Genomic DNA, 72,089 nt, shown 5'->3' with positions numbered 1-72,089 from the left:
TTTCGGTAAGGTACCTGTAGTTTTTACGGGACTTTAGAGAGTGCAACACGTATGCATGGGGACCTGCCGTACTGGCTTATTTATATAGAGAGATGTGCGGCGCCACCGATTATAAAATTAAATCAATTGGAGGTATGTGCATCTTAATGCAAATGTGGACATGAGAACGATGTACAAGTTTGGCTCCAAAAAAGACTTCTTCCCTAATAGAAAATAAACCACTTGGACATAGGTTGATCGTTTAAAAAAATTAGATTTCATTTCAAAATAATTAATAATGTAACGTATATTAATTTATAATTTTTTTTAGGTGGCTACGACGTGGAAATCAACATATCGGCAATGATGATTTGATAGTTTTTCGTCGCAAATTTGATATTATGAAACGACATGAGGTATGAACATGTTAATGTATTGGTTAAATAATAAATAATATGTCATATTTAACTGAAAATAAACAACATTGGAATTATATGCAGTTTGTGTGGGAACCTTACACGACAAATGTTATGTCAATGTTGCCTCCAATTTGTTTAATTGGAAGTGTAGTGTGGTGTGCGGTGGTGCCACTAATTTGTTTCCAAGTTATTGAGTGGCACCAACCAGATAGAGTTTTGAGACAATTTGGAATGCAACAATCACTTCCAGGGTGTCTTTTGCAACCCTTGAATATTCATGACATAACATTGAAAGGCAAACATGATGAAAATTGGGGCCAACTATTAGGCCCAATGATCAATCAATGGAATAATCGAACAAATTTTAGGGTCGACGGTTATCCTCGACAAGAAGGCCTATTGAGCTTTAACTTCGACTATATGGTCTGGTATAGGCGAAAAAAGATGTTTGTTAACCCTAAAGATGCAAACACAACTACATTGATTTTTTTTTTGTTTTTTGAATATTTAAGTTTAAATTATTTATGAAATTTTAGTCCATTAATTTGAACACCTAATAATTGTAGGCTGAAGTTGCAGTACATGGTGTCGTCATAAGGGAGGAATATATGGACAGTGGATGATCTAGTGCAGTATGTGGAGAAAATAACCATTTTATCTGAAGAGCAAGAGAGAATCACTAAACTTGTGTCACATGGTCCACCAATAGAACATCAATTTGCAGCACTAAGAGTTTCATATTCTCCCGTAAAGTGTTGAAACTTAAGGCATGACCAGACGAAGGGAGACTGTTGAAGCGGAATCATATTTGTACCCTCAGATGGTAGAGTGTGGCCATGGAATGTATTACACACCACCAACATTTTCTCAGTTTTCGACACAGATGTATCAGTATCCATTCGAAGGTCATCAAAGTGATACTTCTACAAGCGAACATTCAGTAGGTGGTGTTGCGAAAACATATCCCAATTTTTCATGGTCTACTATGACCCCTTCACAGCAACATGATGCTCCAATTCCCACACTTAATGCCCCATTAGGTACTCAATGGAATGTACCCGAAGTAATACCTAATATGGATGACTTATTAGGTGTTGATTTACGTCACCAATTTTCTGCTGAGGCCTGACCAAGTTGAAGCGGGGGCACATTGGGGCAGAAGAAATCCTGATAGACAAGCACGGAGATGGGAATGACCATGCGGCACATCCTCACGGACATCATAACGATTGATTTTCATGTCTCTGTTTAAATATGTTGTTGTATGTTTCTAATTTGAATTTGAGACTTCTATTATCGTTTATTTTATGAAAGTTTACTAATGGATGTAGTTTATGTCGCACACAAAAATATAATAATAAATAATTTTAAAAAGAAACTGATCATGGATAGCTACGATTTCATTGAAGAACATAAACTAAATACATAAATCAATTAATTTAACAACTTCCACGTTCATATTGCATTGGACATTGACGCCTGTTGTGTCCATCTGTTCCACACACTACTACAAAGCGCGCTTTTTACATCGGTCAAAAACAACATTCTACATCGGTGCTCAACCGATGTAGAATACGACGTCGTTGTTAGTGTTATGTTTCAACATCGTTCCAAAATTCATCGTTGTAGAAACATAACATTTTCTACATCGGTCCTCAGCCCACCACCGATGTAGAAATTACATCTTCTAAGTCAGTCGTCCCTTGGTAAACGATGTAGAATATGTTCGTTTCCACATCTGTGTTGATGTCAGGAACGATGTGGCAGCACCGTCTTAGAAACTACATATTTCTACATCGTTGCTTACGTCAACACCGATGTTAAATGTTGAATTACTTGCAAATAAATTTTAAATAAATTAAATCAATATTACGATATTATCAATATTGCTAATAATCAATAAATATTATTATATAATATTAAAATCAATATTTATAATTAGAAAACTATTTTATATCTTACTAATAATCAATAAATATTAATAACATATAAAATAGTTTTCTAATTATAAATATTATTTTTAATATGAAAAGCTGCATATTTATAATTACAACATTATCTAAGTAATAATAAACAAATATAATTAAACATTCATGAAACTAAGTATATAGTTGCTGATTGGATAATTACCATTGGTATGACTTTGAAGATAATTATATAAAAATCATCATTATCCTTTAGAAATCACACAATATATTTCCATAAAGAAGAAACCACGCAAAGCACATTATAATATTATGGTCTTCTAAGAAAACAAAAATTATGAGAGAGAGAGAAACCTGTATGTTCTATTTAGAAACCTTATCACTAAGTTTTTAAGTAACTTATCATGAGAGCCATCTTAAAATAGATTCATATCATATAAACAAGCTAGTCAAACTAACTTAATTAGTACTATAATACATAGTTTTAATTATCGTAATCGGTTAGACATAACTAAAATCTTTTTCCTTAAAAAAAACTAAAAACTTTAATCAAATAAGTCTTTTTAATTATAATAAAGATAAATCTCATAATAAATAACATGCAATAAAATGTGAAGTTGTTCTCAATCCTTCCTACCACGTCATTTTCCCAAGTCTGGTATATATCTACCACTTCCATGGGAAATTTACAAAGAAGCAAATTAATTTTTTTTGTTAACGTCTCTCCCATGATTTTAATGGTAATATGCTATAAAAATATTAAGAAAACGAATGTTCACTTACCATTGAAAAGGCGAGACATCTGGGCAGTTCACAAAAATATATTGTCCACTAGAGTACTTAAATCCTTGTGGTTTAGACATGTGCAAGGCCGAGACATTTCATGGGTACACTGCAACCTGAATTTTAAGAAGAAGAAAACGTTAAAATTTTAGTATAAGGTCATTTAATAGCAAAAATGAAATTAATTCAAAGAGAGAATGCAAAATTTATCAAAGGAAATAACAAGGCACCAGAAAACCTATCTTCACTATTTCCATCTGTTCAAATCTTCTTCTTTGTTTAGCATAGTGTATCACTTTGTTGTCTTCAAATTCAACTTTAGCCCAGTCAATGCCATCTTGAATATATTCCTGAAATCAACTGCGTGCATAGGTAGATATTTAGCTTTCAGAGGAACATAAGTTGAACAGAATTAAATTAGTAAAAAAAATAATTAAATCCAATTATGTTAGAAAACCAAACAACATATTAGAATAAATAATGAAACTCTGATGACAAACCATGAACTAAAGATGTAAACAAAACAATAAAACATAATACAAATATAATAAAGCATTGCGTATACATTTATAACACTGACCTGCTTCATGATCAAAAACCTCTTACTTTTCATGATAAACATCTGGAGAAAAAAAATGTAAAAGAACCAAAATTAAGCATCATGTACAAATGTGCAATGTTAAAAAAAATGAAGCAAAACAAGTTGTAAAACATAAAGGGTGTCATTAGGCTATCTAAATGATTATGTAAGATCAATTTTGATTAACAGTATCATCCTAAATTTTGATTAATGTAAGATCAATTTCATGACCTATCTCATATCCTGTAAGACAAAATTCATGACCTATCTCATATTTCCTAATATGTAGTTCAAAATAAGGATGAGGAGCTAGTTCATACCTACTAAATGTCATTCTTCCTCTTTGGAAAAATCTCAAACTATTAACCCCAAATGACGCACAAAGCATTTCATGAATTCACTGGACAGGAGAAACAAACAGTATATAAACACGGATGAATCAAACATATAAAAGAAACTCAATGAAAGTTAACTTTTTATTAAAAAAAAATAATATCTAAAGTACATAACAGTCAAGGCAAGCCAACAACTAGGCCTGCCTTTTTTTTAAGTATACAACAAAACGGTGAATAAAATAGTTGTTGCAGGTTTCAGTAAATGAAAAAAAAAGACTAGAAGGAAAAATGAAAAAAAAAATTGGAATTTGAATTTAAAAAGACCAATCCTTTGACTTTATTTGGGAACATAGAAGATTTTGAATAGTAATAACAATCAGATAGCAGTTCATTTGAGGTTTAACATTTGGAAAAATAAATGCATAACAAAGGGGAATTTAAAAATGTACATCCTATTCAAATATCAGGTAATTACTGTAACACTGGAAAATATTACTAGGAAAAGTAATTACTCTGAACTCTCCCTTCCATCAACAATCTTGTCCACCTCCTGCAAACAACAAAATGTTTTTACATTCTTAACATAAGTGATTACACTAAGCAAAAAATAAGAAAATATTAGGCACGTGAGATTGTGGGCCACATTCCAGATGCAAAGGATCATCAAAACTTTTATATTGCCAAGATTTAAATAATCAATGTTCTTTTCTTATTTCTTACATAAAACGTATATCTTATCATCTCCAGCACATCACAAACATAAAAAAAAAATCCTCCAAACCAGCAATTGCCAAGGGAGAGCTAGAAAAGCACTACAAGAAACGTCTTTTAAGGAGTCATGGATGTAACACTTATGTTATGTTTCTTGCCCGTGGCTCTATATAAATATAATACACACAATATTTGAATCTAAGATCACAATTACCAAGTTATTTAGTTGGCAACCAAATATATATTTCCTTTGAAATGTAAGCCTTGAAATCAAGCATGTCAAATATATATTCTGATATATTAGTTTTCCATGTAAACCTTGAGAGTATAACAACTCTCAACAATATTGCTAGTTAATAATAATTGTACTCACACTTCTTTTATTTATTAAAAAAATAGTTATCTCATCAATCATGATCATATACAAACCCGTAATAGATTCCTTTCTCAAGATAAATCCAAGTAAATGTACAGTCTCTTGTTGCACAAGCCTTCTCATAACCAAATTGTTGTTTTGTTCTCTTATTTTTCTTTTCTTGTCAATTTCTATATATAATTAACACTTAACTATTAGGCCATTATGGTACCGAGAGGCGGGTCCTTGTCTACCTTGTATTTGTCCCCCATCCCTATATGCATGCATAAATTTAATTTAATGTCTCAAGTCTAAAGAAGAACATGGTTAAAAAAATTACATTAATTAACTAATCTAGCTAAAGGTGCACATTATCCCAACATAATAATCTTTGATAGGATCTCAATCTCTAGCATATTTTCATTCTCAGGATGGCTGCATTAGGTGGGCCCCATAATTTAAAAAACCAAGCTTAAATATAATTGGTCACTTCAAATTAGTAACTTGAGTTTCAACAGATGACTGCACATTAAGTGTCGTACGTCATGATCCATAGATTCATAAGAATGTCACATTCACACACATAGCTTGTGATAAGGTATGGCTAGAAAATGTTGTGTGATATATGGGTCCAAGAGGAAGTAGAGTCAAGGAAAATTAAAGCATGAAATATTCATTTTCATTCACATAATTCAACAAAAATAAATGTGGTAAAATGTAACAAAAAAATTAATTTTGGTTACTTCAATGACAACAGTAATATGTTATGTTATTTTGATCTATACCTCTTTTTTGATAAGATCACTGAGCTAATTCAGAGGAAGTAGAGTTAAGGAAGGAACCAACCTCTTCGAGCCTTTATTATCTACTACTGCTTGATCCCTAATAGCATTGAATCCATAAGCAATTGCCACATCCTATAGATTAAAGAAAAACAAGAATAAAAAAGACATGCCTTGTCAGTGAAAAGTAGCTAGAAATACAATTCATGAGATTAAAGCAACAACACATTATAGGGTAATATGGAACACAAATGACAAACTTGGTGTGGAGATTACCATCCTGCTCTAAAACATAGGCACCACAAATCCAACAAAAAGACCACAAACAGACAACGATAAACTTTTTTAATTACACTCACAATAGTTAACTGACTAAAAGTAATAAGTGCAACATTGAAAATAATACATGAACATCAAGTGTTAAGGACACAAGTGAAGTACAATCTCGGATTGTCATCATACCGTTTCAATATCATATCCACACTGACCTGCATACTCTGTCATATCTTTGTTCTCTCTTAAGATTGGCTAAACCACCATAGAGGAGTGAACTACCAAGAACCAAGAGAAGGTTTGAGAGAATGGAACCCAGCAGGGACAACTTCACAACATGAACTTTGTTCTGGTGAAGTGCTAATCATGCTATGATCATCTCGGTTGCATTTCCACATGTTGCATTCAAAAGCCCTCCAATTGAATTAACATCCACACAAACCAAGAATTAAAAAAGAAGTTATAAGAATTAAAAAAGAAGTTATAAACATATATAAAATTGTAGTGAGTCTATAGAGTTAGGAGATGACATGCAAACTTACTCAGTCAGGAAGCTAACACGTTCAGCTAGCGGAGCAAGTCCAAGTAGGCTAAAAGCAAAAAAAAAGTAGGAAATGTAGCAAAAAAAAAAAGGCGCGACTCATTAAAATTACGAATGGAATCTAGGATTAACTTCCAATTTTTCTTGCCATACCTGTACATTTAAAACAAACTTTAACAAGAATAGGAAATGTAGCAGGCTCGGATTCGCAGAGTGAAGCAGGCATTGAGCGCACTCCTGGTTTAGGGAATAGATCTGCTACATGAAGGGGGTTTAGGGTACAGATCTGGCATTATTTCAGTGGCGACGCGCGGTTGCGATAGTGTTTGGGTGGTTGTGGTGTCAACGGTGGTAGCATGCAGAAGCGGTGGTGTTTGGATGGTGGTGGTCGTGCGAATTTGGTGGTGTTGCGATGGTTGGAAGGTTGAAAATGAATGTAGGCGCCAACTGTTGATTATGGTGGATGTGGTTCAACGAAAAAGAAGATGAATACAAGCAAGAGGAAAATACCTTCTTCGGCGCCGTGATTTGAGAGTTATGAACATTTTTGCCGTGGAGTTCTCTCCATCTGGTTTTTCCCTAAATGAGTTTGGGACTTTTGGTTTATCTCTCGATCTGGGAAAATCCTTCTCATCATTTTTAGTTTTGGGAAGAAGTCAAGGGCATGGGAAGCACAATGGACGGAGAAGTGGAATTCCAGTAGGCACGAGAAGCACAATGGAAGGAGAAGTGGAATTCGAGTAGCCATGAGCAATAAAAATTTAATTTATTATTTAACTTAAAATTAAAGACGGTCAATAGTAAAAACTGTCTTAGTAATTATAAAAGAAAATATAGTTTTGCAAACACCGACGTAAACACTTTTATCAAATACGGGTTTTATATGACCGTCTTAAAAAAGTTATATTTAATTTCCAAAATACCATTGCTTATTTTCTACATCGTTGTTTAAGAAACCGACTTAAATTTAACAATGTTAAAACATCTTTTTTTAGTAGTGACATCTACTACATTTTTGTCGGTGCTTAGATGGTTCGAGTCAATCCATCTCATTCCTTATCCTTGTTGATTTTGGCCGACCTTTCACACGAATTGTAGTTGGATCAGGGATAAGTGTCCATGAGTCATCAGAAGGAGGAATTGTCGTTTCATTCCCAAGAGGCCACCATTGTGTGGAGTAAGCTTTTAAGATGTGCTCATTTGTGTAAACAACATCTATATATTGGAAGTAGTTTATGCTCACGTAACCACAAGCAGCAATAATGTGTGAACATGGATAGTGAAGTGCAGAATACTTGCCGCATTGACAATAATGATCATTCAAGTTAACTGCCCACTTCAAACCTTGTTGAGTGGATATCATAGACGCGAACGATGTGCGAACAAACTTGTTCTTGATTTTTTCGAAGTTCTTTAACAACCTTAGAACAATATACTTGTCCTTCATTTAATTGTCTTGGGACTTGCCGACCACGATCAACAAAGTACTTTCGACACCTATTATATGTTGATTTCACCAACGCTGTTATTGGTATGTTATGATAATCCTTCAATACCTTATTTACACATTCTGAGAGGTTGGTTGTCATGTGGTCATATCTACGTCCTTCTTTATCATAAGTCATGGTCCATTTTTCCTTTGAAATGCGATCAATCCATGTTGCTATGGCTAGCCTCAGTTGACGAAAATTTTCTAAATTTTGATCAAATGTATGCTTGCAAGGAGTGTAGCCTGCATAAAATTAGTTAGCAACAACAATTTTAAGTATATATGAAACTTAAATTAACGTGGCCATGATATATTAAATCTTACCCAATTTCTTCAACATTTCTTTTTGTTTGGCATTGTTGAATTTGCGATTGAAATTGCTTGCTATGTGTCGGATGCAGTAAACATGATAACCGTGGGGAGGTTGTCAACCAAGTGCTTCGTTAGCAACAATAGACTTTATACTCGCGTGACGATCAGATATGAGACAAATATCATTTTTATCTGTCACGTGTTCATGCAAGTGTGCCAAAAACCATGACCACGCTGTTAATGTTTCAACTTCGACCACGACGAATGCTAGAGGAAGAATACCACCATTTCCATCTTGTGATGTGGTCATTAACAGGGTCCCACGGTATTTCCCGTATAAATGTGTGTCGTCAACTTGTATGATTGGCTTACAATACTTAAAAGCCTCTTTACATTGACCAAAAGTCCAAAATACTCTATGAAACTGACGGTGTTCGCGACTTACTCTATTCCCAACAATAAAATCGTCATGTAGTAGTTGAAAATAAGATCCAGGAGAATGATTTTGCATGTGTTTTAGCCACGACGAAAGTTTCGCATATGACTCTTCTCAATCGCCATATTCAATTGCAATCGCTTTTTGTTTTGTCATCCATACTTTTTTGTACGAAACCTTATACGCAAATTCACCGTTTATCTTTTCTTGAATCAAAGAAACTTTTGTTGATGGATTTTCTCTAATCATGTCTGTTAATAAAATACAAAAATTTAAATAACAAATAACGCAAAAGTAGGATAATATGAACATAAAAAACATACATACTACACAACTAGCAATTAAATCTGAATCAAGCTTCTCATGATCTTGTGTCATACTCATATTCAGACATGTGTGTGGTCCACCCCATTGTGTCACTTTCATGAATCAGTTTTTTTAGATAAAATTGCCCTCAGATAAAAAGGGCAAGGACACTCTGCGCTTTTATTCGGGCAACAAACGATATATTTGTGCGATTTGGTTTCAATAACTTTAAAACTTTGATGCACCTTCATAACATATTGTTTCAGTGCATTTTTTTACCGCATCTTTACTATCAAAATCCATGCCAACATATAATTTTTGCCCAACATTAAAACTCGATGGCATCTCCAAACCACAAATGTTCTCCTCATTAGGATGACTCTAATTGATATTGTTATAATGCAAAACATCATTTCAAAATGGATTTTGAATTCCTTCTACACCTAATAGTTAAAAAAATAAAATTCAGGTCAATATCACAATCGTACTTATTTACCATTAAATACAATTGTCATAAAATGATAAATGTATTCACCTATTTTTTTATTTAATAAAATATATCTTCTGTTGGGTGAACAATTGTTATTGATTGAATCATGTAGGTGACTTCATCGTCTGTATCAGATATACCATCAATACTATCATCTTTGTCTAAAGACTCTTCAACATATGAGTTAGATACAAGATAATCATCATCATTATCATCTTCATCATCATGTAAATTGCTTACATTTCTTGGCGGTTCCGACTCATTATTAGATAAATTATTTTCACATGTAACAGAATTTGCAGAATGAAACATAGAACCACCAGTAACATTCTTTTCTATATACAATTCTAGAACTGACATTTGTTCTTGTTGTTGAAAACTTTCGATCATAGTTTCAACATCTTTGTCATCACAAATTTGCAACGCAACATATTTTACTGAAACTAAAAATCTACAACTTATAGAAGAAATAATTTCATTATTTTCTAACTTTACCTTATCTCCAATTTTTTTTTCAAAGCATTGAAATTAATTTCACATTTAATCTGAACCGCTTTTTTACTGCCTTCAAATATTATACCATCGTTCTCTTCATATACCCTTCCATTGAAATACAAGACTGTTATAACCAAGTTCATCATATACCTACAAAAAAAATATTATAAATAATTAATCATAACAATAATAATTTCAAAATTAAAAAAAATCTAATTACAAAAAATACTGAAACTTCAGATTAAAACTTATTCTAACAAAAAAATAATTACTTCAAATAAATAATTTGCAAATGATGCTAGACAAATTAGTCATAAACTTAAAAAACTTGAAGGCTTTCAACGTAGAAAAAGTTCCAAAAATGAAGGTAGAACTTTTAAAGGCAAAACAAAGCATCAACGAAGTTGTTATTTAAAGTTGCTATTATAAATAATTAATCATAACAATAATAACTTCAAAATAAAAAAAATCTAATTACAAAAAATACTACACTGAAACTTCAGATTAAAACTTCATTCTAACAAAAAAATAATTACTTCAAATAAAAATAATGCCAGAGATATTATTCAAAAACTTTAAAAACTTAAAGGCTTTGAAGATAGAAATTTTAAAGGCAGAAAAACAAAGCATCAACGAAGTTGCTATTTAAAGGTCTGCACCACATGTTTCGCTACTCAAAATGGCTACACTCCACACCTATTTTGCCAATGGTAATGGCAAAATATGCATGGCACATGTTTCGCCAACCATGTTAGCGAAATATGCATTGCTGCTCTGCGAAATATGCATTGTTGCTCTGCGCCTGTGGACCTAACTGTACTACCTCGTGTGTTTCGCCATTGGCATTGGCGAAACCTACTCCACGTCAGCCCCTATTTTGCCAGCATGCATGACGATTCATGTGTGTCGCTAGCATGCTTGACCGGAACCCTTGTAAAAACAGACCCCCCCTGGAATTAGTTTCAAAATAGACTCGTTTTGAGAAATAGTTTGTAAAAGGAACCCCATTAATTCAATTTACCCGATGACCCTTTGAAAAACATTACTTTTTGCTCAATAGTAACTTTCAAGCATGCACTGCCAACAAAATCTTGTTCAATTCCGTTGGGCAAGAGTGTCAAATCATGAACGTCATATTTTCATTAGTTCCTTTCCTAGCCAGCAAATCAATAGCAAAGTTCCCTACACAATAATTTTTTTTTCTTGCTTTTAGTTTTTCATTAATTTTTTTATTTATTTTAATTTCTAATATTAATTTTATGTGTTAAGTGATGATGTGATAAATAATAATGATTAAGAAGCATCCACATCGGAGCACCAAGGAAGCAATTTGTCAAAGTTAGCACCGTGCTTGCATGGCAACTCCCACTACATTAGTGCCGAAAATGTTGTTTGCCAGGCAATTGTTTTTTATAGCAACTTTGCTAATAAATAAAAAAATTAAAGAAAAAAAAGTTGAAATTATTATTATAATGTGTAGATGTATTAAAGGCATTCATTTCTAGCTGTTGGAGTAATTTGTAGCCATTAGAGTTTTTGCAATACAAATAGAGTGTAATGTATTATTTTTTTACCCAATTAAAACTTTTAAAATGTCTCATTTCATTCTCAACAAATTTCCAACTTCTACTTTGATTTGTTTTCATTCAATAGATCCAAGCCAAAATTCCCACAAAATATGAATCCTTAGTTTGATTTTATGCCAAAATCTCAAGTTCCCACAATTCCAAGTTTGCAAAATTTCTCAAATTTACCCACCCCACAAAATAATCCAAATCCAAATATGATAAATCTTTTAATATTTTTGCTCTCATTTCATCTATATCAATTTTTTATAAATAATATTATTATAAATTTATAAAGAAGTTGTTAATAAAAAAATAATAATAACAGTTTTTTAATGGGATCCATTGGAAGCAACAAAAGAAGCTTACTCCATTGTAGAGATTTATTACATAGAGTTACTTTTATTAGGAAAAATAAAAATGAATGGTGTGTATACGCGGATTCATTGAAAGCAACTGTTGTGAGTTACTGCAGCTTAAATACTCTAAGAGCAACAGTGACAAGGCTTGAATTCTTGCACCTCCTTGAAGTTCAAATATGCCTTTTCTAACACTTCGGTTTTTTCTATAAAAAAAAACACTTTGGTTTCATGCACCCCTTCCTGCTGCTTTGCACTAATCACCTTTGCAAAGTCCAGAAATAAAATAAATACAAAAGTGCAATAAAATCAAAAATTAATATATGCTTTTATAAGTAGTTTTAATGTTATCGTCTAATCAGAATGTTTATTTTAATACACCACATAATAAAAGTTTGTATTAAAAATTGGCACGAGCACGAGTTAGTAGGATTACAGTTCAAACACTACTTAAAATATATATAAAAAAAAACTGAATTAAATATCTATTATTATATTCATGTGACTATAAGGAGTATTTGACTAATAATATCTTTTGAGAGATATAAAATTATTCAAAGGTGAGATACTCCCTTCCAACACAATTTTTTCATTTACAAAAGTTAAGATTTAAATCTGTAATTACTTAGCTAATGGACCCGAGCTCATGACCACACAGTAACTGCTACTGAATTGAGTTTCCTACTTATTTGTAAGACCCCCTAATCATAAACAGAACAGGATTCAGGAAGTCAATTAATTATCAGAGCTACGAAGAAACTAACCCCTCTTTGAACTCTCAAATCACTTGATCATGGAACGAGTAAGTTGCAAAGCTGACTCAAAAAGAAAACCTCTTCTACATATATAATGATCATTATTTTTTGCCAAAGTGATGAATGAAACAATTTCCTTAAATAACCAACTTATTAACAGGTTGTAAAAGCCTTCTCAACAAGGTTCCTATGACTAAAGTACAAATAGTTGGAATATTAAATTCAGACTGATGAACTGAAATGAGGGAGGTTGTGGAGCATATGACACTAACCTTTCATTAAGCAAAGCTAGTTTAACTATTGTTTTTGTGTGTCATGCAACATTCACTTATGAAGCTGTGCCTTCACCTACTAAGAAATTTTCAAGGAAGAAAAATTCCAAAGTTTAACTTGGTTCCAGGAACAAAAAAAAAAGTGATGGTTCAAGAGCTAGGATCATCAGGTTTATATGGGCTGGAAGTGAAGCAACCTGTAATCCCTCCACTGTCAAGAGCCAGGGGTGATCGCTGCTCTGTGAAACCAGCCTCACGCAATACCCCCTCGTCTAGAAACCAGGAAACCTGTGCCTTCGCTCAGACCCCATGGTTCAACTCTCAACTTGGAGCGGGCAGGCCAGCATGGTGCAGCCACCAACCCAACCTAATTAATCCAAAGTTTTGTTCCATCACCTTGGTGCCCCCACTTGGGTTATAAGCTGATGTTACCCAACTCGGCAATCTTACAGGTTTGTCAGACGATATATAAATGTTTCTTTGTCTAATATTTGGACCGATGTGGGACTTGTAAAGGCCAATAAATGGAATATGGGACTTGATATGATCTTCTCGGCAATTCTCTTCATTGTTATATTATAAAACTAACCCGAAAATATTGCAGTTGATGCAACAGTTTCCGCTTACAAGTAAATGATCTTACTCTATTGTGTTACTTGTTTCCATTTAAGAAAGTGCAGAGCAAAACATAAAGGTAGGGCCTATAAATTTGAATTTGAAGTAGCAGATAATAATTAAGTTGGATCGATCCCTGAGTTCAAGTGTTTGTAATGGGGCTTTCGTTACATTCCTAAAAATGTTATTTCCAGTATCTTATAAAAAAATATATTTGATTATATTTTAATATTTCTGAGAATAATTTAAATAAAAAGTCACATGCCTATTTGACAATAAATTTTCACATCATGAAAATATCACTTTCTCAACCTGTTCTAATGGGAATATAAATGTAAGAAAACACATTAAGAATGAAAATTATAACATTTTCAATTATGAATAATACACGGGAATACTTTTTTAAAAATTTGTAAGAAAAATAAAAAAATATATTTTCATCTTCATATTTTTAGGAATTTATCAAAATTTGGTGAAACAAAAGTCTCTTAAGATTTCAATTAACTTAAGAAATTTAAAATGAAATTTTTTAATTAAAAATTGACATTGATGCACGTATTTTGTGATTTCCGATACACTTTCAATGTAAATTTCAATAATAATAAAAACTTCTATTTTGAATTCCTTAACTAATCAGTATTTGTCTTAACTTAAAAAGTAATAAACTAGTTAATGTATAGTCATTCATTATGTTAAATGGAACAGGGAAAAAAAATTATCCATTTTTAGTCCATAAATAAATATCATGAATTGCCTATTTTTATTTCCCGTAAGAATTGAAGAATTCAGTTTTATTTTAAGAAGTTCTTCGTTGCAGATATGTTGGCCATAGGAACTCCTTAAATAGAAAAGCTAGACCTAGTGACATATTAAACTTTATGATTTTTTAAAATAAATTTCAGAAAATAATTGTGTTTGATATTGATTCACTCAACTAGTTCAGCAAGCCACATCAACTTATTAAAGTTAGAATGTCTCGCTTTCCTGGATCCGGATCTGACCTCTTAAAAAAATAGATATGAGTCGGAAGGCAAACATGAAAATGGGAACAGTTTTGCCCAAAATGTTTGAACTTTGAACTCTGTTTGACCAGAAGATTGTTGCAGTTTCAAACGGTCATAGAAAAGGGAGCATTTTTTTTTTTTATCATTCTAATGAAATATTCTTATTGCATGGGAATATGACAAATCCACCTCCCATTAGAATAAAAGTGAGACAAATGGGCAGAAATCGTTCATGGGAACCACTTTTACATGGATTTTTTTTTCGAATCTTCACCCGGCAATTCATATAAAGATCCTCAGAAATTAAAAACATTTTGCAAACCAGATGGCATGTAAATCTTATTTCTATGTTTTTGTTTTATTGTTTTCAGCTTACACTCTTGCAGTGCAAATAGATGCGTTTATCAAGTCTGCAAAGGGTTAACAGAACCCAAAAAGTGGCCAGAGAAATGGAATAGATACGGCAAAACATATATATATATTATATAATATCCCTTGCAACCATATCAAACGAAAAAACACAGTAATGCATAAACCAGAGTAAAATAAAGCCTGTCAGATACAATCTATGCAAACCACCAAGCATCTTTATCCTTCCCAAATAAAACCATTATATTTTACTAGCAAAGGAAAGGCCTTCCTTAGCAAGTTGATTTACATCCGCAACCGGAGGCTGGACCTTAGCAACTTTAGCAATAGCCTGGTTTTCTTCAGGAGTTCCACCTTCCAGAAAGACCCCGACAACTTTCCCGTCTTTAATCCAGTATGTCCCAAACTTTGGCTTTGAAGACGCAGGATTGTTGTCTCCGAATAGCACTGTGTCGCCGACATTGTCGCCATAGAATTGCCAAGACAGATCGAATGAACGGGAATAGAAGTATGGAAGGTAATCATACTCCTCAACTGTTTTTCCTTCCTCAGCTGCCTTGATGGCCTACATAAAACAAGTAATCACAGAATGAGAAACAGCACTGCAAGCATTGGCTCTTTACTTGAAACTTCGATTTGGAGGACCAGAAAAAAAAAACGTTTAAGCAGATATCTACTGAATAGCTAGAGAGAGCATGCCGGGGCAATGATAAATATGTATATTGTGCATGAGCTGACAAATTTAGGTAAGCTACTTACCTTCACAGCCTGTTCAGCCGATTTGCGAGAATGATCAACATGTTCAACTCTTCTCAATTCACCGTATAATTTCAAAGGGAAAGTAGCAACATCACCAACAGCATATACATCGGAGAGATTAGTTTTGAAGAAAGCATCGGTCTGCAACCAAAACAAATGGCATCATTGATATTTGATAACAAGAATCACTATTCACTACTCCGGATGACAACATTTTATAGCCTGTCAACAAGCCTCCAGATATGGTATCACTGACCTTGATTCCACCCTTCTCCTCTTCAACCTGCCCTTTGACTAAGACTGTTTGAGGCCTTCCTCCAACACCAACAACAACAATATCAGCTTCCAGGACCCTGCCATCCTTTAGTTTGACTTCTTTTACCTGAATGATGGATGAAAGTCATGATGAGTTTGATTAAGGAACTTTAAAATGCCCTACCATGACAGGGTTCCAAGATCACATGCAACCATACCTCTCCATCAGAATTAGAAGTGAATCCAACAGCAACAGTTCCTTTAATGATATTTACACCCTTATTTGCGTAATATCCCTCATAGAATTCAGCTATACCAGCCGTAAAAAGTCGTGGCACTGCAACATCAGTTTACAATGTTATTTTATAACTTTTTTATAAAAAAATTGAAATACAAATGTGTGGGCAACACATGAGAGTGGGAGGTGTAAATGGAAACATCCACTTACTACACCAAGGCTCCGGGTAGACCATGGTAACATCAATATTGTTGAGTTTCAACACTGCACTAAGCTCCAGACCAATGTATCCTCCCCCAACAACCACAGCTTTCCCATTCTTCTTTGCCTTGATTGCTGCGTACAATTTGTCAGCATCGTCAACCTCCCTCAAATAAAAGATGTTTTTCGCATCAGCTCCTTCTACACCGAAATCTGTCAGCCTTATAACCTGAAAAATAATATTATCAGCATTAGTATGGGGCAAATGGGGACAATGAATGCAACATGTCTACTGTCCACAAGAATCCTTACTGTTGAGCCAGTTGCAACAATCAAAATCTGATAACTGAATGTTTCTCCTCCAGCACTGATCAGAGATTTTGCAGCAAGGTCTACCTTTACTATTTCTGTGCTAAGAATTAACTCTATCCCTGCAATCATCAGTAACTTCGTATTAGAAAATTGTTGTTAAGATCCAGTTTTCCATTTACTTTTCCTTTCACTTGATATAATAATATAATCAACTATTGATCCTAACAATATCCAGTAATAATGCTGAACTAAAACAATGTGGGTGAAAGCCAAAGTCACCTTTCTCTGTGTACCACTCAGGAAGCAACCTTTCTCCTCCACTTCCAACACAGACATGGAACCCAGGAAGTCTAGCAGGGGCTGCAAAATCCAATTGACATCAAGGTAAATATTCATGAGACAACCAAGGCAAGCTGATATTTAAATTATAATGGAGAATTCAACAGAGATGAAAAGCCCAGAATAGACAATAGACATAACCTACATTAAATTCAACTCAACAATATAAACCCATAAATGAATTGGGAGAAAAATAGATATACATATAATTCCATTACAAACTTACACTCTGGAAAAAGGTAAGCCTTGCTCAGAGCAGGACGTTCATAAGGTGCTACCTGTGCAAACATAGATACATAAGGGATTATGAAGCGAAAAATAGCCACAACAAGTTCAAGAGTTAAAAGTGTGATACAAAATGTGAAAAGAAAAATGTAGAAGAGAACTAGTGGAGATACTACAAAGAATATGCATGAAGTTTGCTTCACCATCTTGGCCATTGGAAACTTGCAACCAAATATAACAATTCTAGGAAACAGCAATAACACATCTTAATAAACCTAACACGTTAAACTGAAAACAGAACCATTTCTATTTGAATATTCAAATATATTAATAAAACAAAGAGGATGAGTTAAAATTACTGCTCTTATAAGATGTCCAATTCAAGATTGTGTTTTGAACCATAATTATTATTAGAATCTTACTATTCACAATTCGAATAACACAATTCGGATGTGATTTGACTACCCAACTATTCATATCATTGATATGAATTGCACAATTCAATTTTTTTTTTTACATTGTTTTTACCATTCTTATCAAAGAAATTGAAAAGTTTGAAAAGCTTGAAGGATTAAAAACGGGGCTAAAGGGGCACTGCTAAACGCACCATATCCAATTTTTCAGATGTTCTATTTTCATTCTTGTGAAGACGGAGTTTTGCATGGTCACTCACTCATTCTATACATTGTATTTGGCTATTCCATTGCTCTACTTTCCATCTTCTAAAATATAGGGTTCACATACTCAGTTACAATTTACCAACTTCGGTCTTTTTCTAGTTTAAAATTATCACATGTATACCTCCTATGAATTTAAGGATTTGATACAATTTATGATTTTAAAAACAAGCTTGACAATTCACGATTTGAATAGCAGTATGATAACCTTGCTTATAACAGTTAACAAGACAAATAGACAACAGGTCCAAATGCAATCAAAATCAAATACTGCACGATAGAATCATCAACATATAGCGAAACGGACAATTACGAATTGTGAAAAGCAAAAGCAGAAAAAAAACAGTATTTAATTTAATAATCTATGAACTATACCGCTTCTTTCGAAATGATAGCCAACTCCCCTGGCTTAACGCCCTGTTTGGCAAACTCCCTCGCCGCATAACCCTGCGATTTCGAAAAAAGTAATAAGCAACAGTATCGAAAAAGTCAAAACACGAGAAAAACCAAAGAGTTTTCGCATTTTGCAATTGCGCAGTCGAATCAATAACAGAAGTGAAAGGAAAAACGAATCGACCTAATTCTAAAATTCCGTTCTCCGATTCCGTTAGTGAACTCAAACGGATCAAGGAGCACGCAGAGAGTTAAACGTGAATTTCAATAGAAATTCGAGATCAGATGATTGAATCACGAAGTTGAAAGCAGGAGTAAATAAAAACCGATCGAGAGTGAAACAACGAAGTAACGGTAAAAAATCAAATGGGAAGATGAAAGAAGAGAGAGAGAGAGAGAGAGAGAGAGAGAGAGAGAAGGTGTGGAACTAACAGCGGAAACTCCTCCACCGAGGATGATGTATTTGAAGGTTTTCGCCATTGTTGAAGTGTGAAAAATGAAATGAGAAATCGCTGCTGCAAGCTCGGTTCTGTGTCCGCGAAGCACTGGTAAGTGATTCGGTCAGAGTCCTTTTATTGGGCCGTGGAGGTTATTTTGGGAAACGCAAAAGTGTAGAATGTGAAAGGAATCTAGCTGACGTGGCAAGTTCGTTGACCGTGCAGGGTTTGCGGACATTAATCGGCACCACCACGCCGTTACAAAAATCATTTGTTAACAAAATTACTTACTTTTCTCTTCCCAAATCCCTATTTAAGACACATAAGATCAGAAAAAAAAATATATGTATTACCTAAAATGATACTATCTCTTTTTTTATAATAAGATATTGTGTTTAAAATATCATTAATTTAATTAAAGTTTTATTTTTAATAATATTTCATATTTTTGTTTAATGCAGTTAAATATAAATGGTACATTTAAGAAACACTTTATCTGTCTTAAAATAATAACCGTTCCATATTATTTTAAATAGATCAAAAAAATATTAATTTCATAAAATTAATCTTATATGATCATTATTTTATTTATAAATTTTATTTTTACTATTAATATTATAAGAGATATAATTAAAAAAATATAATTAATGTAACATTCATAAGCTAAAATAATAATTATTTTAAGAGAAAAAAAGAGTCTTTTCTCTTTAATTTTTAAGATTTATTGTTTTTTAGCAAAAAAAAAACGTTTAATTAATTAACGATATTTAGGAAAAAAATAATTAAGGCAAGAGACAATTCAAAAACAGTGCTCCGAAAAAGAATAAATAATTTTCGGAAAAAATATTATAAAAAGGGATGGAGGTAGTATAATTTAAATTTTTTACTGAACTATATAATTTTAATTGAGTGAGTAGTATGTGACTATCATTTAACTATATAAAAATTAATATAAAATACAGGAAAATGACACTTCTCGAAAACCAAATTCATTCGTTTAATAGGAAATATTTTCTTACTTTTATTCCATGACGTGTTATTTCTAAATAAAAATGACAGAAAATGAGGCAAGAAAAGAAACAAGTTAGGTGGCGTTTGTTTACTGTTTTTTAAAAACAGTTTTTTTGTTTTTTTTTTATCTTCTGACGATATATTTTTTTTTAAAAAAAAAAAAAAGCGTTTGTCCCATGAGCATATTTTTGTTGTCTAGAAATTTGTTTGTTACCACGTGAACAAAGAACTTAAAGAATTTTCTAGAAATACTTTTAAGGTGTTTTTATTTTTTATTTTCGAAGCACTTGTCTTAGAAATAATTTTCCAAAATTAATAGATTTTAGATTAAAAAAATAATTACTCAATAATATAAAGTTGTTTTTAAAAAATTGAATAAAAATGAGAAAGGAATCAAACACTCTTTATTCCTTCTAATACTTATTGTCCTTCGCATTATTATTATTATTATTATCATTATTATTATTATTATTATTATTATTATTTCCTTCTATTCCAATTGCCTTAACTATCCCTAACATGAGACTTGTTCTTTTCTACACCCAATAAAAAAAAGACTTTTTGGATCAAAGAATGAACTTCATTCATATTGTAACTTTGACCATCGCTCGTTACCACGTTCAGGTTCATATATTCATAGTTCCGCAGAAATGGAAATATATTATTAGAAAAAAAGTATTTAGTGAATTAAAAATGCATTAATATTTGTGATATTGACTTCTTTCACCTCTCGTATTGCTAAAAATTTCAATGGTATTTGATATCAATAATCTATTTTGATGATCCATCTAATCCAATCTATTCTTTTCATATTTAGTTTTGAATGATGTGTGTGTAATATTTTAACTTTAAATATTTTTTTAAAAAAATATTAAACTTAGACAACCTATAATATAATATATAATTTAATAACTTACACCTGCTAGACTGGAGGCAGTTCTTAATCATTTTCTAACATGATTTTCCTTCGGGTAGTCAACTTTGCATCATCCACCGACGGAATGAAAATGACATTGGACAAACTGGATTTTATTGACGTCAGCCCTGATGGCAATTGTATTTCTTCATTTTGACACGAATGTGAGGGTGTCCAATTTTTTTATTTTTTTTTATGCTTGGTGTCCAAACTGTGTAGTATCGTTATAGGTTAAATTATATTTTTAAATTTTTTATTATAAATTTATGATTTTCATTCTATTAAAGTTTAATTAAAAAAATTGATCCCTAAAATAATCATTTTGGTTCACTCTTTAGATAATAAATTAATAATTATAATTAATATAATTATTAAATTAATCATAAATCATTATTTTTTCTTTTTTTATTTGTATCTTTAATGATTTATCCCTGACACTCATTGTTTGTTACCTTAATCTCATCTTATCACAAACAATAGAATTTTCATCATCATCAGAATTCATGAATTCAACAATACCAACAACTAGATCCACCACGTGATCAATACTGATAGTCATTGTTGTAGCCACACTAATCCTTGCAGCACCATGTCTTGTTTTTCGGTGTCACCATGATCATGGTCATGGTCACCAACATCATGTTATGAAGCTTTGTGACAATGATGGAGTAGGTGTTGTTGCTGACATCGAGGTTGAGACAAGCATTAACTTTGTGGCCTATGTGATCTAGAAGAGGTGTTGAATTGCATGGGTGATTTTGGTAAAATGGTGACCATGAGAGAGAGTTGATTATGATGATGAATAATTAAAATAACAAAATAAGGATTTGGGATAAATTTGTAAGGACACATATAAAAAAAAGAAAAAAAAAGTTAACTATTTTAATTAATTGATAATTAACTTAATAGTTTTATTAATTAATAATCTAAAGGGCGAATCAAAATTGTTACTTTTTAAATCTAGAAACCAAATCTTTGAATTAAATTCTAAAGAACTAAAATCATATTTATGATAATAAGGGAACAAAATTGTAATTAACTTATAATATATGAGCACTGCTTAGAACTTTGTATTAGTGTACATGTAAAACGGAAAAACAAGATAATGACAGACGCGAATGAGTAATTTCTAGACATCACTTAAGAAAATAAAAGTATAAATATTTATTTATTATCAATAAATATATTATTTTATGACAAAAATTAGAGGCATATATTATTTTATAAATAATTGAAATAATAATTATTAAATATATAAGTACTAAGTAGTGTATTATTTGAACTTTTTAAAGTTTATAAACTACTTTAAAGTTGAAGTTAAAAAATATAAATTTAAACTATTTAGGGATTCTTTAATTTTTTTTAAAAATTGAAAATTACCTATTTAAGTTAAAATTACTTAGGCATATTTTGGTTTTATTATAATAAAATAGGATGGAGAAAAAAAATATTCGAATTAAAATAGTGTGTTTGGACCGTAAAAAAAATGTTTTGGAAGTGTAGGTATTGGGATCGACTAATATTTTTTTTAAAATTTCTTCTTTTTTCCTCTACTAAAATGACATTTAGGTAAATGATATATTCTTTAAAATGTAATATTTCATTTGTCGATCTTTTTCAAAAATTTACTTCTTCATTTTTATAACACTCTATTCTAATTATCTCTTGTATTAATTAATTAATTTTTAAAAAAATATCCTTAATTAATTAATAGTTTTTTTAGCCAAAAATAATAAAGAATAAATTACAGTGACATCCCTTAAAGTGTTGTCAAATTACACAAAATACCCTATTTTGTTTAACCCTATACAAACCTCTCATGATTGTTTAAAAAACATTATATTAACACCCTTTTTATGTTACAACCCTTAAGCTTTAAAGAACATTACATTGTGTACCCTCTAAGGGAGTTTATTCAAAGGGTAAAAAAAAACAGGAGTACTTTATGCAATTCAACAAAATCTCAAAAGATGTCTGTGTAATTTGATCAATGCTGAAAATTAATGAGATATAAAATCTTTCTTTCACTTAATAATATTAATGGAAATGAATAGCAATTAGGTGAAAATAATTAAGTGAAAAGAGATCAATTATTAATTTAAAAATATTAAAGATAATTTTGAAAGTACTGTATAAATTATTAACAAATTCAATGTCACTAACTAAATTAATAGTTTTCTTAAAGAGTGTAAATTAGTTGAAATAGACTTATATATAAGGAGGGAGGAGGTATATTCTTTGATTTTGAGGTTTGAAATAAAAAAGGAAAAGGAGAATAAAGGTGTGCTTGGATATCCATTAGAATGGTGTTGAAGGAAAAAATTACACTTTCCAATGCATAAACAAAAAAGAGTGTTTGAATTATAATTTCATTCATCTAAACCTACTTTCAATTCAATCCAACACATAATACATTCTTGTAAAAGAGTGAAGAACTTTAAGTTTAACTAAGGTTACTCTTATAACCAATCCAATAAATTAAAGCTTCACAGGATATATTGAGGTCTCACATGTGAGTTAATTATTGTAGTTACCAAAAAATTATTCATCGTACCGTATTAAGACAATCCCTAGTTTAGTCTCTCGTGGGTTGAGTAATTTTTGGCTGGAGTTTACCTAATCAAATTTGACAATTGTTAAATATACCTCCAATATATTTTTTCTTTCTAAAAATACCTTACTTGGAAACTAACTTTCAATGAACAAGGCGAGGATAACCAACAAAAGAATGGAGCATAGAGATGTGATGGACCTCATGAATTTCCTCAAACCCATCATCTGCCTTACATACCTTGCCTTAGAAAAGACGTCTCGCTGCAATCTGCGGGTATTACAAGTACTTGACAAAGGTGAAACAATTTATGGACAAATGAGAATCATGTAAGGGCTGAAGAAGAAAGAACAACATCTAAAAGCACAAAAACCTTGGATGACACCTAATACCCGACTAAAACCTTGGAAAAAAAATTAGGTCATCATCGGGATGGGATAAATTTTCCTTCACCTCCAATGATTGCTTTCAGCACTTTCATTGAATTAAATATTGAAAAATCCAATCCAAAATATAAAAATATATTTTGGATTGGGTTTTTCAAAATTTAATATTGATGGGAGCAAACCACATGCTTGGTTCAAGTTGGATCTTCTAGGATGGAATTCGTGCACCAAGAACAACAACCCAGAACGAGTTTTTAATTTCATTCGAATCTCGGTCTATAGAACTTGGATTTGAGTGATTCCAAAATGAGGAGAAAGATGACGCTTTGAACTGCAATTTAGGGTCAAGAAACACTAAAATTATACTCGTAAAATGTGCAGAACGAACCTGAGAAAATTCGGACTGAAGGCACAATCTGAAGAACGCCGAAAGTGCAGACACGAACAGAAAACATGAAAGATAGAAAATCAAATAGGTGCCACAAACATCGAGGTTTGATAAGCCTAGAGGATCGCCACAAGAATTGGGTGAATTCCTGATCAGATCAGTTGGTTCAAGGAAGAACCTTAGCATAGACAAAGCTCACACTTTTGACAAAATAACAACTGTACCTCCTCATTCAGTTTCCAAAAGCTTTATACAAAATTAGTTCTCAACAAAATAAGAGAAATGTAAAACCCAAAGTTTGTAATTGGGCCTTCATTCCAAGCAATCAACACATAGGACTAGCAACTTTCCCTTGTGGGCCTCCAGGTGTTGGGCCTCTCCCTGCATTTGAATTGCCCTCATAATAACCACCATATGTTTCAAAGCTTCTTGGGTCTTTTTAGCTCTTGCTCTTGTCATGGGTCCTCCTATGCCTTGTATTGGATCTTGGGCTTCCATCTGGTCATGGGCTTGGGTCTGGTGATTTTCATGGGCTTAGGCTTTGATGTCCACATCAAATATATCCCAGATTAGACTCTCTAAAATTAAATAAAAGTGCAAGAAACGACACTCTAAGTGATGTGATCAAAGATTTTGCTCAATTGCAAGAGAAATCCAATTCTTCAATTGGCCTAATAAGTGCAAGAGTTAAAAGGATATAGTCTTTTAACTTCTATGAAGGAGAAAATATTAATTGGTGAGTTACATTGCTAAGTTACAAAGAAACTTAAAGAATAGATGTTGAAGTGTACTTGGCCCAAATAGCTATTTTGGGTGGGAATTAAAATATTTTGGAAGAAGACCAAAGAATACATTTAAAGGGTATAACACATTTTTTTATTCATTAATAAATATAAAACTTTGAATATTTTTGGTGGATCACTTTATTTTTATTGTCATTTTAATTTTAATGTCATTCCGTTCTTTTTCTTAGCCCACCAAGTTTATCCATTACTTTAATGAATATTTATGACTACCCAGTGAATATTTTTTACAAAAAATAGCATGTACTTAGATTCCAAATCAGTTGAGTGAAATTTATTTATATATTTTTATTGTAATTGTTTTCAATTTTTATAGAACTAAGGTTTTTACTTGGTGATAAATTATCCAAATTCTTATCACTCTCATTTTTCTTCTTTTTAGAGTGTGATGAATTCAACTAAATTGTTTTAGATTGTAGCGTTTCTACTTATCAACCTAAAGTTAACTAGATTCTTTTTTTCTTTTTTCTTTCTCTTTTCTGGGCACATCGACAAGAAACATCATGCTGAAGCATATAACAGTAATACTAATGACAAGCAACAAAACTTAGAAGAAGAATTTTAAAGCTCAATGCTGAAAATTTCGGTAAAAAAATAAATAATGTAGTACTATGCCCCCTAGTAAAAGGTGTTGGAGATAGGAGCCAGGGGAAGTCGCAGCTAAGGAAGGAGAAAAGTCTGTATCTTTCAAATTCAATAGTGCTGGCCTTAGGAAGACTGTGGAACTTAATTTTTAATTGAAGATATTTTTGGAAAACAAATAAGAAAAGGAGGTGCATTATTAACAAATAGAGATATAAATATCAACTGCCTCAAATTTAATTTAAGTTAACAAATCATTAGCATGTGCCAACTTTGTTTTTGCTGATATAAGGGGCAAAAGCCCAAGAAAGCAAAAACTAAAGCATAGGTAAAGCATGAGGCAACTTATTTTATCATGGTTGATTTGTTCGCCCATCTTTTTAACATTTTTTTTAGAGTTTAAAATATTATTTTCAAACAATTTACTTTATTAACTTGTATTAAATGGCTTTAACTAACTATATTTAAAGATTTCAAAACAATTGTTATTACTTAAAATAAATATGTCTAAATGATATTTTAATATAATAAAATAGAAACCCATAATAATTCTATTATTATTTTACATTTTTTAGACCATTGCATATCCCAATTAGCTTAATCCAATTTAGTCAATTCCAATCGAATCAAAATATATTTGAGCTTATAATTTTATTGGCTCAATTCATATTTTTATCTAATTAATTAGAATCCTGATCTATAATTGTTATAATGGATGAATATAAAAAAAAAACTTTAATAATAAAATTATATTTCTTTGGTCTTCACTTTTTATCAAGACTATTTTACTTTTCAATTGTTCTCTAAAGTACCCATTATTTTTTATAATTCACACATACACACATAATTGGGCCTTGGATAGGACACGAAAATGATTGACCCGCTAATAATTCATGGGCTACTACATTTCCTCCGTTTAATATGGGCTGCAAAAGGGAACGAAAATCCAAAGTTATAACATATTTTGCGAAATAGAGCTTTTTTTATATACAAAATACTGAAAATAGAGTTTACTGATTTCCTTCTTGCAAAAATTATTAAAATAAAATTATTAGTTTATATTAAAAAAAAGTATTTAATATTTTTAAGTAATTAGAAGTATTTAATAAAGCATACTAAATATTTTTTAATCAGTGTCCAGAGAAAGAGAGAAAGGCATAGTCCAATGAATGTTATGGAGTCTGTAAGTTGTTTATCTGTTGCTAGGATTTAAACTTTTAAAATGATATAAGTGTAGTAACTAGTTATACAAGTCCGTATAAGAAAAAAATAATTTAAAAATTGGCTTTAGTTTAGTTTAGAGTTAATTCTTATTTTGTGTTTTTGGGACATTATATTTAATTTTTATATATAAATGTGAAAAATGAATTACCTAAATTTATAAAATTTGCCAAACTTATGGACATTGATGAATAAGTAGTCTCTGCAATTATAGCTCCTGGGATTCCTTTATTTTTTTCCTTCTTCTTTTGACAAGATTGAGTCTGTTAGGCTGTCACTAAACACTAATACACTATTATTAAATTACCTATTGTTGGTTGCATTTTGTTCTAACACTTTTAAACAGCCCAATATAAATAATGGATTAATTGTAATAATACCCTGGCATAAAGGATTAGGCATAGCCCATACAATATTGGGTTGCCATAAAGACTTGGAATCAAATCATTTGACATCGGTTCATCGGATGCAATGTCAAATCAGCCCCCTAAACACACACACCTGTCTAATCTAATTATCTATCTATGTATTAGATCACATGATCCTTTTGCAAGTGATTCTGTTCCTATCTCAACGAACCCTGAAAATAAATTATTAGACAGAAAAATGAATCAATGAACATAAATATTTAAGAAATTAATGTTCTACTTCCTATTTAACATTGTAATGCAAGTATCTATTAATTATCATATAATGTATGATTTATTAATTTATTTTCATAGTTTTCTCTTATGTAGCATAACATTGTTAATGTTAATGGTCCACAATATTGTTAATGTTATGTCAACATAAAAAATCCATTATGCGAATAGATGTCACTCAAATTTTTTTTAATTCACTTGGCCATGTTTAACTTTTTTGAGAACAAGAAGGTGGATGGAAGGCTGCAAACTGCATATAATGATTAATGAGGCCACAGAATTTGAACGTGAAAGGTTGGACTTGGTCGGTGGTTCTAAAGCATGAATTACATGCTTAGATATCACTGCATGGTGGTTGCATTAAACTTCAAACTAACATTTGTTTTGTTGCACACTTGTTTAGTTGTTTTTACATATTATTTTGTATTGAATTTAATGGCTACGCACATATTTTAAAATTATTTTATATTATTATTAATCATAAATTATTATTTAAATTATTTTAAAAATTAATAAATTTATTATATATAATAAGTTATGATTATTGGATAACTACCTAAAAAAATTTATGTAAAACTTTTTAGTCTGACTGTATAATTTTTTCTCCCTTTTGTATTACTTTCTTTAACAACGAACATGTTTAATTAGTTTATATTCTTTATACAAACTATTACAGTACACCTGACAATTTTCTTACACAGAAATCATGTTTTTTTATTTAAAAATTAGAATTACCTAAGGTATATATTTTGATTGATGGCAGAAAATAAATAAGAGTGGATTTTTTTTTATTTGGGGTAATTTTTTTAAAATTATAAAATGGGAGTACTATTTAAAAAAATACCCCAAAATGATAAAAAAAAAAACCCCCGAAGAGTGGATCAAAACATAATGTGACAAAATGAATTAGAATGAAATGAATTAGAAATACTATTTTATTGTTTGAATATTTTATAATGAAATAGAATTAAATGGAAATTACATTTTATTGTTTGGAACGAAATATATGATAACTTTATAGTTCCTATATTACTCTCTCTTAAAAATAACTTTCAAGGATTAGGTGTTTTTAACCGGTAAAAATAGAGATTTTTCATTTTAAAAGTTTTGTTTGATCCCGTAGTATTGAGGATGAATTAAATTTGGACTAAATAATGGTATGGAAGGCATCATGTCTCATCCCCTTAATTCCATTATGATTTATTCTTATTTTTTACACAACAACCATGGGATCAACTTTCTCATTCACTCACTATTCTCTACTCCATCACTTACCATCAATCCAACATAGTTTAAAGTAGTTTGTGATAGTGAAAATAACCTGTGATTTAAAATAAATTTACCTGTAACACAGAGTTTTACTTAATTACCGTACTATCTTTGTTTCTGAAAGTTAATCTCACTGCCTGATTCATAAGATTTAAAATGCAAAATACTACATTGAAAGATTTAGGCTTATATAAGTCCTGTTTAGTTCCTAAATTTCGAGAATGTGTTTTTTTTTTAGTTTCTGAAATTTAAAAATATTTTTTTTAGTTTTTAAATTTTGAAAAATTATTATTTTTAGTCTCTAATATAATAAATTGACATTTTATGATGAGTTTTAGTATTTTATGATAGTTTTAAAATATAAATTTAAGCAGTTAAAAATAAAAATTAATTTATTAATTAAAAACATGTACCATTATATATTAATTATCCCATAAGTTGTCAACCAATTCAAAATGAATCACTATTATAATTTAATTTGGAAAATCAATTTTTTTTTTTAAACTGGTTTCAACAACTTTTAAAATAAATATAAAAATTGATTTTTAGTATTAAAACTAGTTTAAATAAGGTTAATTATTGTTTTAGTCCATAAATTTGGAGTGTGTGCTTTTTGTAGTCCCTAAAATTTAGAATTGCTTTTTTCAGTTTCTGGATTTTGATAAAATATTATTTCTTTTAGTCTTTGACATAATAAATTGATACTTTATGATAATTTTTAGTTGTCATAAATTAATTTTTATTTTTTAGTTGCTTGAATTTATATTTTAAAATTATCATAAAATGTAAACTTATTATGTTAGAGAGTAAAAAAAATAATTTATCAAAACTAAGAGTAACAAAATATTTTTAAATTTGAGAGAAAAAAATACACTCAAATTTAAGCATTAAAACAGTAATGAAGGTAAACATTTAAAATAATAATATGCTGAAACGAAAATGCAAAAGTAATATCTTGGGAGGAGATGGGGTACCTTTTCTGTTATGTGTAGGAGACGAAAGATTTTAACGTGGGTATTGAGCGAGTACATGTCAATATGTCATCATCTAGAAAGGACTATTTATTCAAAATTGGTGTGCTGTGTAATTTATTTTATTTATGCTTGCCAACAGGAAAAAAACAGAAAGAAAATTAATTTTTTTATTGTTTAAATAACAAAAAATGATTATTTTTAAAATTAAATAATTAAGAAAACTATAATTATATTAAACAACCATTATATAATTTATAGTAATAAACAAGTAGATAAATAAGTGCATTATTTTAACACAATTTTCTTCATTATCTATTTCTCTTCACTTAAGGAGTTTTTTTTTAACATGATTCTTTCTTTCTTTTTCCTCAATTAAATAGTAAATACACAAAACTTAGATATAAATTTTGGGTGTTATTTTCTAATTAATATTAAAATTTTATCTCAATAATCATCATAATAAATACTATGTGTTAAAGATAAACATATATTGTATAGTTTTATACTAACAATAAATAATTTTATTCTTTCTTTTTAAAAGTTAACAAACTTATCCTTATCATATATATATATATATATAATAGTATGTGATTAAATAATAAAATTATTTTATAAAAAAATTGTATCTAAATTTTGTAAATATATTTTTTCCTTATTTATTTCTCTCCGCCTATTTTTCTTTTACATCTTACTTTTATCGAAGTCAAACCAAACGTAGCTTTGTGTGAATGAACCACATGAACCATGTACGAAAGGTGGAAGTGTGAACTGTGAAGACCACACCCTCTATGTTGCCTTTCAGTGTACATTATTCACAAAGGAAGTCCATAGATAAGACTTAAGATTTATTATTTGGATCAGAAATCTGGTCCTATCACAACCTGCCAGAACTAAAAGTTGATGACAAATTGGACACGAATTGAAGTTCCTTTTGGCTTTCCAAGTAAAACCCTAGTTCAGTTCTGGTTCTTGTTTGTTTTTGGAGGTGGGAAACAACGTTGCTTTCCCCTTCACCTTAAAGACAAACCCCTCGACATTAATATCCCTTTCCCCCTAAAGTTTTAGGCCATACCCATGTGGACATTTTTCGCCTATTGTTTTTCCAATTCTAGAAATTTAATTATATATGCTCTTCTTGGCGTTTCTTCAATTATTTTTGTCAATTTGATCGTTTCAAGCATAAATTCAGAACTGTGAACTTCATACAAGCACATGGCTTTATAAAATTAATTGTAGGAGTTTGTATTTACGTGAATACAACTTGAGACAAATGAGCCATAGTTTCTTTCAGTTTTACCGAAAATTAAAGTGTTTGATTGTACTTTGGTTTTTAAAAAATTGTTTTATAGAATAAGTTTTAGAGAGTGTGGGTGGGAGAAGAAAACAAGACACTGCCAGAAATAAATGAGTAATAATTGATTTTCTTATTCGGGCTGGTTACCATTAAGTTTCTAATTTTTGTTTTTTAAATATAATTTTTAAAACAAAACACTTTTGATAAAAATAGAACTGAAATGTTTTTTATTTATTTTTAAAACATTTTTACATTAGTTTTAAAACCAAAAAGAAAAGAAGATTTATAAATTTGAGTTTTAGTTTTAAAAACACATTAGGTATCTAGCACTATACCATGTCACCATCATGTCCACCTTCATCACCACCACCTCTAGTCCAATGACATGTTAGGAAAAAAATACAATCATATTTTTATTATTCACAAATCATATAACCAAGAACAATAAACAATATCATAAACGAAATAAAAAAAACATCACAAATTTATTTAATGTGATTCAGCTTCTCTAGAGAACTTTTATACATAGACATAATATTATAATCTTAAAAGAGAAAATAAATCTCTAATTTACATAATATATCTTTAATTCCAACCAACATCCTAAGAATAAAATAATATCTTTTTTTTTTAAATCTAAACAATATCCTAAACATTTGAAATTATAAATTTGAATTATTTTCTACAATGACAAATCCAGCACACATGATCAGCGATCAAATTATTTTTTAGAAAAAGTAATATTATTTATTATCATAAATATACAAATAAAATTTAAAATAAGGTAAAATATGTTGTGTTTGTGAATTTTTTGAAGTTTGGTTTTAGTGTTTCACTTGTCCGTGATCGAGCCTTACCCCATCTTTCATCAACCAAAAGCAAACGAAAAAGGGGAGGTTGAGAACTATGCCTCTTTAGAATCGTAGTTCTTAGGTGCATTTATGATTGATTCACATTCTATCCTCGGGTGGGAAGAACTTTGTCTCAAAGCTCTTTTGCCAGCTTAGTGAGCTTAGCATCTTGATGGTTTTGTGCACCTCCACCACAGGCACCACTAGTCCACCACCACCTCTGGCCCCAGTGAAGGATCCAGGACCCAAAATCAGTGGGTTCAATTTTTTTTATTATCATACATATACAAATGAAATATAAAAAATAGGGTAAAATATGTTTTGTGTTTCTAAAATTTTTGAAGTTTGCTTTTAGTTTTTCTAAAAAATTGTTTTTTTTCTTCTCAATTTTGAAATTCAACACTTTTAGTCCTCAAGAAAGCCTTATCTAAACCACTTTTTGTCCCACTATAAAAGGATATCTAAATCATTTTGAGGAGTAAAAGTGATACATGCCAAAATTAGAAGACGGGAAGTGGACTAACAAAATTTAGAGGGACTAAAATCCAACTTACAAATTTTAAAGGGACTAAAATCATATTTATCAGCCAAGGGTGAATGGAATGTCTAATAGGATAAGCGTAAACGAAACAAAACATTAAAATAAACTAATATAAAAGATGAAAACTAATGATAACTAAAAACTTAAAAATAATGGAGTCAAATTATAAAAATAGGGAGGGCAAAAAAAAAAAAACTGGATATATCTTTATGTCTTGATGTTTAATCCTCTTTTTCATTTTTTTAATTTATAGATTATCTCAATTTTAGCATATGAATATTTTCAATAATATCATTTATATTCATTTACACTTTTTCTATTTCATTCTTAAATTGAAGTTTCTTCAGTCATAACACGAATCAAGATTTTTAATTTTTTTTTATTAAATATAAATAATGACAAAAACTAAAACTTGCATCTTATATATTATCATACTAATACACTGTATATATGTTTGATAGATGAAATAAAAGCAGACAAATATTACATTCTAATAAACATTTAAGACTCAACTAATGTTGTGTGCCTTGAAGCATATAAAATAATGATATTTTTTTTAAAAATTAATAATTAAAACTATCATTACTTTGTATGCAATACTTTTTAAATATGAAGAGGAATGCTAGCACCATAAATGATTCAACAAAACTATCATTACTTTGTATGTTTCTGATGATTTATAGATTTGATCCAACAAAATGATTGATGAAACACACAAAGCAACGTGAACATGAATGTTAGTACATTACTTTTTACTGGATTTTTAAAATCAAACTAAATTGAACCAAATCGAGGGTAAAATTGAAAATTGACCTAAAAATAAAAAATTGTAAAAAAAAAAACCAATGATTATTAGTTTATTTTTTATTTTTCAAACCATCCGGTTCAATTTAGTTTGCGGTTTGGCACGCAGAAACCAAACCAAATCACAAACATCCATAAAAATTATTGTTACAATTAGTGTTTTGTTATTGAATATCTACTTTCTAAGTTTTTATGGTTAGAAATAAATATTAGGAATATTGTTTTACTATGTGTTTTTTTAAGTTCAGTCATTGAAACTTATAAACAAGTATTATGTATTGTTTTTTATTTTTAAGTTGAATTATTACTTTTAAGTTAAATAATTATTATTCAACTTGAAATAATTATGATTTTACTTGAAGTTTAGTTGTTGAAACTTTTGTTGTTCATTTATATCATTGATTATTGAACTAATTATTATTTAAGTTTTATCTAATTAATAACAAATTTTTCAAACATTTTTTAATACTTATTAACAGAATTTTTAAACAGCAAAAACCAAATCAAATCACCACAAAAAATTGGTTTAATTTGATATGAATTTCATAAATAATTTAAACTAAATTAACCCGCACAACATTTAATCTTTTTGTTTGATTCAGACAAAGCCAAAATGACATCAAACCATACAATGAACACCCTACTTTTTATCATATTTACTCTTATTAGTTAAAGTTTAATAAAATTAAACATAAAGTCACACCTATATTTTCTAAATATCAAACTTGATCCGGTCATAAGTATCCAACCGAGCAATCTAAGCTGATTTTTAAAACTACGTACAATCACCTCATCTTTTACATAATGCTTTTGCCATCTAGAGACTTTATATATAAGCATTACTCATTTGTATCTCTGACTATGGAACTAACTAATCCCATATTCCCATTGCAAGAAAAATATATTCTATCATTCACACCTTCATTGGTCTTAGCTTATTTGTTTTGAAGTGTTCCAATAACACTATGACACGCATTTTTCTCCATGTACATCACATAAACATTGTACCACACACAAGATAAGGTAATTGTAGATCTCTTATTTATAATTTATTTCATAACTTTTTTCAGTTGAGTTTAAAGTTTTACAAAGTATAAAGCCTTCTAAATCTACGATAGGGCGATTTTATCTAAGAACACTCTTTCAATAATTTGGGTTAAATAAATCTAGGAGAAAATTATCTTTTCATATTTAAAAGTCTTGGAAAATTCATAGAAAAATTCATTGTAGTTTAATGATATTTTAAGGTCTTCATAACATTTCAAGTAAAAATAACTTAGGAATCTCTTTAAACAATTTTTTGGTGTTAAGTAATTTATATTGAACCTATGAGCCAATGTTTCCCCTTCTCAAGGAAATTAAAATATATAATTTAAATTTCGAGTCTTCACTTGTGTATTTAAAATAAGGCAAATGTGAGTAAATTATAGCTCGTTTGGTGGCAACAATTTTCAGAGGAGAGGCGCAAATAGAAATTGGTTTGAATGTTTGATAAAGATGATATAAGGTAAAATTAATTTGAGTTCAGTAGGTCTCACAATTAAAGAATTTGTTCTTGTTAAAGGTGTACATATTTATGTTTCTCTCCTCTTATCTGTTTTGACCAAGGAAACTAATTCACATTATGGTCAGTTCGAAAGAGAAAAAAGTGAAAGGAAAAAAGTAAAGAGGAAAAAAAAAATGCGGATGATAATATTTTTGGTCTGAAAAAAAGGGGAAAAAAAGAAAAATAATTGACTTCAATTTCCTTTTTCATTTTTCCCTCAGTAAAAAGGTATAATGTTCTTGTATACCACTATTTTTATAATGTACTATTTTATTTTAACTATATTTCTTATTTATTTCATTTAAATCAAACAATCCAATAATTTACTTTATTTTCACTCTATTTTTTTTAATGTTTATCCATTTTATTTCTCTCATCATAATCAAACAGAATGTATAAGTTTTCTTTTAGTCTGAAGACTTTTGCTACTTTAGGCAAAGACCTCATTCGCTCTTATAAATTTTTATGCACCAAAAATAGATTAATTTCAACCATATATTTTCATTTTTCTAATTTAAAAACGTGGAGAGACGTATTTGACATAATCTAGTGACCAACGACATGCATTTATCTTGTGCGGTACGAGAAATTCAATACGGTGAAAAATATTTATTATCGGTGAACGAGTTCAGAGATAGGTGGGGCCCACTAAAGTGTCGCTATTTAAAGTAGACGATGTATATTTGACATTTTCACGCAACGTCAAAGTGTGCCCTTTTCAAAATATGGTTTTCTTTCAAAAAAAATTTAAAAAATCGTAATTTTATTTCATGATTCATACTACAAAATATATATAAAAAAATGATCAGTGAATTAACGTTCCCTATTAGATGACGCTGAACGACATCACTTTCAATGTCATATGCATGCAATTATTCAATATTGTTTATATGCTTGCTTGAATTGAGGCCATGTTATTTTCGCGTAGAATTGTTAGGTCAACTTCACACATCATTAGGTGGGAATTAAGATTAGTCACTAATTCCACTCAACTTGACTTCTGATTTAAGTATTAGGTAGGTCATGCCCTATTATGTCATTTGATTATTTCCTCTTGGAAAGATTTGTGATCAATAGATTAGCATTTTGGGGGAAAAGGTTATAGTCCTACCTAAAAAGATACCGTTTCAATTTAATATTGGTAAATATGTAACTACCACTTATTTAATTCAACATTCAATTCTTCAGTACTTTGGTTATAAGGTCAATTTTTATTACCTTAATAGTCGAGCATTTTTTTAATTTTATTTTATGATTGTATGTATTGTTTCAAACATTGCGTCATATATATATATATATATATATATATATATATATATATATATATATATATATATATATATATATTATGTTTCTCTTATTTTTCTTTTGAGCAATTGAGCATGCTTCAACAATAGGAATTCAAGAAAGTAAGAATCTTCTTTAATTAAACAATTGATTAATAATTAAGAAAAAAAACGCGTCTCAAAACGCGATTACGTGAGAAGAAGAGTAAGCATATATATATATATAGAGAGAGAGAGAGAGGTTATCTTATTCTCAAGAATAAATATTCAAATAACATGTACTGTTCACATTGTAAAAAGTATAATTCCTCGGTGCATATGTTAATGGCAAGTACACATATGAACTAAGAATTATTGCATATGTTAGGTCAAGTAACCTTAGGGCTTCTAATGTGTAGAAATTAGGGTCACTATTGTTAAAAGACTAGAATACCCTCTCAACTCTCAATGCTTTGACTGTGTACTCTCCACGTTAAGGGACTCAATTGTAAGGGAGGATTTTGGAGGAAAATATCGTGTTTTTAATTATTATTATTATTATTTTTCTGAGAAGGGCAAAAGCCCAGATTTGTTTATAATTCTGATTTATGCAAGTGCATGTGTATGCTTTCGCAAATCGATGAGACTAAGTTATTGGAAGAATATATCTTCAACAGATATATGTAATTTGGTGTAATGTTCTAAATCCTAATATAAATCTTACAATTATGTTTTCTTTTTTCTTACTTTTAGAATTTATCACACTATTAATGACCAAATTATATATTTGAATACATTAGATATTTTAGCTTAAATAAATTTTTTACTCCCTATGATATAAAAGTATTTTCATTTTTTATCTTCTTCTTATTTTTTTTGTCCATATTAAACTCTTTTTTTTTTTTTTTAGTTTTAGTCTTCGTTAGAACTTAGAAGTTCACTATCAAGAGAAGAGATGACGTGATTAGCAGAAACTGAATAAAAGGAAATAAAGTAAGAACACAAATAGAAAATAATTAAGAGGATTAAAATAATATACATATATACTACAAAGACAAAAAACACATATAAGTATTTTTTTTCTTAAAAATGCCAATTTAAACACTAATAAGTGAAATCTCAACCCAACAAAATAGAAACAAATGAATGAAAAATACTAAATTTCTTTACATTTTTTTAAAAATTCTACATAGGTGGGTTCATAAAAAACTATTTCTTAATTTTGTATACAAATGTTTTTCTTTCTCTATTTTGATAAAGATATACAGATGTAGTTCAAAGCATAAATTAGTAGTTTATCAATTGACCATTGATATGTGAAATAACAAAAACATATGATTTTAATTTTCTTTTAGCACGTGCATAATGGATGAATAAACTTTTAGGGTTGAACTCTTTCTCTTTCTAGAAATAGATTAAATGACACCTTATTTCACACTTTTAATAGTTGTTTTTTTATATTATCAAAAGTAAGTTTTATTATTGAATCATGAAATTAATTATTTTTATGGTTATGTTTATAAACTTTTTCATAATTTAAATATGAAATAAAATATAAATATCTACTTATATTTTAAATAACATATTATACGTTAAAATAAAGTGAAAAGATAAAGTAGTACTAATAATTTTTCAATTGTTTGAAATTTTGTAAATCCATTATAATTTATGAGAACTTCAAATTTAACCATTAAATTCGTATTTTTTTGTGTTAAAGCAATTATATATTAAAAATTGTCATTTGATGTTTATATAATTTAGTGATATATATAGTGACTAAATGACTTCAAGAATATTTTTTGGTAAAGTTAATTAAAGAATAACTTTTGGTAAAATTACTTTCTTTAATAACTCTTTGCATATATCAAACTTATCAATTAAACCTTTAAATTAAAAGTTTTTATTGAATAGATCAAATAAATAAATTTTAAAAAAATTTAAAATGCTTTAATATTTTAACATATACTACTTTTGAAGTTTGGGTAAGAAATAGTTGGCAATTAATGGAGGTCTGATTGGTTGGTGGACATTCAAGTTGTCTCCGTTTTGGGATTCATTGTTTGGATCAATGATCAAAGCCACTATAGCAAACCCAAGGTACAGGAAATTAGCTTCATCATGACCACAATCCTTCACATCTCCAAAGGACTACACCAACGTTTTATTATTGATTCATTTGATTGGCTTTGCCTTGTCTTTTATTTGGCACTGGAGTGAGGCTTTTGCTTTTTCACCTGAAAAAATTTAGATTCACTGCTAAGATCACGTTAGTATTATGAAACTGAAGCCATTCATTATCATCCATTCAACACTGAGTTCAGATTCTAACAGTGGAAAGCCTAATGAATAGGAGAAAACCATGTACTTGATGCATAAATTCTTTGCAAAATCCGTGTTTCAGGGAAAAAAATATATTGGCCTTTCTTTACCTTTTGGAGATGTGCTATATAAAAAACATATGATAACGTACAAAAATGGCAGCTTTAACCCACATTGTATTTATGTGAATTTCAATATAATTATAAAAAATACATTACTCCAAAATCTAATTATTTTATATTTTTTTTAAAAAAAATTCGTCTATGAGTAAAGTGGGCAAAATATCAAATTTAAATATTTACATCATAACCAATTTAGCATTTTATATAATTTGTTTCCATATAATCTCGCGAATAAATTAATATAGGGTTATTTCTAAGAGAGATCTTTAGTTAAAAATTTAAATACCTAATCACATTAAATATTTGAAAGAAAATTTGATTATTCTCATCCGATTTAAATGTGATTGTTTTCTGAGAATTCCGATACTCTATAAAAAAAAATCTATATAGCTTGTACACTTGGCTACAAATAACAATCATCAAGTTTTTTTTAAACTTATGTCTTTTCAACAAAATCAATTTGCGAATAAGTTAATTAATTAAGTCCAATAATCGCATTTAAAGTAATTGGATTCTAGTAATAAATAGTTCCAATTGAAATGTCACATTCTGGGAAGTTAGGTTGATTGACTTAATTCCTCTTTATTTTCTCTGAAAACACCTTTGCAACATCAAAGAAATAATTTAGAAAGTAGAGTGAAACTAAAACTAAAGATCCGGGACTAATGGTTTCTTATGAATTTTTCTGCATTAAATCACAATATGACGTAACAAATTGAATTCTTTTATTGTTAAGAATAATTTTTTATCTAAGAAACTCTAATATTTTAATTTCTTGTAATTTTTTACGATTTTTTATATTGAATTAAAATTTTATATGAATTTTTAATAAATAATATAACACGGTAGGGAAAAAAAATAATGTGGAAACCATAAAAAGATGATTAAGAAGTCTATATAAATTTTTTGCATTGCAAATGCTCTAATACTTCCTTGTAAGAGTGTATAAAATCGCATGGAATATCACCTTCTTATACTTGAACCAAATAAATAGAAAAGAAAGAAAGAAAGAGCATCGCATGCTATATAAAGTATTTTAACATTTAAAATCAGAATGCAAATCTGAGATCGCCGAATTTCCAAGCGGCTGAGCCAAACACGACAAAATGCCTTGAATGTCGTCTCCGATAGTTAAATTCTACTGATACCTTTCTTTAAAAGAAATATTTATTTTCATATGTTTTTTAAAATAACTAATAAATTCTTTTTTTCTCTCCTGAAGATAGTATTGAAACCGAATATTTAGAGCCAAAAGTAATAATTAATCTTGAACACACAAATAAGTAATTAGCATTCTTTCTTTCGACATAATTTATTTTATACTAGAATTCAAAACAATTTAATAAAAAACATAAATTATTACCACTATGTCAACTAATGTTATTAATAATTTTTTAAATATCGTGCATGAGAAATAATCTCACATTTAAGTCAAATGCAAGAGATTTAATTAAGTTGATTAAAACATGAATAATTATAATTTTCTCGATTTATCTTTAATTCTCATAAATAAATAAAAATTTCACCAGTCAAATAGATTATAATAGATAATAATATTCTCTCTTTGAATATTTAATATTTAATATTTAATATATTATATATTTAATACTCAAACTCAAAAAAACCAATTAAGTTGAGAAAATCTTATACTGATTAGCATCCTGGCTGTACATATTTATTTTCATTTATGAAATAGTTTAAATTCTAAATGTTGAAAAATTATATTCCATAACTAAACAATTAATGAAATAATATAATATAGTACAAAATTATAAATTAGTATCTATATTTTTTTTTTGAGTTATAGGAAAATGGGTCTTGTTTGTACAAAATAATCAGTGCCAGTTCTGAAAGTGGAACAGAAAACAGAAGAAAATAAAACATTGTGCATCTTCTTCTTCTTCTTCTTCTCTTTCTCTCTCTACCTTTGAGTTTCTTCCATTTCATCACTTCCATGCTCGCCTAGGGTTTCTCGCTCTCTGTTCCTCATCTGGATTGCTTTTATTTTTCCTGCCCTGTGGATTCCGTTTGCTGAAGCACCGTTTGTTCAATGCGCATCGTTTCTTCGCCTTCGCTTGCTTGCAGGTGCGCGGCTTCTGTGTTTTCGATTACGCTTCGTGTCTGAACCGTTTGATTTGTGATGTCTCGTTCCGTTAGTCTCTGATGAACGGTGTTGTTTTATGTTCGTTCGTGTTCACTATGTTGCTTTTTCTGATTCTGTTTACTGAGATTTCGACCTTTTCCTTTTGTGGTTTCGGAACTTCACTTTGAAGAAGAAGAAGCTGCTCTTTGATTCTGCATTCTGGAAGGAACAAACACAAACTGTATTTTTAATTATATATGTGTATATATTTATTTATATTCTGTGAAAATTTGAATCACTCTGCGTTGAATTTTATTGGATTTTTTTATTTTTATTTTTAATATAGCTGAATGGTATGATTTGAAATTTTGATTTAATTTATCTTTTTAAGTCACTTTCATTGTTGTGTGTTTTAAAGTTTTTTTTTTTTGAGGTATATCGATCCTTTAGTTGATTCACGTTACTGTCCGTACTTTTTGTTAATTGGATAATGTTGCAGTAAACATGAATAGGCTTACGAACTATGGTTTGATTTTATCTGATTTGTTGATTTCACTGATTGGTGAAGACTTTGAATTGATGAGAAAATATTAGGGAACTAGTTTTTACTTGATGCTGGTTTTATATGTAGCGGAATCATCAAGGAGGATTGTTGTGCTTGATATAAGTTGGATCCTGTGCTTGAATGCATGTCAATTACATTCTACGAACTATCCAGATTGAAAACATAACTCATTTTTTGAACACCCTGTTATTTAGTCCTTGGTTTGTCTCTAGTTATCTTCCTTTTGGTTTATCATAAAAACTGAATGTTTAAAAATTCTTGTATTCTCATATTCACATTAATTTCAGGGAGAGCCGAATTGTTAGAATTTTGGAAAGGAATAGAAATTAGATTTTTTTGGCAGTATGTTGTGGTTCCATCATCCATGTGCAATTTGATTTGTGTTCCTTGCAGTTGACACTTGTCCTACAAGTGAGTGGCTTCTCTTACCATTTTGAATTTTTTATGGTGTCCATCTTTGTTTTCATTTGATTTCTTTCTTTCATTTTTTGGGGTCAATTTGTGTCGTTTCTTGTTTCATATTACTATAATTTACAATTTATATTTTTGCTGATGCATTCAAATGTTGGCCTTTGCATCAAGGTTTCAATGTCACGTAGCTGGTAAAGAGGTGGAAATACCATTCGGACTTAAAATTTGATTTGATCGAAATGATGGTTTCGATTCTGAACGTTGGATTGCACAGGTTCACTCTCCTTGAGTTGTGAGTTTATGGTGTTTGATACACTGCATGAGAAATAAAGTAGAATAGACTTTTGCATTGAGAATCAAACTTTTTCTGTTACTTCTACCACACCAAAGTGAGTTTAGTGTTACAATTTATCTCTAATGGGTTCATTCTCTGGCACTTGTGAAATTGTCGAAGCAAGGGAAGACCTAAATACAGAGAAAGATACGGGGATATATCAGTCCAATTCTGGATATAGCCTGGATGAGAAATTTCAGAAGCATCCTGTGCAGAAACTGGGATATAAGGGTAATCTAGATGATGATATTAATAAGCTGTTTGAGTCAATTACTCTTAAATCTTCCTCAAGGGATTTGGGCTTTATACATGGTACAAGCCCTAAGATGAAAAGTGCATTGAAAAAACCAATTGCAGTGGGTGCTTCTCGGTCCCCACGAGTTGGACCTTCTGAGCCTGTGACTTTGAAGCAGGCACTAAGAGACCTATGTATATCTAAGGCATCAGAAATGGCTTCCATGAAAAGATTATCAAAGTCAACTGCTTCTCCACGAATATCTGAGGTTGGGAAGATACATACATTGTACAATTCAGTTGTAGTTGAAGGTAGACGATCTGAGCCTTCTAATGTTGAGAGTAAAGGTAGTACAAGTGAAATATCTCTAGTGCCAGAAGAGAGCAACTCACTTTCTTTGGATAATGCTTACCAGTCTCGTTCAACTGTTAAAAGCACTTCGCTGAGCCCAAATGTTCAATCTTCCAAAATTGCTGTTGCAATTGCAATTACACAAAATGATACTGGGGCTTCATTGATGCCAAGTGACCTGGCTAGTTCATCAAGTAAAGTTGGGGTTCTATCACCGTCATCAGAGCCTGCTCAAATAGAGAAACAAACATCTGAATCTTCTTCATCTAGTTGTAACACCAATGGAAGTAAATTAGAGTTGCCCGAAAATGCTTCTTCCCCTAAAAAGATAGGAAATAAAGCCTCTGCATCAAAGAATGGGCGGAAAGGTAGGTTACAAACAGTCTCTTCCTCATCTACTTCGGTAAATGGCAATAGAGTGTGCAAACTGTCACGCAATGCCCCTCGTACAGTCAAATCAATTATCAAGAACAAAAATTTTGGAAAGAAAAAAGTAAAGCAGGATTCAGTTTCTGCTTTATTTGATCCTACATGCAGTGAAGTAAATGACAAGTCAGTTTCTGGTACAACTCAACTTGTTTGTGAGAGATGTTGGTGTGCTATTGAAAATAACAAAGGTATTACATCATTGGACTCTATCAGTCCTGGAGAGGGAATAAACTCTGTTAATAACTCTGGCGCTGCATCAGCTGGCTGTAATAGCAGCAGAGAAGTTACAAAAGTGAAAAAGAACACCGTATTGAAAGAGCAACTTGAATTTTCTCAAAGTTCAAAGAGTAGCCAAGGTGACTACAGTAGTAGTACAAGTACCAGTGATGAGAGTAATCTCAGTGGGTCTAGTTGTGGCAATAGGCCTCACATGTCAAAGGATGTTAGATGGAAAGCCATACGCCATGCTCAAATTCAGAATGGAGTCTTGGGCTTGAGACACTTCAATCTTTTGAAGAAGCTAGGTTGTGGAGACATTGGGACTGTATATCTTGCTGAACTAATTGGCAAAAGTTGTTTGTTTGCTATTAAGGTGATGGACAATGAGTTTTTGGCAAGAAGGAAGAAGATGCCTAGGGCTCAAACTGAACGAGAAATATTGAGGATGCTGGATCATCCTTTTCTTCCAACACTGTATGCTCAGTTTACATCAGATAATTTGTCATGTCTGGTCATGGAGTATTGTCCAGGTGGTGATCTTCATGTTCTACGGCAGAAGCAGCTTGGCAGAAGTTTTTCAGAGCCAGCAGCAAGGTACATATTAAGAGAATCTGTCCAGTAATATTTTAGGATTTTATTTTCTGTTTGGCTAGAATAATATTATAAGCTACCTTTTGATTACTAAATTTTTAGGAATTCAACAAATGCCTATGATTCCTTGAGTATTTCTTGATACAATCAAATTTGTTTAAGTCTCAGAGTTGCTGAAATGTGCTTTCATTTCTGGTTTATCTAGTGCAGGCAATAAGGTTTTAAACTTTGATATGTTGAAATGTTCTTGCACAGAGTGGATTGCTTGTCATTCCAAATAGTGAAGTTACATTTTTCTTTACCCTCACGAACAAGATTAAGCTAATTAAAAACAATCAAAACTAACAATTTAGTTTTAACAAGTAAAATCTATCAAAACCATTTGATTAAAATTAGGTGCATTGCACAGGTGTGCTGTTGGTCTTAACTAATAATTGCCCTTATATATGCGTGCAATTTTTCAACAAATATATGATAAATACACTGTCTCTTCAGGTGCAAATTGCTTCAATAGCTACCATAATTGAAAGGGATTTTGTATTTACAAGAATCTTTGTACATGCAGGTTTTATGTTGCCGAAGTCCTTCTTGCTTTGGAGTACTTGCACATGCTTGGAGTGGTTTACCGTGATTTGAAACCTGAAAACATTCTTGTTCGAGAAGACGGCCACATTATGCTCACAGATTTTGATCTGTCGCTAAGGTGTGATGTTAGCCCAACACTTCTGAAGTCATCTTATGTGGATCCTGCTAAGATTTCTGGTCCTTGTGCACAATCGAGTTGCATTGAGCCATTCTGTATTGAACCAGCCTGTCAAGTTCCGTGCTTCAGCCCAAGACTCCTACCTCCTGCCGCAAAAGCAAGGAAATTAAAAAATGACCTTGGTGCTCAGCTCAGATCATTGCCACAGCTCGTGGCTGAGCCCACAGATGCAAGATCAAATTCATTTGTCGGTACTCATGAATACTTGGCGCCTGAGATCATCAAAGGAGAAGGACATGGAGCTGCAGTTGACTGGTGGACATTTGGTGTTTTTCTATATGAGCTTTTATATGGTAGAACACCCTTTAAAGGTTCTAATAATGAAGAAACATTAGCCAACGTGGTGTTGCAAGGTCTCAGATTCCCTGACACCCCATTTGTTAGTATCCAAGCGAGGGATCTCATTAGAGGGTTGTTGGTTAAAGAGCCTGAAAACCGTTTGGGTTCAGAGAAAGGGGCTGCTGAGATAAAACAGCACCCCTTCTTCGAAGGCCTTAATTGGGCGTTAATACGTTGCGCTATCCCACCAGAACTGCCAGACTTGTGTGAATTTGGAGTTTCAGAGATGACCCCACAGTCCCAGGGAAAGGGTGTTAAGTATGTAGAGTGCAATGCAGCAGGAGAGCTAGTTGAATTTGAGTTGTTTTGAAGAGACTGCTCTTTGGCAAGAGTAGCATTCTTGTTATGGATTCCCTTGTTTTTGGCTCTATGCTTCACGTGTCGAGCTGCAACAGTTATGTAAGGCTATGTTGTATATTAGTTTTGATTATAACAGGGTAACATGTGCCTTTTGAGGTATAGGAATTTCAGGTTATACAGCAACTTGATAATCACAATCTGAGAGAACATAAATTCCTTAGAACAAAAAATGCCATACTCATCCAGTTTCTCCCATGCTGGAGTATATTAAAGAATTTTGTTACCAGTTAGCGCATGTCTAAAGCAAGATCCTTCTACATCAAGTAAGAATAGTCCTAGAAGTAATTCAAGTAGGCTTTTAAAAAGATTTTGTGGATTCTAAAATGGCAAGTTCAGAATGTGATAGTTGATTACTTGATTTGTAATATGATTACTATTATGTTCTTTTGCCCTATGACCCACCCCATGAGCTTGAAGGAGGGTTTACCAATATGTTAAACGTGCACTTTAGGTTTAAAGATAATTTTGGCTAAACTAGTCATGAAATCACCATGTACTCAAATCATTTAGAGGATGACAGAAAAATAAACAGAAAATATGAAATTGTACATTTTAAAAGTTTAAGAACTGTACTTCACGAACTTTTTGTCAAGATATTGTGCATGTGGGACAGATTGGCTATCTATTCTACCATGAATTGCCGGGAGGGATTTCTGACGATTGATTAGTTTATATCTTCAGATTTGTGCTGTTTCTTGACTGACTTTCCAAATCTATGATGATATGTCCATATGGGGATAAAGATAATAATTAATTAACTGCAGAGTCAAAATTTAGCTGGGCTCTGTACTTTCTCTGATAAAGTTCTGAACTGGTGTTCAAGCTGCTTTCAACTTTACTACGCTTTGCATAGCTTCGATTATGATTGTTTTATATAGCTTAGGAGCGCGGAAATCTAACTACATTTATTAAAAAAAAAAAAAACTTAGCTATTGAAATTAAACAATAAAATTAAATATAACCACAAAAATTCTGAACCCTTAGATGGTAAGTTGTGGATCGTGTAGTTGCATTTTAATTGCAAGAAATCTTATTCGGTTGTTTTAGAAGTATCATTTTGGGTATGATTATTGGCCTTTTTTTTCCAAATTAATTTAAGTATAAATTCTAATTACGTTTAAAAGTAGCAAAAAGACTCTAGCAAAGCTCAATTGGTTAAAAAAAAAATGTCTAACATATTTGACAAAATTGTTTTTTTTTAATAAGATTTTTGACAAATTTGAGTACAAAAATCAAATGAGAACCACATTATTTCTCGATGTAGAATGCAACAGATCCAGCATCCATAAGAATCACAATCTCCTCCTCTAGTTGTAAGATACGTACAAAAACCAAATTCCAGAAAACCGAAGCAAGCAAGAAGAAGGAACACTCGAACCAAACCGTTTAGCAATAATGTCAGAGCCCCCAAAACCGAGGCTAGTCATCTGCATGGGCGACATCCACGGCTTCATAACAAAGCTCCAAATCCTCTGGTCGAACCTCGAAGCCAGCCTCGACCGATCCGAATTCGAAACCGCAACCCTAATCTTCCTCGGCGATTACTGCGACCGAGGCCCCGGCACCCGCCACCTCATCGAGTTCCTCGTTTCTCTACCCTCCCGTTACCTTCTCGGAGGGGTGGTTCAAAGGGGAAGGGTACGAGAATATGCAGCTTCAAGGGAGAAGGTGGAGTGGGAAGATAAAGGTGAAGTTTAATACGGTTAAGGGGACGGAGTATCAGGGTTCCATTTACGACGCTGGACCCACCTTTGAGTCCTATGGAGTTCTCCATGCCTCTGCTGGTAACCCCAATCTCTTCCTTACACTTCAATATGTTTTTTTTTTTTTTTGTCCTTTAAATTTATTTTTTATTTTTAATCTTCATTAAACATGTTTTTGGTTGCTTTTAAGTTTATTTTTTAATTTTAATCCTCATTATTTAATATTTTTTTAATTTTATTTCCTGTAAGATATTTTATATTTTTTTCATGTAGGTTTGAATTATTTTTTAGTTTTGGTCCTTTTTGAATTTTTCATTTAAGTTCACGTTATAGAGAATAAAATTAGAAAAATACAAATTTATAAGAAAAAAAATGAACAAAATATCTATAGGATCAAAATTAAAATGGTGCAATTAAAATCAGAAAAATTAAAAAAAATTAATTTATAGGATTAAAAATATATTTAAGTCCATTTTTAATCCGTAATTTTGGTGTCTTTATTTTTTTCTTTTCATGATTTTGGTCTTTTGAGATTTTTTTATACATTTCTTTTTTTTAATTTTTATGTTTTAAATAATTAAATTATTTTTTGATATATTATTTAGTGAATATGTTATATGTTAAGTCTAGAATTTAATTGGAGCAATATAAAAGAAGAAAAACTCATGCGAAATTGATGATTGAATTAAAATGGTAGATTTTTTAAATTTGGAAGAAGAAAATCGGAAGAAAAAAAAGCAGGACCAAAATCGCGGATTGGGAGTTAACTGTACATGTCACTTGTTAAGTTGTTAGTACTTGGTACTCTGCATCTGCTTGAAATGATTTTGAGAATTGAGTTGTACAGTTAGTCATCTATATATAAAATCATCCTCCTTAGTATCATATCAATTGATTAAATTTAATTGAATGCTGCCAAACAATGTGCATAGAGACACACGTTACTACAATCTAAATTTTGTTTTTATTCCATAAATGTGTTGTGAGTTGATATCCGGGGTCAAGTGTGCTAAACATTTTTAACCTTCAGTTATTGGATTTGGATTCACTGCAGGCCCTGCAGTTGAGATAATCTCAACCGTTCCCATTATCCAAGGGTGTATTTAGAGCCTCTTAATATATTTTGCTATTGAGATGACCTTGGGTTGTGATTGTGACTAGTCTCCACTATTGAAGTGGACTCAATATTTAGCTCAATTCTGCTTTTTCTTGGCCAGCTTTTGATACTCTACTAAGTTGATCAATCTCCCAGCACATATTGGATGTATGTCTCAGTGACATCTTAACCTATACTACTTCCGTTTCTAAGTTCAACTTTTTAAATTTGTTTCTTCTTTTATATAAGATTTAATTCATATTGTCTCATGTATTAATTATTTTTAAATTAAAAATTACTTCTAATTAAATGAGAGGTATTATATTAACATGTATTTAGAAGAGAAAAAAACATTAAGGACAATGGTATTTTTGGAAAAGTATATAAATTTAGGACAAATTTATTGTTATCTACTAAGTTAATTACTTTTTTTAATCTTGATGAATTAGGCAATTAAGTCTTACAAATAAAAATGAAGATAGTATTTTGAATCTTGAATGCTACTCTTCTGTTAATTGCGGTATTTTGATATGTCAAGGTTTTGGAATAAAAAATAAAATAATGTTGAGATGTTGGTGAAATGTACTTGGATTTATGGATTATGCTGGCTTAGTTTGTAACTTAGTATGTGTGGCTTTATATAACTTCAGGTTCACTTTGAATGACATAGTTGAATTATGTTCATTTTGGCACCGGAATTTTCAGTGCTATAAAAGTATAAATGTATGAGAAAATAATACTCTACAAGTCTTGAAGTGTAACTAGCTCTTTCTAGAAAATTGAGTGTTGTTATATCCTGGACTGAAGGGCAGTTCATTGAATGCAGATTTGGTTAAGGCTGTTCCTGATGATCACAAGAAATTTCTTGCTGATTTGGTTTGGGTCCATGAAGAGGTGGGGCTTACTTTGTTTGCCTCTTAGTGCTTTTAGTCGTATCATATGACAGATTTCTTAAGTTATCTGGTTGTCCCTTGGTTCAGCAATCCTTGTTTCGTTTGCTTACTGATGTGAATTAAATGAACAAATGCTGAAAGCTCTCTGGATCATGTTTTGCTAGGACGATGTCTTTGTGAACACTGATGATGGAGTTAAATGCTGCAAGTTGATTGCTGTTCATGCTGGTTTGGAGAAAGGAAAAGATTTGAAAGAGCAGTTAAAACTTTTGAAAGCTCGGGATACTCGGGTGCCTAAGGTGGAGGCTCTAAGTGGGAGAAAGAGTGTATGGGATATCCCAGAGGTGATAGCTTGCTGCATAATACTACTATGGGTTTAAATAGGAAATAATATCAGAAAATGAGGATGTGCTGTTTTATTTTCTATTTTCATTTTCTGAAAATAATTTTTATTTTTAAATTTTCAACATTTAGAAAACATATATATTGAGAATAAAGTATTTTAAAGTGTCATCGCTTTTTCACTTTTTCAGAAAAGGCCAAAAACATTTGAGTGTTTAGTTTCTGTTTTATTTTCTATTTTTATTTTCTGAAAATAATTTTCATTTTTAAATTTTCAACATTTAAAAAATATATATTCAGAATAAAGTATTTTAAGGTATCATCGCATTTTCACTTTTTCAGAAGAGACTAAAAACGTTGATTTGTTATTTTCAGTTTTGATCATATTTTTCTAAATTTTAAACAAATATATTTTTATTCTAATTTTCTATTTTTTATGAAAATGAAAATAGTAAACACTCAAACCAAGTGCCACTAATTTTTTAAGGACTAAAAGCATGTTTATGCCTTTCCTTTTGCTTTTGTAGCTTCAAATAAAATTGGCTTGCTGATTTCTTGTAGGAACTAACTGCAAGTCCGTCACCATGGGAAACTCCACGTAGAAGGCTTAAGGCTGATCATTGATGAAGGTGGAGGATATAAAGATAGACCAGTGGCTGCAATTATTCTTCCCTCAATGAAGATTATTCGTGATACCGATGTATTAGCAAAATAGTTTCATATTTGTGATATTTTTGCTTGTATACGGCGTAGTCAAGCTGTTCAGCTTTAGATCTCATGAGCTTATAGAGATGATGAGATATTCTGTTGTTGATCTGAATTCTGAAACACGAGATACATTTAGATGGTTGATCCTCTTGTTCTGATTTTCAATAAAGCATTGAACTATTCCTTTCATCAATGCTATGGATCTGAATCTTTCACCTTTGAAATGACACGTGCAATGTGAATGACTTATTATATTTATGAATTATTTGAGTTTGTCATGTTAGTATCAACTTTATTTTGCTAAATAAATAAGCTCAAGTTATATTTTAGGCTCATTTATATAAATAATCAAGCTCGAGTTTTATAGATTTGACAAAGCTCAGGTTACTAAATAAATAAATCATTAAAAACATTTGCATTCAATTTACAAGGTGTATTCCTGCTGCTTGTCATTGGACATTTTATATTAATTTCATTTTACTTGTTAAGTACATGTATGACTTCATGGCTTTAGACAGACTGCTACTCTTGTAGATCATGGTATAGCATACCATAAAATGATTAGGTTTATATTACCATGAGCTTTGGTGGCGAAATGTAATTGAATTATATGTGGAATGAATTTGGTCATCCTGGTAAGTATTGGTGACTTTTTCTTGTCATACTTTATGCAGTAAGTATTCGCCAATGATTTGAGTTGTTAATGTTAAGGTTGTTCAATCATTGTCCTTCTATTCAGAGCGGAGTGATTTTCCAAGGGAAGCTCAATATCATCCTAATGGCATCACAATTCCTGGAACAATAACAGTTTTGGCAAATGCCAGCTTAGATTTGACTTAAGTTTATGGGTTACTTCAATCACAAGTTGTGCAATTACTAGTTTATGTTCTGGTTTCAGTCTTACAGCTGATGAGTTATAAAACTTAATAAAAACATCAGTTTAGTACAGCAATTATTCGTGCTTTCTAGTATTGCTTTCTCGTTGATTGAATGGTATCATTTTTCAACCTTTTATGTTTATAAAGACAAAGATTCTTTATTCAACAATGATTCTTCTGCCTTTCTGAGTGAACTAATTAGATTGATGAGATTTCTTTGTTTGGGATTCTAGCTCTGGATCATATGGAAGCTAATTCATGTTTATAGTAAGGGAACAGAATACACATTTCATCATGCCTCTTAGTCTTTCTATATATATCGTTTGTCTTTAAATTGATGACTTTAAATTTTAGTATTATCGTGCCTTTAGTTTCTTCCTTCTTTCTCTCTGTGTTTATTTCTTTTCAACTTCTACTAAGTTTCACGACATGCAATAGTCCAAGATACACATAATTTTACTAACATCTAATGCCTACTCATATACACTGGTTTTATTTTTCTTTCTGCTGTATTTTGACAGTTTAAAGTATCATTCTACTTTAGTAATTATAGTGAACTTACACAGCAAGCAATATTCAGAACATGGATTAAGATTGAATCTTAATACAAAACTTGGGTGAAAAAGTGAACTTACATGGCAATTTTAACAGTATAAAACATCACCTCCTCATGTGACTTTTCAGAACTCTATCTGTAATGTGTGCATGTGCTTGGCAGCTGACACCCAAGCATGCCAATATGTGTTGTTTATTAGTTGTCCTTTTTCATCTACTTTTTTTTACGGATATAGCTTCTTCCAAATAGGCATGTGAGGAACTTTACCTCGGAATATTTTGCAGGTGATTATGCATATGTTTTCTATATTAAAAAAAAAAAAACGAGTTGTAGCAATCGAGGCATTTTATGCTATGCTACTAAAGTATGGATTTGGTTAAAGAAACAAGACCATGCCAACAATTGCTAACTACAAACTCAACTTGTTCATTATCCGAAAATGTTTGTTTCCTATTTACTATCAGGCAAACAAATGGTGAATTTCGTTATTCACTTAACTAGGAGGAACCTAGCATTCTCCTTAGTAAGACATCTAATGTGTTTGGATTGGATTAACTTAATGATAATCAATTAATTTTTCATACTGAAGATAATGCAATAAAGAGTTGTTTATACTTTATCATAGTATCACCATGATTTTGCGAGATAAAATTGATTCTTATATGTTATCTAAACACACTAATAATCAAGGTAAAGTTGAAGTGTCTCTCTACTTGTGAACATACATGTCCAAGAATTTCTCAAAAGTAACCCAAAAAACTCCACCAACTCTTAGGTGCTAATGAAGCTGGTCTCACAAGCAGAACTAGGAGGCAACTGAAGCAGAACACTGGTTGGTGAAGAAGTGGAGCTGGTGGTGGATGATCTCAATGCCTCTGCAAGTGGTCCTCCCACCGAAGCTGCCTGGCACGCGTCCTCTCCATAGCCAGTGGTCAATTTCAACGACACATCCGAGGGATCGATTCCTGGTGTTGACATAGAAAGACATTTTCCTGAGTTGTTGTTCTGGCTTCCATTGCTTTCACCATTGTCAGGCTCTTGCAGTGTCCTTGGCCAATCATCAAAGAAATGCCTCAAGACATGGCCATTTGATTTGCCATCCCCATCCACATGATCACGGTTTCTAGACAAGCTCTTGCTGTCACTCTTGGCCACAGCGGAACTACAGAGAAATCAAAACAGCTTAGTGTGTGTTTGGATTACAGTTAGAAGCTTGTCAAATGAAAAAGACAAAAAAAAAAAACCATTCTAATGCACCAAATTGAGAAACAAGTATTTTCTCTCGTTGAGATTAAAGCAAACAACTTTTATCCAAACACACCTTAGTTATCAAGCAAGGGCATTACAGGAAAAAGGAACAAAAAATGTGGCCATGCAACACAAGGTGACAAGGGTAACATTGTTTCTAAATTTGGTCTAACAAGAAAGTTAGGGGCCTATTTATGCACAATAAAGCTTTTTTTTATCTTTTCCAAGTATATATGAGACATAAACAGCTAGGTCCTCATCAGGGTTCCCTGCCATTTATGCATATCAAATTTAATGGTTGATTATTTACTCAATAAGGAATCATTTTCAACCTCTAGCTAGTTTTGAATGTCAGTTAAGTAATCTTAGAATCACCACGAGATTAACAAAAAATAAAAAAGTAGTCCCTTCGACTCGTTTTATTTGCTGTTTAAGATAGTGTACAATAATTGATTGTACCAATTCCTAGATTGTGTACTAATTCTCATCATTCTATTAAAATATTCTTATTAACTATTTTGTACAGTTACAACTATATATCTACAGTTTCATTAGTGTTTTTATTTCTTGAGATATTATTGAAAAAATAACTATCTTTTTTGTCCAGGTCACAAAATGGATTGGACTAACCAGCACAACCTCAAAGGATATGATGAAATAGAGGACTTGAGCCTTAAACTGTGAACCAAGAAACCAAGTTTTTACCCTGTTAGAGCTTCATTTTAAAATTTGATTTTTTTTATCTGACTCAATGTATCCTGTAACTAAACCACCCATCTCTACTTTTTTTTTTATATTCTTAAATCACAAATTAATATTATAAAAATAAAGTAATAGGATGAGCAACCAAATTAACCAACCGAGAGAGTTTATTCGTTATCTGTCTTTGATAATCCTATGGATAAAATATATATCAAGCTCATTCATTGCACTACCAACCCTTTTCCAAGCCATTCTCTTTGACCAATTGACATTTTATTAGACACAGTTCAAACATCAGAGAAAACCAACAAGTTTCACAATGTGAACTATTCTAGATTCAAAATTTACCTTTGACCGAGGTGAAGGAGATTGAATGAAGCAGAGTGTGAAGAAGAAACAGAGTCTATAGCAGAAAGAGATCCTTCACGTTGTTCCACAGGCTTTCTTGAACGGTTCCGGCCACGGTGCATGTGGCGGTCGCAGTACTTCTGACCTGCCACCGTGTCCTTCGAGCACCGCCACTTCTTGCCGTCGGTCCTCCGGCACCGCCCCGGCTCCGGATCCAGTGCTTCTCTTCGCCAGTAGTACCCTGATTCCAACACTGATGTCTCAAAACATGCTCAAAATCAGTACTTTCATCACACCAAATTGGAGTAACTTTTAATGGGCATAATATAAAGCATCATTGCATAAAAAAGAACCTTTCATATTCTACTACACCTCAAAGTAAAGTAACAACTAGAAAAATCAACTATAAATAGCATAAACTTAGATATAGTTTTATAACTGCTTTTACACAGTTTCCAATCAGAAACAGATTTTTAAGTTATAGTGTGTTTGGATAGTTCCTATAATCAATTTTGGACCTCAAAATCATGATATATAATGTGTTTGGATTAGATTTATGATAAGAAATAATCATTATTTTTTCATGGTGACGGCAAAGCAACTAAATAGTTGCTTCTAACATTTCATGGTACCACCATGATCTCGAGGAATAGAATTGATTCTTAGGTGTCGTCCAAACACACTAATAGAAAATTGAAAAAGTTGAGACAACTATTTGTTGCTTTGGCTTCAACTTAATAATTTGAAGCAATAAACATAAATATTTACTAAAATGATATTCCAATTCTGATTGATAAGAAAAAAGAAACACATGAAGCTACGTTTAAGTTTTCTCTCTACAACTCACATATCAAAATAAATGATAAATGTGATGAAATATTAACAGTTGATTTACTTATTGAGAATTAATATGGCCACTTTATTAGACAAATAATTAGGAAGTAGAAAAATGGGGTTAGAAATTTACAATTAGGAGGGTGATAAAGTTGAAGGAAGCTTTTCTTGATTGGTAGAAGGAGCTCAGGAGGAACAGGAGCACCGGCCAGCATGTACCTGAATATCAGAGCCTGCAACTCAAGCTCTTGCCATTGTGCAAAGCTGAAGCAACTCTCCATTCCTAATGAGAAGAGAACAAAAAAATAGAACCTTTGAAAAAAGGATACTATATTATAATATAGGCCAATATCCAAGTTTGCTTGTTTGTTTCTGTTACCAAAGAGAACAAAAGGAATGTGGAAAAACAATCTTACTGGGAAATCTGGGAGAAGAGGGTAATGTGGAATCAGAAAATGCTGACAAGGTGCTGACTTTGGTGTTGGGTTGTTCAGGTACAAAGAGAGGGAGTGCAGAGGGAAATGGTGGTGGGTGTTGTTGTTGAGATAGAAATTTTGCCATGTTTGGGGAATAATGTTCTTGTTCTTGCTCTGACTCATGCTGGTTTCTCCATTGCTTCAACTGCAAGTCCATGGAGAGAGAGAGAGAGAGAGAGAGAGAGAGAGAGAGAGAGAGAGAGAGAGAGAGAGAGAGAAAAGCTATTGAGCTTTGTGTTGTTTTTGGTTTGGTCGGTTAATAAAACTTTGGATGTGGGCAGATCAGGTTCGTAAGACTTTTGCAGAGGACTCTGCCGTTTACTTTCCTTTATAATATTTGGTGGAAAATCTTTTATGAAATTGAAGTCTAATTTTTTCTTTACCTAAAAGTTTATTGCAGGTTTGGGTTTAAGTTAAAATATCGTGGCTGCATTTCAATATAAATTTAATAAATAAAAGTAAAAATAAAGTCGTTGGCAAAAATATTTATGTCTCCTTATATTTAATTTTGCACTCGAGAATCAAACATTTATTTATTATCTCATAAATCCATCTAAATTAAGTCTTAATAACATTAAAATACTTACAAGTTATTTGTATTTTATCTATCGATAAAGTTTTCACATTTGATAAGAATAGAAACCTACTTCTTATAAGATATGAATTTATACTTTTCTAACTGATCAATTTTTGCTATCACATTCCTCATTTTTCCGTTTGGAATTACTGTCACAGTTACAATTTGATTCTTGATTTTGTGCAAAAATTGTAAATAAATGTATCTGCAATTGTAATTGTGATGATCAAAAACTTGATTTTATAGTTAAAATTATGCCCACTGACCAATTTTTAAAACCTTGATGTCTCCTAAGATTTTCTTCAAACTGGACTCACATTTCTTCTGATTTTAAGCAAGCATTCCTCTTCCATATTTGATTAATCAAGTAACACAAAAACCTTTATTTTGCTTAATTAGGTGACATAATAATAGACATTACTCTATTAATAACAGACACTCAAATGACTTATTTCACAACTTTGCACTCTACAATATTAAGAAAGGAAAAATGGTGGTGTATATATATATATATATATATATATATATATATTGGGTGCCCCTCACATTATCAACAATTCTCCTATGTATTATTGGTGAAGTGTTTTGTTTTTCTTTATATTTATTTCATTTTTATTGTTTTATTATGTATTTTTGTTACATTTAAGGGGAAATTGGTATTCGGGCACATATATACAATAAAGAAAAATACTAAAATATTAACTGATTATATTTTTATACTATCTTACAAGAAGTGAGTATTTTTTTCATGAATTAAAAAGAATGTAGTAAGTGACATTTAAGACCATCTTAAGAAATTTAGTATAATTTCCCCTCATTTTTTATTTTTGAAAAATGTTTGTAAGAATTTAATTAAAATTTATTTACATTTTTATATTATCATTTAATTATAAATTATCGTATGCTATAATAAATCATTAAATCTATTTATTTTTATAATAATTATTTTTAAGACATAATATTACACATGACTTTAATTTTTAATTAATTAATAGTAGTATAAAAATTAAAGTCTGTCTTTAAAATAGAGATATAATATATAAGAAAAGAAAAGGAAAAACATGGGACATGGGTAGTAGTAAAAGATAAGAGAGGTAGGGAGAGAGAAAGAGAGAGAGTTCTGACAAAATTGTCTGCAAAGTTTGTTTTGAGGGGAGAGTGGGGAAGGCTTACAGCACTTGGGAAAAGGACAGAGGTGAGACAAGACAGGTGAGAGGAAAAAAAGGAACATCTCATGATCTCAAAAGTAACAAAATATTGGAGCAATGCAACTTGACAGAATACATAACTACCCACAATTAAGAACCTACACTGTGCCACTGTGCTGTCTTTCTGCAATGCTTTCCATTAGTTTCCAAATACTAACTATAGCACTTGAATACTACTACTACCCTAAAACAATAAAATAAAATCATTGCACTTCAAATAAACTTTTTTTATTATCAAGAACCTGAAAGTGAATTAATTTCTGTGAGATTGTTTTAATTTAATGAGATTTTAACTTTGAGTTTTGTGTATGTAACTTTAAAGAGATTATGGCCTTTGAAAATTTTCATAAAATTCATTAGAAAGTTTTCAAGTTGGTGAATGAACACAAGACAAAATTATTATGATTTGGATAATGGATTTTGTCGATGGAGTTCTTGATTTCCCGAGTAGGGTCTTTGCTTTAACGGAAGATGCTGTTTGAGTTCAGAAAAATTGGAAGGCATTGTGCGGTTTCAGAAAAGTCTGCATAAAATGCCATAACTTTCACCATGGCAAGCCATGAAGTTATTCGGTTATTTCAGAAACTTGCTTAGAATCAAAAGGGTCATGCACCATCAACAGAAAGAGGGGTAAATTCGGAAAGAGAAAAAGGAAAACAGAAAAGAAAAAAAAAAATCTTAGTCACTGATTTAAAAAAACTAAAAAATCTAACGGACAACATTATTTTCCCATGATGGGAAACCTGAACACTCTCGCCTGCATCCTATGTTATACTTTAGAATTGAAATAATGATTTTATAACTGTTGACCAGAAACGTTTTAGTTTTTTTTTTATGACAATAAACGTTATAGTTTTCACTCTATGATTGAGGAAAAGAACAATCCTAGCATGGAAGGAGTTGGATGTGGGAAAAATAAACCTTTTTAATGACAAAACAAAATAATTAATGTACGTGTTTTAAAAAATAATTATGCTAATTAAGATTAATTATTATTTTTCACATATTGCCATCATATTAATAATAAAACAACATCATTTTGACAAAAAGTAGTATCTTTTTTTAGTGACATAATAGTATAGTATTATACATAAAAATTAAAAATTTAGATGATAAAATTTATAAAAAATTGAAAATTTAGATGATAAAATTTATAAAATAATTTAAGTTGAACGATCAAATGTACAATTAAGTCTTGTAATTATTGTAACAAAATAATATTTTTAAAAAAATTATAATTGTGAAATATTTAACATTTAGGTCACATATTAATAAATAAATATATTTTAAAAAATATTTGTTTATTCTGTAACATGATAAATATTTTAAGAAAACCAAAAGTTCAAAAATATTAAATAATTTAAAATTCAGACAATATTTGAAAATTCTTTCCATAGTAGACTTTCGGCATATGATAATTTTGAATCAAATTTATTTTATTAGTTTAAATCCTTTTTAAAAATTCTATTTAAACAAAAATATTATTGTTATTTTATAAAAAAAAGTACATTTAAAATGCATATTAAACTACGGAAAGAATGAAAGGACTCACACATGCATACACACACATACATATATATATATATATATATATATATATATATATATATATATATATATATATATATATATATAGTATTAATGAAATGGAAGAATCAATAGAAATGAGTCTCTTCTTATGAAAACTTAAAATTATAATAAAATGAATTACTTTCATAATATTTAATTATTCTTGATAAATCTATTTTAGTATATAATAAATATATTTTTAAAATATTACTAATATATATTTTTAATTTAAAATGAAAAATTTTCTTACTTTAAATCACTATATTTGGGTAAAAAAAAAGAAAAAAAGAAAACTACTAAATAATAATAATAATACTTTTTATTAAGTTGAAAAGAAGAAAAAATAACTTAAAAAATCCCAACATTTTATCTATTTTCTATTTTTTAAATTTTAATATTTTATTCATGTTGTTGTTTTTCTCTTCAACTAAATAGGCATTTTTACTTAACATTTGCAAATTGGTTAATACACATCAGAGTGTGAAATTAGCTAGATTAGGTTAGACCAACCCGGATTCAATTTCTTCTAGCTAAGATTTTTGTGGACCAACTTATTAGTCTTATATTGGATTACTAGGCCGAATTAGTTCTCATTAAAAAAAAAAGTTTTAAAATGTTTAATATATAAATTTCTAAGATACACATGTAAAATAATAAAACTAAAATGGTTACTAGAACAGGCCAAACAGACTCGTCATTTTGGAGACCTTTATCTAAAAAGACCAACTAATGTCATTTATTTAAGGGAACTAACAATTTTTTTCTTATGTTCAATAAATGATCGATCATTTATTTACTATATATGAAAATTGAACTCTTTGTCTTATACTTTTACATTGAATCTGGCTCAATAGTAAGGCTTCTTGTAAGTGATTATCCTCAAGTGATCTCTGGTGATAGTAAGTACTCTTCACCCTTTGGAGAAGAAACATCTCTTTGTGTATGTGTTGTTTGATAAACTTGTCCTTCCAAATTTCCATTCTAAAATTGGAGCACTTCTAAGCCTCCAATACCTAGCATTCACAACTAAGGTATGAGGTTGGTGGCCCCCAAAGGCAGCGTCATCCATTGAATTTCAAACAATGAATCAGAATCATAAAGTAACTAAAGTTCAAGTTTTAAGTTTTTTCAACAAAAATAGTATTCACTTCTAAGTTTTATAAAGTAAAAGAGATCATATTTATAAAAATAAAAATGTTACATGTGTTTGAAAAAAAAATCAATATATTATTCTCTTATTTAAAATAAATTATTTCTTTTAAACTCCATTTGTGTTGTGAATATTGAATTGTGGCCCAAAAAGAGTACCAAAATCTGCGAGCTTCATGTAATTTGCCTCAAAGGCTATTACAGCTACCCATCTTTTTACTCATTATCAAAGATTCCAATGTCATGACTCATGACCCCACAGCCACCAAATCACCAATATCAGTATCTCCTCAATTTCACTTTCCAATTTCATTCTTGCTCAGTTTCCTTCTTCTACTTTCTGCCCCAAAACTGATACTTTTCTTTTAATCACCATAATTAGGCCATTAGTTCCTCTTTGAGATTCTGAACTATTCCCCAAGTTTTGCTCCTTTAGTTCAGTCCTAAGAACTATTAATATATAGTTTTAATAATAGTGTATACTGTATAAAATAACAATCAAGAATAAAAATTAATGTATAAGTATTAATTCATGTGTATTATATTAATAACATTTAATTTTTTATTATTTTGAAATATATTTTTGTATATACTTTTAGTAATTACATTTTTATAATAGATTTAATAAACATGAAGATTCATATATTTAATATTTATTTAAAATATAAAAATTACATTATATTACATGGATACAATATTTAATTACATTATTTAATATAATTATATATTATATTAAACAAATGTACTATCTAAACTATTGGACAATTGATTTGATTTATATATCTGTCTATATGAGTTGATGTAATTTCTTTTCAAGAAGAAACCAGTTTTAAGTTTTTTAAAAATTGAAAAAAAATATTTTTAAAATTTAGTTTTAAGCAAACACACATAATATGTTGGTTTAAAGAGAGACAAAATAATAATACTAATGATTATTCCTAAGAACTTATTCGAATTTTAAAAATATAATATTAAGTAAAAATAATTATTTTTTTCATGTATTAAAAAGTACTTTTAAATTATTCAGCAAAAAAAGTACTTTTAAAAACATTTTTATTTTTAAATCCTTTACTAGTTTTTAGAAAACTTGCAATAATCCCGGAACTGTAATATGCCCTTATTCACGGTGCAACACCGACAATTTGAAATATAGAAAATCTATAACTTTGTTTTATCTCATGGACATCATAAACAATGAGAAAAATACAACTGAGCACATGCTATATGTTACATGTGTCGCTAATATTTTTTTCCTACACATATGTATTGGTAATATTAAAAACGTTATCTGAGATCTCATATAAACAGATAGATAATTAGTTCTTTTCAAAAATTATAATTTGGTATTATTGAATAATTTGAATTTTAATTAAAATAGAATCCAAGCCTAAATGTGATGACAAGAATTCTACAAACATACTCTCCAATACACTTCCTCTTAACATAATAAGAGAGAGAACTTAAAAAATATTTCCAAGAGTTTTACATATAATCTTCGAATCATTTGCATAAACAAAACAGCTATATTATCAAAGTTTGATGAAAAACAACTGAAAAAATAAATTCAAAATCAAAGTAATTAAGGAAGAGTGTTAAGAGAGTTGAGAGAGATATAAACTAGAGAGAAGGTTTGTTAAGGTAAAGTAGTAGAATAATAATACAAAATATTTCATTATTTTAAACATTCCTTCAACACTTCATATTTTTTTTTATTTCTCTCATCGTATCATATCATAAATTCTATCATATTTATATTTTTTTACTTTTTTCTCCTTCTCTCTGTGTGTCACTAGCACATTGGGTGTTTGTATAACATTTTTGAAGCTAGTATTATGGATATGGCAAAGTAACTAGGAATGATGAGACTTTGATTTGATGGGCAAATGTGAGTAATAAATAAAAAATTAATGGGTTGTAAATGATGGAGCTGCTCCTGGCATTTTATGGGCTAGTGGGCTGTTGCTTCCTACGGTTCCATATTTTGCTTTCTACACCCCATTATACTAAGGAAAGTCTAATCCGTATCCATAATGTAATTTTACAGTATGGATTGAGCCTTCCGTAATATATTGGAGTACAAGAAACAAAATACGGAGGTGCATTAAGTTTCACTAGGGGTAGTATTGTAACATGGGCTCGAGAATGGGGATCCTGGATCCGTCAATAGCAACCACACAATCATTTTAATTAGTGGCAGTTGATCAAATCTATGGTTATTCGACAAACCGCAAAAGAGGAACAGACGCAAATTCTTTTCGGAGTGTAAATTAAGAGAGTGTGTTAGTTGTGTCATTTTTTGGATTTATTTATAGATTGTAATGGAAATGACAGTTGTGAATCACACTTTCCTGTAACTATCCCAAACATATCCCAATAGTACTTGAAGCTTTTAACTTAATTATATGCCACATCAATGTTTTAAATTGTGTTTACGGTTGTGGTTTCATCCTAATTTTTTTTATTGGCAAATTTCAGGTAAATTTTGTTGATGTGGATGCCATTGTGACCAGTTTGTGGCCGTGATAAACCTAAAAAGCTAGACGGTATAGTCGGAATTATGATTAACGGTTAGAATTAATGTCTCACGTGAGAGACAAGTGACTTATATAGGGAATAATAAATAAATAATTAATAATTAAGGATTAAATTATAATTGGATTAAATAGATTTTTTTTAGAGATAACTGATATTTGATAGGAGTAGTGATTATAAAGGATTAATATTCACTAATGTGAAACAAGATCCTTTTTCTGACAAGAAAAATATTTTCTCTAACCCGTAGTTATCACGAACATAAAGAGATATTAAGAATAATCAAGGAAGCAAAATCTTATTTTTCTCCTCTTCCAAGGAATCAGAGTGTACCGGAGAACTATTGAAAAAGATACGCATTATTTATCTATTATTTGTGAGAATCATATATTTTAAAATCCTATTAGTTTCTTATAATTGTTAATTTCGGAAACCCTTAACAATTACATGAAAATCATTTTTTAAAATCATGTGCCACAAGATTTAGAGACCTTGCCATTGTGCAAACTTCTTCTACCTAAAGATTCAATTTAGCTTGTCACAAAGGAGGGGTAAATTCATAGAAGCGAGAAGCAAGGCTGAAAAATATACGCTCACGCGTATAGCATGCTATTTGCTAATATTTTGGGCCTTAGATCTGTCCTCTGCCCAAACTGTAATGGACTAACTTGGGTCCTTTTGGGCTTGGGGTTTAGTTTGGGCATAGATACTTGTACTGTTGTACATCATGAACTCCCATTAGTAATTTTATTAAATAAAATAAGCTATAAAAGGTTGATTTCTTTTTTTAAAAGGAATATAAAAGGTTGATAGTTATTGCTAACAATACTTTTAACATAGCTAGCTAGTGTCTATTTTTTGACTTTGATAGAATCTTACAAGTTTAAGGAAAGTGACATTAAGTCATTACCTCTAGCCTCTAGGCATGTCGGCGAGGGCTTAAACACTTAATAGTTCCGTTGACTACTAAGTTTACCGAAGAAGAAGTTCTATTGGACTGAAAATGAAACAAAAGCAAATAAACAGTTACTGTTTCACACTTTTTAAAAGTTATTCGTAACTGCCGCAAAAACTTAAAGAAAGAAAGAAAGAAACAGGATATATTATATAGGACTAGTTATATATTGTGCAATTCAAATCGTCGAAGGAAATTCGTCCACAGCTATTTTTATTCTATAGTTGTTAGATTTGGTAATTTTTTTAAAATTACCAAATCAACCTTATAACTTTTATTTCATCCACAATTATTATTTATTAATTTCGGAAGTAGATGAGACAATAGTAATTTACACTGCAATATAATTTGAAAAATCTCTTGTAACACACTATATAGGAGTTACTGAGTCTGAGACAAATTTTTCATCATGAATAAAAAACAATAATATCATGTTGTGTTGATCATTGTCATGGATCTTGTCGCGTAATTAGGATCCATTAAGAAACCTCCGCGAAGCGCATGCATGAACATCGGATTCGAGAATAGCCCCTATTTCTATATTACTCTATTCGCAGGAAAACCACGAGGTAATGAAGCCAAGGACATGTTTTATTTTTAAGGTTTCTCAGAGACAAATCAAATGACGACAGTGTAATTTCCACGCTCATTGTATTTATGCAAACCCTTGCAATATCAGTATGGTGGAACATACCGAATAATTTAAGTTATTATTAATTGGCCCCGTCGTTCACTCAGTTCTCACCCTAACTCTAATAAATTCCACATATCCAATATACATACATTTTAAATTTACGAAGAAACATTTTAGTTTTTCTTTTTTTGAGAAAAGAAACATTTTAGTTACATTGTATTTGTATCAAGAATAGTGTTTTTTTATAATAATAATTCTATACAATTTATATCAACAACCATCATTTCAATATATTACTAGAGTAAGCTATATAAATCAATTACAAAATATAATGTTGGAGATCCAACATTGAGTATGACTATATAAAACAATGTATATAAACAAAAGACTACCTTTATCTAATAAATTAGTTTTTAAGATTGAGTTAGATGAAAATTTAAATTTTAATATGAAATCATAGAGTATTTTAATGATTATTATTAGACTTATAGGACCGTCTGTTGTTAGTCATAGCTTGATCACTCGTAAATATTCACTTTTGCAGGGTGGATAAATGTTAGTAATCCCACATTAACAACCTAAATTCTAAGATATAAGATTCAATTCCCATTTTAAAATTTATTTTGGTGTATAATGATTGTAATGAGGTTGAACCTATAATCTCATGCATATCATCTCAAATTTCTCACCATTCTTTTAATTTAATACATAAATTTATTTTATCATTATCCATAAAATTTGAATCATAATATGAAAATTTACTTTTATTTTGAAATATTAAAAACACATACTACAATATGATATTTCACTGCTGATTTAAAAAAGAAATGATATTTCATAATGATATGATGATATTTTCTTGAGGTGTTGATAAGTTATATCAATTTGTGGTATTTATATGAATCTTATATACATTGTCCATACTTGTGTAACTTCTAAATCAAACCCACACGACTTTGCATATTTGTGGAGAATGAACATACCCAGTTTCCAAATCTTGTAGAGAAGATTTGTGAAAGAGAAATATCCACAACAATCTCATGGCTACATAAAGCGAACCTTTTAGTTCGAGAGAGAGAGGAGAGAAATTGGACGGAGTGTCGTTTTCCCAAATATTAAAAGGCTGGGATGGTTTTATGTGCGTCTTCTGTCTTCACAAAGAGCTTTCATAAAAAGAATATGTTCAAAGATTTATATGTCTGCTGTGGGAGTGACCCATTTGGCTACACTTAAATATATTTTTTTTTATCATACAAGCTGTCGTATTCGTCCTTTGTACCATTCAAAGTCTCCAAGTGTAGTTGAATATAATGTTTGACCATAACCTAAAAAAGTTGGAGAAGGGGCAGTAACAACAAAAACTACAAAACCCCATCATTTCCCATGCCCGCAACGCGTGGTGGTTTTTGGTACATAGGAATTAGCCTTTAAATAGGACAAATTCTAAGGTAGGGTAGTAGTATATATAAGAGTAATATTTTCAACGGTTAAACCTTAATTTGAAATCTTTTTACTATTTTATACAGTTAATTTAACTGCATGTGCGATCGTGCACTTAAACTACACATACTTTTTAGAATTGAAAATTCAATAGTTAAAAACATTTCTTACTTTTAATAAAGAGATTTTTACCACTTGCTACGATACGAAGGATACATGATTAAAGAACCTCGCAAGTTGTTGTTGGTATTTTCTTCAAACTAATCCAACAAACTTTGTCCACCGAAAATAAAAATTGGCACTAACAAACAATCCTGCAAGCAAACACATTTTATTTTTGAGGGAAATATTAATTAATAAAAAATTATTTATTTTATGGGGTCAACGACAGAAAAGTTTTGATGAGGGCAGTGTGCGCATGCATTGCACCTGAGGACGGAGAGAGGAATCCTATGTAGTGACGTGGAAGTGCCACGTCATCGTTTTGGGGACGGACACGTGTAAGTGGTCCATGCCCTAACGCAAACGTGGGAAATGTACTCTCAGCATTTTGTGGGGTACACCGAATGACGGTGCATTCATTACACACTGTCCTCTCTGCTTTGTCGTTTTGCTAAATCTTCGTGCTCCGGTAGGGCCCACCTACATTTTTTTTAGGAACACAAAAAACTGCGTTTCCCATCACCTTCGTTGCTGTTTTTTTTTTTTCCGAAAATTTTCAGAGTAATCGGTGAATTTACTCTCAAGATTTGTATTTTGTTGTTGTTTCAAGTCTTAAAATTAATAAAAGTTTAAATAAATTTCAAATCCTTTTAGAATTTCATTTAAGTTCTTCAAAATAGTTTTTTTTTCTTTCATTTTTTAGTTCTTTGTTTAGAGATTAAGTGATAAAAATAATATTTAGTTCTTTGTTTGGAGATTAAGTGATAAAAATAATATTGTCTCCGTTCTCTTTTATAAAAAAAATTCAAAATTCAATTTAATACCTATTTAAAAAATTTAGTTAATTTTATGAAATGGTATGATTTTTAATTAAAAATAAATATTTTTTCTAAACTATCATTCAACGAATTTGATATTAAACATAAACTTCTTATTACATTACAAATATCTTAGATATAATCTCATAAAATAAAATAAAAATAGTTAAAATTTACTTATAAAATAAAAAAAATTGTTTTTTTCTTATAAAAAACGGAAGGATTATAAGTTTAGAGATTAAAATAAGAAAAATAAATTAATTTTAAAGATTTAAATGAAACCTTAAAAAATAGAAATTTATTTGAATTTACTAATTTTTAATAAATTAAAATAACAATGAGATGCAAATTAGGAATTAAATTGATCATTTTCTTTCCAAAATCAGAACATGCAAAATAATGCTCATAAATTTTAGGAAAAACTTTTAACATCAAACATCCATATGTCGGCCCATTTTATTGATAGACTAACTTATCTTTCTTACATTTTTTTTTTATGTGCTACGTGTTTGGATATGACACATTTAATGCGATTTATTACTTACCAGAAGCTATCAAAGATGTATTTCTGCGTATCTTACTCATTTAATGTGATTATTTGTGTTCTCAATATATTCTCAAACACATTCATAATTCATCTTGTGTGATATTAATCTTTTAAAATTTAATGGAAATTAAGTATACTTATTTTAAAAATTAGGTAAATTTGGTCTTTTATTAATTTTTAAATTAAAAATTCTCAAATTCTTAGTTTTTCTAAGACATTTACAAATTAAATCAGTCAAATTATTTCAAATATTATTTTTCGTAGAACGAATCAACAAAAGCATCGAATTATATTAAAAACAAAAATATAAAAAAATCCTTATTCAAATTCTAATTTCATATTTTATAAAAGAATTCAAATTTTGACTATTTTTTTATATAGATTGAATAAAAATACCTTCATCAGAGATATTGAACCTTCAGTAGAGATTGAATAAAAATAACTAACTAGGAGTTTAAAATAAAAAATCATAACAAGGATCAAGATTAATTATTCTTTAAAATAAAAATTTAATTAGGTTAAAAATTTTAAGTCTTAAGAAACCAAATCATACGTTCCTTAAGAAAAAGAAAATCATACTACTCTGAATTAAAAGGAATAATAGTGTAATTATATGTAGAGGATTTTTTTTTAAATTGGATTCACACCGAATCTTATGTGAAATCCATCATGAATGAACCGGGAAAAGGTGGTGATATAACTTTCAAATTCAGAATAATGCCTTTTTGGCTCGTACTTTGTCCATTTTCTTCACTCACATCTTTAATTATTTTTCTATTAATTTATATATCTTTCGAGAATCTACCAGACAATACATATCAGAATTATAAGCCTCCCCTTGGATATACTATTATATTGTTATAAATGACTTCACCTTTAATGCAGAAATATGTAATATATTTAATACATCAATCCTATCATGTTCAATGATTATTCTAAAAATAATAATGTTCAATGATTATGGCAAATAATTTATTTTAATTTCAGTGCTTGGTCTTATTTGTCCCAATTAATTTTTATGGGATATTTTCTATAGCTATTTCTTGAACCTTTTGTTTTTCAAGAGTACAATGGAAAATTAATTTCATTAGTGTAAGCTTGTTTGTATTTAGTAAAATTTCTTCATAGTTACATTTATTTTAATCAGAAATCTTCATAGTTACGTACCACGTGTTTAACCAAAAGAATAATTAACCACATGTTTGGTTCAGTATTATACTATAAATAATAATTTTATGAAATCCAATATAAAAACATAGAAGAAGTAATAATTTGTTGTTTTAATTTGACTCTTTACCCAGAAAACGAACACTACTCTAAAGGCTTTTTATGTTCCTAAATTTTTTTCGAAAAGCCAAACACAAGTAAAATCTTTTCTTATCTAATCTGACGGTTAATTAGTCTACTCGATTTCTCTTCAAGCCTTTTATGATGAAAAATATTTTGTTTTCATCCCCTTTTTAATTAAAGGCACGTGTTTGAAAGTGGATATCTGGTCATGATCATTTGCCTGGCATCCACATAAATAAAGTGCCTATTGGCTTGTGTGTTACATTATCCTAATTAACTCTATTTTTAAGTTATAACATATATGGATAATGGAGGCACCTCAAGCATACCATCTGAAGTTAAATCAAGATAATATAATTTATAAGTTAATAAGTGATGCCTTGTTTGCTAGCTATGTGAAAGTTACGGGGTAAGTAATTGCCATCATTAATAAATGTCTAAAAAGTGGGATTGATCATGTTAGGTGTCAAATAAATATTGATAACTTTTTTAAATCTAATGCAAGAGAATTAGAGTTAATAATGTATTTTTACACTCATAAGGCTACCTGTTCCAAATTCATGGCAAGCTGAAAACAGAGCAGTATCATCTTTTCTGTTTTTTTTTTGGAAATGGCGAAACCAAGTTGATATAATGAATTATTATTTGGAGAGAAAAGAAAATTAGGGAGAAGGTTTTTTAGTAAATAACTCAATTACGCATTGAATTAAAAATACATATTAAATTAGAACTTTTCATAAATAATTATAAAACTTAAGAAATTAGACTAAAACAATTATTTTGATAAATTTTTAAAAGAATTTATTGAAATAAATTAAAAAAGTTATACAAATTCATAATTAATTTTTATAAATTTAAATAAATTTCATAAAAAAAATCTCTTTCTTATTATTCCCTAAAAATAACTAGGATACATCTGTCTAGCTTGTTCTGCGTATGGTCTCTAGAAGCCAATGTGAAAGGCATTTCGACCAAAAAAACTATAATATAAAGTAAATACTATTTTGATGAGATTCATGTTACATGGAATGGTCGCCTTGTCCCATGGCAATGTGTTCAACTTATTCATATTTATAATTTACCAACCTGCAAAAATCTGCAAACGGATTACTTTGATTTGATTTGCTTTTTATTCTAATTTCGGTGTTTTGTTAATTGATATTGAGAAGAATTAATATTCGTCAATACAACACCAATTAAAAAAAAAAAGCACTTTTATGTTTGGAATCAAGTAGGTGTGCATAAAAAAGTAGGTGAAAACTGGTGATTAGCTCTAATATATTATTTTTCGTGATGAAAACTGGTGAATAATTTTCTAATGCATCCTTCAAACTAGAGATGAAATAGCTATAGAAGGATATGCTTCCTAGGGACAGGGATGGGATTTTGGATATGGGCAAACTGAAAAATATAAAAAGTCCATCTAGAAGGAGTTTTTACAAAGAGTTTAAAGTTAAACTAAGAGAAAAAAAAGTGCTAGCAACACACTCATTCCAACATATTCATTGAAAATTATAAAATTAATCAAGATAATCATTAAACAAGAGAGGTGTAACCCACAAAAATTTATGATTTTTAATAAATTTTAATCAATAATAACATAATAAAAAATAAATAAATAAAATTTGTTATAACTTACATTACAATTATATAAATGTTGACATGAGGAAATGAAAAGTGTCAATTATTTATGAGCTATAATAGTCAATACAAGAAAAATAAATCATCATCAACTTTTTATTTATTTATTGAATGATCATCAACATAGGTTAACTTACTTTAGTTGGTCTTACACTTTAATTTTATACGACCATGAATTTTATTTAATTCTAAGATAATTTGTTATTAGTATACATATGAATCTTATCATAACGTAAATTAATTGGGAGTTTAAGTCTTGAGTATACACATATGTTAAATATTTAGAAGAAATTTTTAATCATCTATAATAATTTTATCCAATTTAAATATTATTGCCTCCAGTGAAAGATTTGTATGTTCGAAATTAAAAATAATATAAATCTCATAATAAATTATGATTGATGATGGTTTTCCTGACTATATATATATATATATATATATATATATATATATATTTGTGTAATTAATTTTTTAGAATGACAAATGATTAAGTTCAATTTTATATAAAAAGGTTATATATCATTTAATAATATTTATAATAGACTATTTAATAAATTTGATAAGTCATTATTAATGTAATTGAAAAATAATATATTTTTATAAAAATATATTTATCATACATGCTAATTTTTAATTAGAGAATAGTTTGAAAATAGTTTACACTATCTCGCATTAATTACTGTAAATAGTTTCATAAAATATTTTGTAAAATAATAACACAAATAAATTTCTTAATTTTTATAATTTAATCGTTTCATAAATAAGACAATTATAACATAGTGATAAAATATAAGGAGGTTAGTTTATTGGTGGGGTCCATTTAATTAATTTTGTAGAAGTTTGGGTTGGAGAGACTGAATTTTTATGAGATGTTTAAATTGAAAAGGATAAAAAATAATTGATTTATATACAAGTAAGACTCACTTAAAAACTAAAAGAGAATTTCTGCATTAGAGCTTATCTAAAAGAACACATAAAAAATCCTAATTCCAAGAGGAACCTTTATGGAGAAATGACATATGCATTGCATTACAAAACACAAATAATAATAAGTTTCCAAAATAATTGCCATGGGAAATTTTTGCATATATTTCCTTTTGGGGAGTCCGATTGAACCTAATGAGCTAATGAGTGTTAATCATGTATGTGGGATCGATCGTATCCCTACCATATATAATTTTTTAATTAATATAGACTAAAATTGATATAAATTATTATTATTATTATTTTGAAGCTTTCTGAGTTTGATTGTTGTGTTTATGGCTGGTGTAGCTAGTATGAGTTATACATCATTATAGGGGGGGATTCTACATGGGTTAAACAAGACATTCTACATCTGTATGTTATTTAGCCGATATCAGTACTCGTGATGTAAAAAGTTATTTTTGGCTAATAGGATTTATATAAATTATGACAGAAAGGATAACCAGAAAGAGTTTTTGTTGTTGTTTTCTACATATTCCTCTTCCACAATAAAACAAAAAAACAGAAAAAGATGCCAACTGAAATATCAAATACGTTTCAAATGGTGCAGTTATTTTGTTTTCCAGATATGTGTGTGTCCCGTACTTACGCTACGCTCGAGAACGCTTCGTTATTATTTTGTTACCCCTTATATGTAAAGATTTATAATAATCACTAAGATGAATTCGAAATTTTAAAAACTGAGTCATCATCACCTTATTCTAAATTCAATCTGATGCTATTATTCTACCACTTTCCCGCGCGAAAGCTGTGAATGAAGGCAGGCAAAAGGGATTCCTCGCTCTTCCCATAGAAAAAAAGAAAGGAATTGAAAGGACGAAAATAAATAATTAAGAAGTTTACTTCCAAATGGTAGGCTTAAAGTTAAGAGTTATATCACTTTGCCATGCATATATTTACTGGTGGATGGATTATTTTACCCATGTTCTTACCCAAAGTAAGAGATATTACCCATTAATTAACATATCATATTAATTAGGACAACAAAGTAAGACATGAAGCGGAAGATTCTCACCACTAACTTTCTTTGCCCCTTTTAATTGACCATATGGAGATGTGCATGGAGAACACCAGATTAATTTATAATGTTAACTTTCTTGTAATTATACATGCTGCGTGCATTCATAGATTAAAAATTGGGTTATGCCCGACATATGGAAGTGAGTGTGAATAAAAAGTTATAGGTCATAGAAGGACAAATGAAGGGTAGATTACGTACATATACAATACAGATACAAACAAATTAATTACGAACATGGGGAGAGAGGGGTATGGGCATTTTTTTGTGTCTTTTCGGCATGTTGAATCAAGGGACAAAACATGGGCGTGCATGAGATTTGTTATTTCTTGGTTAATTTATGCTTTTGTTTCTTTTGTTGTAACTTATACCCGTGTTACTACATATAAACTTGACAGTAATTAACTACACGTTGTGTTCATGTTCATATATATATAGCTTCATGTAATTCAAACCTCCATGTTGACTGTATACAACAAAAGTATACATTGATTAAATTTAGTAAAGAAAACATAAGACTAGCTAGTACTTTGTTGTTTTGGTATTCTAAGAATAGTATTTAGGGTAATTAAAGGTTTGGAATTACTCCATTTTTGTTCATATGTGCATGTGTGATCATAATCTTGTTAAT

At 30.1% G+C, this 72,089-nt stretch overlaps 3 protein-coding genes, 1 long non-coding RNA gene and 1 pseudogene across 6 annotated transcripts; 2 read left to right on the top strand and 3 right to left on the bottom strand.

Moving 5' to 3' along the window:
• Positions 1 to 3,099: 3,099 nt before the first annotated feature.
• On the bottom strand, positions 3,100 to 6,567 carry LOC114369878. Of its 2 annotated transcripts, XR_003657733.1 has the most exons (7): positions 6,358 to 6,567; positions 5,934 to 6,004; positions 4,534 to 4,571; positions 4,007 to 4,086; positions 3,687 to 3,728; positions 3,337 to 3,466; positions 3,100 to 3,222 (listed from the first exon to the last, which is right to left on the bottom strand). It is a non-coding gene; the product is annotated as an uncharacterized LOC114369878 (long non-coding RNA). The 2 variants fall into 2 exon arrangements; XR_003657732.1 differs by having other exon boundaries at positions 3,100 to 3,466.
• An 8,664-nt stretch (positions 6,568 to 15,231) lies between these two features.
• On the bottom strand, positions 15,232 to 19,113 carry LOC114372005 (monodehydroascorbate reductase). Its single transcript, XM_028329367.1, has 10 exons — positions 18,982 to 19,113; positions 18,532 to 18,603; positions 17,481 to 17,532; positions 17,195 to 17,275; positions 16,916 to 17,034; positions 16,613 to 16,832; positions 16,383 to 16,501; positions 16,166 to 16,291; positions 15,910 to 16,050; positions 15,232 to 15,715 (listed from the first exon to the last, which is right to left on the bottom strand). Exons 1-10 carry the CDS (start codon positions 19,027 to 19,029, stop codon positions 15,392 to 15,394), a joined length of 1,302 nt encoding a protein of 433 aa, XP_028185168.1. The 5' UTR covers positions 19,030 to 19,113; the 3' UTR covers positions 15,232 to 15,391.
• Positions 19,114 to 40,312: 21,199 nt separating this feature from the next.
• Positions 40,313 to 45,582, top strand: LOC114372264 (serine/threonine-protein kinase D6PKL1-like). Of its 2 annotated transcripts, XM_028329743.1 has the most exons (4): positions 40,313 to 40,555; positions 41,406 to 41,529; positions 41,701 to 43,691; positions 44,254 to 45,582. In XM_028329743.1, exons 3-4 carry the CDS (start codon positions 41,947 to 41,949, stop codon positions 45,098 to 45,100), a joined length of 2,592 nt encoding a protein of 863 aa, XP_028185544.1. In that variant the 5' UTR covers positions 40,313 to 40,555; positions 41,406 to 41,529; positions 41,701 to 41,946; the 3' UTR covers positions 45,101 to 45,582. The 2 variants fall into 2 exon arrangements, with proteins under 2 accessions (XP_028185544.1, XP_028185545.1); XM_028329744.1 differs by lacking the exon at positions 41,406 to 41,529.
• A 752-nt stretch (positions 45,583 to 46,334) lies between these two features.
• Positions 46,335 to 50,146, top strand: LOC114370593 (annotated as a pseudogene).
• Positions 50,147 to 51,916: 1,770 nt separating this feature from the next.
• On the bottom strand, positions 51,917 to 55,218 carry LOC114370663 (growth-regulating factor 3-like). The gene is made up of 4 exons (XM_028328055.1): positions 54,875 to 55,218; positions 54,592 to 54,741; positions 53,625 to 53,877; positions 51,917 to 52,488 (listed from the first exon to the last, which is right to left on the bottom strand). Exons 1-4 carry the CDS (start codon positions 55,089 to 55,091, stop codon positions 52,098 to 52,100), a joined length of 1,011 nt encoding a protein of 336 aa, XP_028183856.1. The 5' UTR covers positions 55,092 to 55,218; the 3' UTR covers positions 51,917 to 52,097.
• Between the last annotated feature and the right edge of the window lie 16,871 nt (positions 55,219 to 72,089).

The sequence above is a fragment of the Glycine soja genome, chromosome 10 (assembly GCF_004193775.1).
Source record: "Glycine soja cultivar W05 chromosome 10, ASM419377v2, whole genome shotgun sequence".
NCBI lineage: Eukaryota > Viridiplantae > Streptophyta > Magnoliopsida > Fabales > Fabaceae > Glycine > Glycine soja.
This window is presented reverse-complemented; position numbering and strand designations above follow the sequence as displayed.

What these genes read in the sequence shown, in the direction of transcription:
- LOC114370663 (XM_028328055.1), bottom strand. Translation starts at nt 55,091, where the DNA reads ATGGACTTGCAGTTGAAGCAATGGAGAAACCAGCATGAGTCAGAGCAA. An exon ending in ACTTTATCACCCTCCTAATT is followed by an intron (nt 53,878 to 54,591) that starts GTAAATTTCTAA and finishes TTGAGACATCAG; the next exon opens with TGTTGGAATCAGGGTACTAC. An exon ending in CTCCTTCACCTCGGTCAAAG is followed by an intron (nt 52,489 to 53,624) that starts GTAAATTTTGAA and finishes ATTTCTCTGTAG; the next exon opens with TTCCGCTGTGGCCAAGAGTG.
- LOC114372264 (XM_028329744.1), top strand. Translation starts at nt 41,947, where the DNA reads ATGGGTTCATTCTCTGGCACTTGTGAAATTGTCGAAGCAAGGGAAGAC. An exon ending in TTTTCAGAGCCAGCAGCAAG is followed by an intron (nt 43,692 to 44,253) that starts GTACATATTAAG and finishes TTGTACATGCAG; the next exon opens with GTTTTATGTTGCCGAAGTCC.
- LOC114372005 (XM_028329367.1), bottom strand. Translation starts at nt 19,029, where the DNA reads ATGGCGAAAACCTTCAAATACATCATCCTCGGTGGAGGAGTTTCCGCT. An exon ending in GGCTTACCTTTTTCCAGAGT is followed by an intron (nt 17,276 to 17,480) that starts GTAAGTTTGTAA and finishes TGGATTTTGCAG; the next exon opens with CCCCTGCTAGACTTCCTGGG. An exon ending in CGGCTGAACAGGCTGTGAAG is followed by an intron (nt 15,716 to 15,909) that starts GTAAGTAGCTTA and finishes TGTTTTATGTAG; the next exon opens with GCCATCAAGGCAGCTGAGGA.